The sequence below is a fragment of the Dromiciops gliroides genome, chromosome 1 (assembly GCF_019393635.1).
Source record: "Dromiciops gliroides isolate mDroGli1 chromosome 1, mDroGli1.pri, whole genome shotgun sequence".
Lineage (NCBI taxonomy): Eukaryota > Metazoa > Chordata > Mammalia > Microbiotheria > Microbiotheriidae > Dromiciops > Dromiciops gliroides.
In genome coordinates, this window is record NC_057861.1 from 763,722,890 (window position 1) to 763,794,039 (window position 71,150).

The 71,150-nt window shown below is 46.8% G+C and overlaps 2 protein-coding genes across 2 annotated transcripts; one reads left to right on the forward strand and one right to left on the reverse strand.

The window, feature by feature from the left end:
• The first annotated feature begins 8,089 nt into the window (after positions 1-8,089).
• LOC122754042 (probable acyl-CoA dehydrogenase 6) lies at positions 8,090-47,807 on the forward strand. The gene is given in 16 exon segments (XM_044002020.1): positions 8,090-8,562; positions 8,646-8,876; positions 14,237-14,257; positions 16,228-16,300; positions 17,269-17,347; positions 19,297-19,405; positions 27,204-27,326; positions 28,371-28,484; positions 30,632-30,799; positions 35,659-35,685; positions 35,688-35,717; positions 35,720-35,764; positions 35,767-35,829; positions 36,627-36,788; positions 36,867-37,017; positions 47,543-47,807. Coding segments are annotated over 16 exon segments (1,662 nt in total). The 5' UTR covers positions 8,090-8,336; the 3' UTR covers positions 47,583-47,807.
• A 2,812-nt stretch (positions 47,808-50,619) lies between these two features.
• On the reverse strand, positions 50,620-54,475 carry BET1 (Bet1 golgi vesicular membrane trafficking protein). The gene is made up of 4 exons (XM_043988767.1): positions 54,356-54,475; positions 53,033-53,151; positions 52,405-52,461; positions 50,620-50,787 (listed from the first exon to the last, which is right to left on the reverse strand). The coding sequence occupies exons 1-4, from the start codon at positions 54,372-54,374 to the stop codon at positions 50,641-50,643; spliced, it is 342 nt and encodes a 113-aa protein (XP_043844702.1). The 5' UTR covers positions 54,375-54,475; the 3' UTR covers positions 50,620-50,640.
• Between the last annotated feature and the right edge of the window lie 16,675 nt (positions 54,476-71,150).

Below are 71,150 nucleotides of genomic sequence, written 5' to 3' on the forward strand. Positions count from 1 at the left end.
AGGAGGGTTCTTTTTCCTGTAAAAAGTCAGAATCCCTGACTCCAAATGGGATTTGCTGTTGCATGTTGTGCAGCGTGGAAGGTGTAGCTCAGAGATCTGAAGTGACCGGCACAAGGCTAACCAAGGCCATATCCAGGATTCCAACCCAGAACTCCTTGGCTCTCTCTGTAGAGTCTTGTATCCTGTCCTGTTTCCCTATGAGTCAGAGGTGAGAGCCTGCTCTTTCTAACTGAGGGGTTTCTTTCTCCTAGTTCCTTCTCTTTCCTTACCCTCTGTGGTAAACATCTGCTTAATTGACCCAAATTGCCTGGCACAAGATAAGTGTTTAAGTAATGCTTGTTAGCTGACTGATTATCAGTGGGATTATATGGTTGGTTAGTGGACCAAAATGAAATCCCTAATTTTGGGGTCAAGGTACTATGTGTTGGACTGAGTCTGATCAGATCAATATGAACTTGGAAGGCTCTAGCACAGGTTGGGCACAAATAATCTACATAGTGTGTGATTATAGAAACACATTTTGAAAGATCGTGACTTCATCAGTGACAGCGCAACATTTCCTATCCACTAGACCCACAAGCCCACCCTGCTGTCATCCGGGGGACAGTGAGGTGGTGAAGTGGATAGAGCACTGGTCCTGGATTCAGGAGGACCTGAGTTCAAATCTGGCCTCAGACACTTGACACTTACTAGCTGTGTGACCCTGGGCAAGTCACTTACCCCTCATTGCCCATGCCCAAAACAAATAAACAAAACTCCCCCAAAAACCACCACCACCACCACCAAATAAGCTGTCATTCAATCCAGGCCCACCAGGTGCTAAAGAAACAAAGATAGCTTCCTCCCCCAGGGAGATTCAGTTGGAAGCCACAGGGTTGAGAAGAGTAGGAGGAAGGGAAGGGAAATCAAGTGGCTGAGCAGTGTTTGACTGAAAAGATACTACACAGCAGTTTGGGGTGTGGCAGAGTCCAGTGAAGGGCCTTTGAAGATGGAGGCAAGGGGGCAGCTGTCATCTAGGGGGCAGCTAGGTGGCAAAGTGGATAAGGCACTGGCTCTGGATTCAGGAGGTCCTGAGTTCAAATCCTGCCTCAGACACTTGACACTTACTAGCTGTGTGACCCTGGGCAAGTCACTTAACCCTCATTGCACCACCAAAAAAAAAAAAAAAAAGACAGGAGACCTGGAAGTGTTTGTTGGCCATAGGGATGCAACTGTGAAGATCAGAGGAATTAGGGGTGGAGATTGGAGGAAACAACCCCAGAGGATCTGGGAGAATAAGAAATGGTAATCACCTTCAAATGGTGAACAGGTCTGCCCCTGTCTGGGTTAGTCCTTAGATAACAGAGGGTGCCTTGTAGGGCTTACTAGAGCCTTTGCATCTTGTTAAGAGTTGAGTTGTTCAATGCAGTGACCAAGTATGATTCTGCAGGATGGCTAATGAAACATGCTCTTCACCTCCTGACAGAGAGACTATTGGCTCAAGAAGCAGAATGAGATATCCGTATTCAGACCAGGCAAAGTAAGTTCTGCTAGACTGTGTGTATTTGTTAAAGAGTTGTCCTTCTCCTTTTTTCCCTAAGGGTGAAGGGGAGGGGGTGTTAGAGTGAGATAAAGATGAGATTCCAAAAAAGAAAAGGGCCCTTGAGCACCTTTAAAAAGGAGAGACCAGAAAGAAGACCGAAGGACACAGGAACAAGCAGGCCAGCTCACACAGGTACAGGTCAGAATTCTCATACACTAACAAAGAAAAATGAGCCCGACGTCTCACACAGAGCTTCTCCTCCTTTTCTACCTTGTCCGTGGGAATGCTGCTTTGATTTGATGTTTATTAAATTCAGAACTTAAAAACAAAACAAAACAAACTTCTGAGTTTCTGTTCATTCTTTCCAGACAGGATGAGCCATCAGAGGGCTTCTTGTTGTTGTTTGTATACTTCGTTCTCAAGGAGAACCATGGCATCTTGCAAGCAGTGGTGCAGTGCTCAAAACTAAAAAGCCAGCACAAGGAGGCTGGGGGGGGGGGGAGGAACGGGGACTGGCGGTATACTCCAGAGGGTGAGGGTGAGGGTGAGGGTGAGGGAGGACTGTCCACAGACAGTGTTGTCTCTTCTCCAAGAGTCCTGGTTCAGGCAGACCTATAGTCATGTGCTGCCTCAGATACTACTGGGGTTAATTGTGGGAAGTCACTTCATCTCTGTGACTCAGTTTCCCCTGATTTAAAAAAACCAAGCATAATGATATTCTGCAGGGTGTGCTTACTAGGTCACTTTGAGGATCAAATGAGACAATGGGTGTCAAGAGTCATCTTTAAAGGATTCTATAATGATCTTTTTTTGTTTTTCTTATTAGACTTCCCCAACTTCTCCCTAATAACCAAGTGGTTTATGGGGTGCCCAAGATCCAGCTAACTAGATCCTGCCTTCAGGCTGAGAGCCCTGGGACCCCAGTTACATGTGGCTGATACCTGGTCCCAGGAAAGCTCACCAGGAGGGTTAGGGACCTAACAAGAGGGCCTCTACCCTGACAAGCTGAATCCCAAGTTCTGCTCCTCAGCTTCCCTTCACTCCCTAACCTGCCCCTGCCACCCTGCCCCACGGAGCCCAGGCTTGGGCGGGGGTGGGGGAGTGTGGAGGCCTGCGCTAGAGGAAAGGAGGGCCCCGCTTGGGGACCAAGGTTCCCGAAGGGCCGCATCCTCTTCCTTGATTCAGACACAAAGCCCTGATGTGACTTTAAAAAACAAGAAACAACCAAACCCCAACCCTCTGACCAGCTTCCCTTTAGACCCGCCTCCCTGCTGTTGGGCCCGGGGTCCAGCGGGCAGTGCGGTAGCTAGAACGCCGGCCGCAGGCAGCAGAGGCCCTGGGTTCGAATCGTGACGCTGCTACCTACTAACTGGGTGACCTCAGGCAGTCACTCTCCCCTTGGCTACCTGTCAGGGTTTCTTCCCTTGTGAGTGTTGGGGTGGGGAGCGGGGAGGACGCGGAAAAAACTCGAGGACTTTCAAGTTCCTCCCAGGTTTAAGTCTGGAATGGTATGCATAGCATTCTGCGGAGCAGCCCGGGCAGCCCGTGGGTAAGCCCTCCTCCTCAGCTGCGCTGCCCTCCTGACCCCTGTAAGGACCCTGGCTCCCTTCCTGCTCAGGGCTCCGAAGGTCATAAAAGACCCCGGGGAGATTCAGCGCTTCTATCATCACGAGACCCGAGTGGATGCAGCGCTGGGAGCTGGAAAGGGACAGGGTTCAGGGAGCTGGAGATCAGGCCTCGCTGCCCGAGGTGGGATGGGCCAGAGACTGAGGAAGAACAGTGGGAAGGTCTAGAGCGTGGGGGCATCCCGTGGCCTTGGTGGAAGCCATGCCAGGTCCTTGGGGGCTGGGAGGGGAGTCTGTGGCCGTGAGGAGCTGAGAAGCCGGGGTCTGGCGCCCCCAAGGAGCTGGGCTTGGACAAAGCGCAAGGGGCCCCAGTGGGTTCGTGTGGCTGGGGCTGGGGGGATTCTTAGCTTGGTCCAGAGCAGGGGTAGACACGGACCTGGGAGCCCCGAGGGGTGTCTCTGTGTGCCAGGAACTGAGAATCGAGACTCCGCCCCTACGGAGGTGAGACGGGACGCGGCGCCTGGAGGCGCAACTGGGAGGTCCGGATGGTGGGGCATCACTAAGACCCCTGGAAGTTGGGAGAGAAGCTGGGGCACTAGAGCCTCTTGGCGCTGAGATGACGCTGAAATGGGACTGGGCAGGTGGGGGCTCAGCGGGAAGGTCCGAATGGTGGGCTATCTCCAGATCCTGGTAGACGCTGAGCCACGGCGTGGAAAGGGGAAACTGCCCAGGAGGAGCTGGGGCGCGAGGGCCCCATGCCCCAATGGCAGTGAGTTGGGATGGGGCGGGTGGAGGCGCAGCAGCCGCTCTGACCCGACCTCCACAAGCCCTGCTACGGAGGAGGCTCCCGATCCGAATTGGATCTCAGAGAGCCTCTTTCTTCACCTTTCGCAGAGAGAAGATGCCCGCAGTCCACGTCGAAGACCTGTCCGAGAAGGACAAGCTGAAGATGGAGGTGGCGCAGCTCCGGAAGGAGGCAAAGCTGCAGAGGCAGCAGGTGAGCCCCCAGTAACCCAGATCACCATCCAGATGCAGGTTTGCCACCGGGAAAACCTCTCTGTGGTCTCCTCTCGGGCTTAGATGGGAGGGAGGAGCCTGCCTAGGAGCAGCGGCCCAGGTCGGGGAAGATGTGCAAGGTGAGGGCAGTTGGAAAGGGTGGGGAGGCCAGTCAGAAGGTCAGGAAGCTCTTTGTTGCTACAGGTCTTTTAGGAGGATGATGGGAAACTGAGGGCCACCCCCAGTGAGGATCTGTAGGGTCAAGTCCTTCCGGCTCTGCCCCCCCCCCCCCCCCCCCCCCCCCCCCCCCCCGGGCTTAGCGGCTAAGGCACAGACCCTACTCTAGGGAATGCAGGCTCCCTGGCACCTCTAGAGTCAGAGGAGACAGCTGCCCTCTGCTAATCCCATGGCAACTCCCAGTTCCTCTGCTGAATACCTCCATCTCTGACAGGTCCCCTTTTCTACTGGAATGTGGAGGAAGATATTTCGGTGGGGGAGGGGTTCCAAGCCCAACTTCAAGGAACTAGTACTCAAGGCAGAAATATCCAGATCCTTCCTGCCAAGCAAGAGCTCCTTCCAGGAATCCTTTGAGGGAGAACCTTTCTTCCCTTAATCTCTCAATCAACAAGCATTTCATAGCATAAAATAAATGTTTTCCTTCATTCACAAATGCCAATGGATTCAAGGCCAAGAAGCCGAGGCAAGGGGAGCCCAGGGGAACTGAGTATTAACGCCAAGATTTTCTCTACAAAATGAAATAACATTAGGGAAGTGCGGACTTCCCTCTGCACGTGGAGGTCTCCTGGGGACTGCCTGGAAGGTTGGCCCATGGTGTACTTCTGCATGGCAAAATCTCCCCTCCTCAATGTTCCTTATTCTGACTTAGATGTTTATGTGAGATCCGACTTGCCTTCTCCTTCCTTCCTGTCCCCAAAGTTCCTGGACAGGCAAAGATTGTTTTAGTTTAGGTCTTTGGGTCCCCTGGGCCTAGCACAGTACTTGGCACAAGGTAAGAGTTTCATAATTCTTGCTGCACTAAATTAGGGAGTAATTAATGGAGTTAGGCAGACTAAGGACTTCAGGGTTGGTCTCCTTTGAGTCAGATCTGGCTGTGGGCTATGCCTGGAGATAGCTCCCATCTGTTTATAGAGGGTTAAAGGATGAAACTTACAAGGTGTATTTTCCCCCCAAAGATGTGCCTTTTGGGACTGTCACACACTGAGCCAGAGCCAGATTCCAGCTTCCTGGAACACCCAAAAAGCCAATAATGCTTCCTGTAATGTGGTTATTTTGGTTTTTTTCCATGAGAATGAGGGAGATGCTAAGCAACTATCAAGTCAATCTCAATCTCAATCTCTCTCTCTCTCTCTCTCTCTCTCTCTCTCTCTCTCTCTCTCTCTCTCTCTCTGTCTCCCTCTCTCTGTCTCTCTCTGTCTCTGCCTCCCTCTGTGTCTCTCTGTCTCCCTCTGTCTGTCTCTCTGTCTCTATCTCTCTGTCTCTGTCTCTCTGTCTGTCTCTGTTTGTCTGTCTCTTGTCTCCCTCGCTCTCTCTGTCTCTGTCTCTGTCTCTTGTCTCCCTCCTTCTCTGTCTCTCCTCTCTCTGTCTCTTTCTGTCTGTCTCTCTCTGTTTGTCTGTCTCTTGTCTCCCTCGCTCTCTCTGTCTCTCCCTCTCTCTGTCTCTGTCTCTGTCTGTCTCTCTGTCTGTCTCTTGTCTCCCTCCCTCTCTCTGTCCTCTCCCTCTCTCTGTCTCTGTCTGTCTGTGTCTTTCTCTCTCTCCTTGTGCACTGAGTTTCCCAGAAGGGCTAGCAAACAGGACAGGACCCTAAAGGCCCCCCTAGTCCAGTTGCTTTATTTTATAGATAGGAGTGTCTAAGTCCCTCTGAGGTGGGACAGCTTCATTCAGCTGCACCTCGGGGTATAGGGGGTAGAGTCCGAGCTCCTGAGTTCCTAGCCCTCTGGTCTGGTCCTCTCCCCTCAGGCTTCTCTCTTTGCTTCCTGCCTAGTTCTTCATCCCCTTCTCTGAAGAATCTTTCTTGGGGTGCTTTGCTATTTCTTTTCCTTCTTCCAGCATCTCAGTATGGATACCCATCCAGCCTCATTTCTTGATGGTCTTCTGTTTCTACATTCAGTCCTTTTCTGTTTGACTCTGCTGTCATGGCCTCCAATATCACTTCTAGGAAGATGACCTTTCTCCTGGAATGTGGGCCCATGTCTGCTCTCCTTCCATCTTGAAAAGTTCTTAATCCCCATATCCTTACTGGCCTCTTCCAAAGTAGACCCTATTCCCATCAGTTGTTCCCATTGCCCTCCACTGGATGACTTCTTTGATGAGACTCTCTATTTCTCACAGCCAAACAAGTCTGGTCTATCCAGCCACCATGTTATCTCTTGATCCTGACCCCTTCTCTCTGCTCTCATGGTCACCTCCGTAATTCAGGGCCTCAACTCCTTTCTTCTCGATGCTGTGAGAGCTCTTGATGCCTCAGCCTTGGCCGCTGACTCATTGGCCACTCTCTAGGGTGACTGATGGAGTGTCTTAGAAATGGTCAGGAAGTGGTTTTGTGGGTCCAGGGTCAGGCAAGATAAGGCACAATTCATCAATTAGAGCTCAGTGTTCCAGGGGAGTCTGAATTCCAGTGGAGGAGACTGGGGTGGGGTATAGCCAGAATGCAGGCAATGTGGCTTGGAGGTGACTGGAAAGAGGAGGGTGATGTGGTGGGTGAGAAAGTGAATGTAGTTCTGGGAGAACATCCAAGGAGGGGATGGGAAAAGACCACCTTTAGTCTACCCTGGTTGGACTACATTGACAATATTGTACTCAGCTGGAATCAGGGAGGCATGGGGGCTAAAAACCCTGCTTCCAAACCAGGAAGGAAGAAAACAAGCATTTATTCAGCAGCAAATATGTGCTAAGAGCCTTACACATTTTATCTCGTTGCAAGTTCAGACATATTTGGATGTATGACCCCAGACAAGTCACTTCCCCCTGTTTGCCTCAATTTCCTTATCTGTAAAATGAGCTGCAGAAGGACATGGTCTTGAAGAGTTGGATGTGGCTGAAAAACAGGGCAAGAGTACACCTTTCAGTCTACACTCGGGAATAGCAGGGCTTAAAAGCAGGCTATTGCCTGGCAGGAGGATTCTGGGAAGGACAGAAATCATGAGGGGAGGGGGTGTGTGTAAAGGAATTGAGGCCTAGCTGTCCAAGTATTGGGAACAGGCATTCTCTCCCCTCTCACAAGTTGTACATTTTTAGCAGCTTCCACAGGAGAAGGTTCTGTGGCCACTTAGTGTCCCCACAGTCTCACATCAGTCTGAGGCCAGTCAAGCAAAGAAGCGTTTATTGGGCATCTACTGTGTGTCAGACACTGCTGTTCTGCCCTAGGGCTCTGCCCAAAGGGGGCTCACAGTCCGATGGGCAGACCTCCCGCAGAGAGCCAGCCAGACAGGAGACCCAGGAGCTTCTGAGAGGGCCCTGGCAGCCTGGGCCCAGAGAGAGAGTGAGGCCTGTGGGGGGTGGCCGGGAACGCAGTGCCACCTGACTCTCCTCGGCTTGCAGGTTTCCAAGTGTTCTGAGGAAAATCAAGAAGTATATCGAGGCGCGCTGTGGAGAAGACCCTCTGGTGAAGGGCATCCCCGAAGACAAGAATCCTTACAAGGAGAAAGCAGGCTGCACCGTCTCCTGAGCAGCTGCCCCGGCCTGCCCGCCGAGGTCACGGCCAAGGCCAGGGCGGCTCGGCCCACACCTTGGCTCAAGTGTGTGTTTCCCGCGCGGGCGTTGCAGGGAAACGCTAAAGCTCAGTCACAAAGATCCCGGTGGCCCCAAAGGCCGACTCCCTCGGCCCTCCGCCACCCCCTGGGCTGTGGGAGAGAGGCGCGGGGCCCCCGGGGGGCGGGGGGGGGGGGGGGGGGGGAGCAGCCCCGCCCGCGCCTCCACTCCTCTTTTCCCTCAATAAAGCTCGCTCCCTCCCCTTCTCACTCCTCCCTCTCTGTCGAAATCAAGCCTGAGGTCTTGGAAGCTGGCTGGGGGGCGGGGGGTGGACATCCAGCACCGCGCCCTGGGCCCGAGGGGCGGCTACTTGGGGATCAGAGGCTGGGCGCACTTTGTCCTGGAAGGAGCCGACTGGAGGGAGGTGGGAAGCAGAGGCCGCCTGGTAGGAAGGTGGTGCACCCCCCCCCCCGGGCAGGCTCGTCCTCTGGCCTCTCCGGGCCCCCCCATCTCAGTCTCCCCCACCGCTCGCCTCTTTGGACATCATGGTTCGCTGCTGCGCCGCGCTCGCTGGGCGCTGGCTGCGGAGTTCAGACGTGCGCCAGTGCCCTTTCCTAGGGGTACCCAGGAACAGCCGCGGCTGCGCCTCGCACCCCTCCTCCCCAGAGACTGCCCTGGGAGGCGGCGGCCCCAGAAGCGCAGACCCGCTGAGCTACACCGAGGAGCACCGGATCCTGCGGGCTTCCCTGCGGAAGGTAGCAGCGGCCAGCAGTCCGAGAAGGGCCCCTCTTCTCTCTCCTCTCTTCTCCTTCCCCCCTTGCCCTTTCTTCGCTCTGGGGGGTTCTGGGAGCCAGCGGCCCCTGGGGGAATTCCCCTAAGGAAGCAGAACACCCGGGGCTGGAAGGACAGGGAGCCGCTCCGGGTCCCCTTGCCAGGCTGGCTTCTTGCTCTTCAGGCCCTTCGGTTCGCATTAAGAGTAACCTTAGAGGTCCAGCGCTGTGGAACCTACAGAGGAAAACGGTTATTTCTTCGAACTTTTCAGGGCGAAGACCTCGGTGTGGCGGGTGCTCAATTCGGCATCATCAGTATGTGGGGGCTGGTGCCTTGTTAGCATGTGGGGGGCAGGCAGTGAGAAGAAAGCTTTGTCGAAGCCCCTGTGGGGGCGTGGCAAGAGTACTGGCATGGGAGCCAGGAATCGTTCTGCATCTGGTCTGGCCTGTGAAATGACCTCTAGCAACTCAGTTTACACACCTCTCTCGGTCTCTTTGACCCTTTTTTGTCTCTGTCTCTCTGGCTCTGGCTCTCTCTTCCTCTGTCTTTATTCCCACCAAAACCCCTTATCTTTGCCTCTTTCCCGGTCTTTGCCGATGTTTCCTTTTATTGCTTCACAGTATCCTCTGTAGTCTCTTGTCTCTATAGTTCTCTGGGTCTCTGCCTCTGTCTTCGCCCTCCCCATTTACCCGTCCCCTCATGTTGTCTGTAAAATTAGACTAACAGTATTCATGCACATCCCTCAAAGGCTGTGGAGGAAGAAGTGAGAAGATGCAGAAGCACCATTAGGAATATGTACTATCATATAAATAAAACCCTAGAAAGAAAGGAGAGAAGCAGTGAGGTGTTCTCCGTGTCGCAGGCACTTGTGGAAAGGGCTAGGGAGCCCAATGCTAGCAAATCAAAAGAGGGGGAGGTGCCAGCATGGGGGAGGGGCTCCAGCAGTTGGGAGCAGAGTCAGGAGGAAAAGGAAGGCTGACTGGTCTGCCCTCCGCCCCCCCCCCCCCAAGACAGAGATCTAAGAGGAGCCCTGGGCGGGCTCAGCCACATATGACAGAGATTTGGAAGTTTGAATAGTTCTTGGCCACGTGAAATATTTGCATTGGCTCCAGGATTCCAGAGTTACCTCGAGTTCCTGGCCAAGCTTTCTGCCCTTTCTCCTGTGAGCTGGCTGAGTCCTAGGCATCCTTGCTTGGTTAGTTACAGACAGAAAACCCCACAGAGAGGTGAAATTATTGGGCCCAACTCACTGTTGTCCCCAGGCCCAGACTGGTTGCAGAGCTGAGAAACACCAGGTCATTTTGTTCTGTTCCATGATAGCCACGGGCAACCCTGCCCCCATTCCCCCTAAGGAAATTTAGGATGTTGTGGGGCTAGTTCCTGAGTAGGCCCTTCTGTTAGGGTTCAAGTGATACACCTGCAGTTCCAGGGCCTTCCTTTTCCCAAGGTCTATAGTTTAGGGTCAGACCACAGTGAGCCCCAGTTTGAGTCTGAGACAATGAACCTAGTGTGTCCTGAGAAGTTTTCTAATGGTTCCCTAATACTCTTGGATTTGATTTTTCTTTTTCTTTTTTTAAATTTCACAACAAACGTTATTTTATTTTTTCCAGTTACATGTAAGGGTAGTTTTCAACATTCATTTTCATAAGATTTAAAGTTCCAAATTTTTCTCCTTCCCTCCCTTTCCTCCCCCTCCACAAGACAGCAACCAATCTGCTATAGGTTATAAACGTACAATCCACAAGTGCTCTTTTTATCAGTTCTTTCTATGGGGGTGGATAGTAAGCTTCCTCAGTAGACCCTTGGGATTGTCTTGGATCATTGCATTGCTGAGAGTAGTTAAGTCATTCACAATTGCTCATCCAACAATACTGCTGTCACTATGCACAATGTCCTCCCAGTTTTTTTTAAAGGTTGTTGTTATTTTAATTTATTTATTTTACAGGGCAATGAGGGTTAAGTGACTTGCCCAGGGTCACACAGCTAGTAATGTCAAGTGTCTGAGGTGGATTTGAACTCAGTCCTCCTGAATCCAGAGCTGGTTTCTTTGATTGATTTTAAAAAGAAAGCCAGGGAGGTCTTTTCCAAAAGGGCCACATTTCCCTTCAATACCTTTCAGAAAACTACCTTTCTTATTGGCAACTTTACATGAGGCTCCCCTTTGTCTTCTCTGGGAGAAGTCTGGGAATGAACCCCTCCAGCTGGAGGTTTGATGCTGCAAGTGGGAGCCTTCCACACATGGGGGTGAGATATTGTTGTTGTTATTTAATTTATTACTAACAAACAAATAAAAGAGCCTATTCATTGGTGGAAGAGTCACTCTTACTGACCAGGAAAGGTATGTCTCAGAACTGGGTCTCGGGAGCCCTCTTCTCCTCTTTCTAGATAAGTCAACCATTTGGCCTCAGTTTCCTCATCAGTAAAAAGGAGCTGGAGAAGGAAATGGCAAACTGCTCCAGTATCTTTGTCACAAGAACCCCAATTGGGTCACAAAGAGTTGAATCTCACTGAAAAATTGATTCATAAATGACTCTCCTCTTCCACCTTCTCCTTCTCTCCCTCCTCCTCTCCCTCTTCCTTCCCCTCTTCCTCTTCCTCTTTCCTCCTCCTTCTCCTCTTCACCTAGTCTGCTGCCCAACCTTCTCACCACCACCCTGACTCCCTTCCTCTGGACATGATCCCACTGGGCAGTAGCATCCCTTCACACACATGCCATTCTCCTGGGCCCAACTCATGTGTGGTTTCAGGATTTCATGGTTTTCTTTTTAGAATTTTCTTTTCCAAAATATATGTAAAAACAAATTTTGACATCAATTTTTAAAAAAACCTTTGTGTAAGGGCAGCTAGGTGGCACAGTGGATAGAGCACCAGCCTTGGGATTCAGGAGGACCTGAGTTCAAATCCAGCTCAGACACTTAACACTTACTAGCTGTGTGACCCTCGGCAAGTCACTTAACCCCAATTGCCTCACCAAAAAATCCAAACAAACAAACAAAAAAAACCCTTTGTTTTCCAACTTCTCTTCCTCCCTCCCTTCTTACCCCCCACCCAAAAGAACTCAAGCAATTCAAAATAAGTTATACATGAGTACTCATGAAAAACATTCCATTTTAGCTAGGTTGTGAAGAAGAAAACAGTTAAAATAAAACTTCAGATTAAGGCATTGTCAAAGAAAAAAATTAAAGAAAATGTGTTTCCAGCTGTTTTCAGGTGCCATCAGTTCTTTCTCTGTAGATGGATTGCAATTTTCATAAGTCCTTCAGGGTTATTAGATCATTGCCTTGTTGAAAATAACCCACATGCTTCCCAGCAGATCATCTTACACTATTGCTGTTATTTTGTATACGGTACATTTCACTCTGCTTCAGTTCATGTAGGTCCTTTCCAGGTTTTTCTGATAGTGACCTGTTCATAATAACCTGTATATAGTACCTTAAACTTGACAAAGAATTTTCTTCATAATAGCCCAGCATAGTAGGTACCATACGTTTTGCCATTATAATCAATCATCATAGCTATTTCCCTCCATCCTATTCCCTTCCCATGATACATACTCTATTTCTATCTCTTTTACCCTATTCCTCCTCAAAAGTGTTTTACTTCTGACTGTCCCCTCCCCTACTCTGCACTCCCTTTTTTCACCCTTCCCTCCTTATCTTTTCCCCTCCTACTTCCTGTAGGGTTTAATAGATTACTCTTCCCAATTGGGTGTGGAATGTTATTCCCTCCTTGAGCCCACTCTGATGAGATTAAGGTCTTTGAGCTAATTCAGTGTTCTAAATTTTTCTTCCTCCCCTCCTCCTCAACCCTCCCTATGAAAACAAGCAATTCAATATGTCATATTTGTGCATTTATGCAGAACATCTTCACCTTTCGTGACAGTGTTTTGTTTTTACTGCTCTCCTCCCCCAATCTGCCCTTCCCTCTTTCCCCTCTTCTTCCCCCACCTCTTATCTCCTTCCCCTCCCACTTTCCTTAGGGCAAAAATATATTACTATGCCCACTTGAAGTAATGTATGTTAGTCCCTCTTTGAGCCAATTCTGATGATAGTAAGGTCCACTCACTCCCCCACTCCTTCCTCCTCTTCCCCTCCCCTCCATAAGCTTTTTCCTTGTTTCCTTCATGTGAACTACCTCTCCCCAGACCATCTCTCTCCTTCCCCCTTCCCCAGTCTATTCCTTCTTACACCCTCAACCCTATTTTAAAGATGTCATCATGGGTTAGTTAGGTAGCACAGTGGACAAAGCACCATCCCTGGACCCAGGAGACCCCAAACCCAAATCCAGCCCCAGACATAAGACACCCCACCTTGCTTGCCCCACAAAGAACAAAACATAAATGCTTTAACGGATATCATCCCTTCATATTCAATTCAGACCTGTGGTCTTCTGTGAATTCCTTACTGAGATAGTTCTTACGAGTTGAAGTATTATCTTCCCAAGTAGGAATGTAAACAGTTTAATCTTTTAATATCCCGCATGATTTCTTTTTCCTGTTTACCTTTTATGCTTCTCCAGGGTCTTGTATTTGAAAGTCAGATTTTCTTTTCAGTTCAGGTCTTTTCATCACAAATGCCTGAAAGTGCTCTTTTTCATTAAAATCCCATTATTTCACCTCTGAAAGATTATAATCAGTTTTGCTGGGTAGGTGATTTTTGACTGTAGTCCCAGTATCTTTGCTCTCTGGAATATCATATTCCATGCCCTCCAGTCCTTTAATGGTAGATGCTGCTAGTATTTTGTTTTAGCTTTATTGTAGCTCCACAGATTTGAATTCCTTTTTTATAGCTGTTTGCAATATTTTCTCCTTGACCTGGGAGCTCTGGAATTTGGCTACAATATTCCTGGAGGTTTTCCCTTTTGGGATCTCTTTTCATAGGGGTGATTGATGGATTCTTTCGATTTCTATTTTGCCTTCCTGCTTCTAGAATATCAGGCAATTTTCCCTGACAATCTCTTGGAAGATAGTGTTTAAACTCTATTTTGGTCATGGTTTTCATGTAGTCCAATGATTTTCAAATTGTCTCTCCTGAATCTATGTTCCAGGTCAGTTTTTTCAAGGAGATATTTCATATTGCCCTCTATTTTTTTTTAAATTCATTTGGATTCGCTTTACTGTGTCTTGGTTTCTCATAAAGTCACTAGCCTCCATTTGTTCAATCCTAGTTCTTAGGCAATATTTTCATCAGACAGCTTTTTTATCTCCTTTTCCATTTGGCTTTTCAAGCTGTTAACTTGCTTCTCATAGCTCTCTTGCATTGCTCTCATTTGTCTTTCCATTCTTTCCTCCACCTCTCTAAATCTTCCTTCTATCTCTCCTACTTTCTCTTCAAAGTCCCTTTTGAGTGCTTCCATGGCCTGAGGACCAATTCATATTTTTCTTGGAAGCTTTGTATCTAGGGGCTCTGAGGTTGTTATCCTCTTCTGAGGGTGTGCCTTGATCTTCCTTGTTGCTAAAGAAACTTTCTATTGTTCTCAATATTTATTAAGCACATATTGATGTACCAGGCACTGTGCTATAGCCCTCAGGGAGCTTGCAATCTAATGGTGGGAGTAGGGGGAACAGGAGGGATTTGCTACAGGGGCAGAATGTTCCTTGGAGTCAAAGCAAAGCCTCACATGACTTGGAAAGTTGGGAGCCTTCTACCAATGAAGGCTTTGCTTCACCCTCTAGCCCTCCAGTCAGAAGCTACAGGTGAGGGATGGAGAGTTGAGGAGGTATGAGAAGATCAAAGCCTGAGTAATCTGCATTTCAGGCACCATTGCCCTCCAGGCACTCACGAACTCAATCTTGGAATCACTGGGTTTCCTCCCTCACCCAATCAGTTGTCAATTCTACTTTCACCTCAAACTGCCCTCCCCACAGGACTGACCAATCCTTCTGTCCCAGTTACGCTTAATATTTTTTGGTGCCTGAAAAGGGGTAATGCTCACCCTTCTACATTCCAGATCTGGAGCTGCAGGGCACCCTGAGATCTTGGCTTCCAAAGCAATGGGCCTTTTTTCCTGCATAGCAGGCAGCAAGGAGCCCACCCTCAGTCACATTTTTTGCTTGCCTCAGATAAGAGGACCTGTTGGGGAAGGATTTGGCAGGCAGCATGCATTTCTGAGGGATTTGGACAGTGCCCAGCTGCATTCCACTTTGGCATTGAGAGGATGGAGTAGCAGAGGACCCTCTTTTGCTTTTTCCCAGTGATATAGCTGTAGGAACAGCTTTCTTTCTTTTCTTTTTTTTAATCACAGAGAATTAAAAATTCTCCCCTTACCCAGCACGAAATTCTCTCCTTCTTCCCCTCTCTCCCCTACCCCAAGAGAGAAGGCAAGATAAACACAATCCATTACAAATATGTGCAGTCATGTAAAAGCACAATTTCTGTATTATTGTTTTAATTTCCTCTGGTGGTGAATTCAACCTTTTCATTTTTGATACTGGTATTTTTGGTTTTTTCCTTTTATTATTTTTGAAATGTGCGTGACGTGCCTTCATTCATTTATTTATCTAATTTATTTATCTAATCATTCATTCATTCATTTATCTATTAATTATTTATTTACTTATTCATTCATTCATTTACTTACTCACTTATTTATTTATTTATCTATACATTCATTCATTCATTTGTTTGTTTGTTTATTTATTTACTTTTAGATTTGCAGGTCAATGAGGATTAAGTGACTTGCCCAGGTTCACACAGCTAGTAAGTGTCAAGTGTTTGAGCTGGACTTGAACTTAGATCCTCCTGAATACAGGGCCAGTGTTCTATCCACTGTACTACCTAGCTGCCCATGGTTTTTTTCTTTTTTTAAAAAAATCAAATTAATCAAAGCTTTATCTATTTTATTGAATCTTTCCCCTCCCATAAAACCAGATATTAGTTTTATTTATTAGTTCACTGGCTTTCTTAGTTTCAGTTTTCTTAGTCTTTCCTTTGATTTTCAGGATTTCCAATTTGGTGTTTAATTGGAGATTTAAAATTTGTTCTTTTTCTAGCTTTTTAAGCTGCACACCCAATTCATTGGTCCGTTCTTTCTCTATTTTTATTGATGTAAGCTTTTAGAGATATAAAATTTCCCCTATTGCTTTGGCTGAAAGCTAATGACTCTATGAGACCCTCAAGAATCAGACCAACAAAATCAAAAGAATGAAAAAAAGAAGAAAATGTCAAATACCTTGTTGGAAAAACTGGTGACCGAGAGAATAGAATCCAGGAGAGATAATTATAAAAATTATTGTAATCAATGATAAAAAGAGGACAGGACAGCATATTTCAAGAAATTATCAAGGAAAACTACCCTGATAGCCTAGAATCAGAGGGTAAAATATTATTGAAAAGATCTACTAATCACCCCCCTGAAAGAGATTCAAAAATTAAAAACCAATTAGGGAGGTGGCAGCTAGGTGGTGCAGTGGATAGAGCACCAGCCCTGGATTCAGGAGGACCTTGAGTTCAAATCCAGACTCAGACACTTAACACTTACTGGCTGTGTGACCCCTGGGACAAGTCCACTAACCCCAATTGCCTCCCTAAACAAAACAAAACAAAACAAAACAATTAGGGAAATAAGGAAGGAGAAATGCAACATGAATAATCTTAGATCTAAGCTTAGTATATTCCTTTATTAAGCTTCTATAATAGCAGCAGCCATCACCACATCTGCTACCAGCAGAGCTCCGGGTGGCCGAGATTTCTAGCAGCTGCAGTAAACCAGGACACAGAAGTGGGGACGCTGCAGGAAGGTGAGGCCACCTCTCCTACCTCTTTGTTCCCAGGGCAGCATCCAAGAGAATGCTTAGCGAAAATCCAGCGCTCTGCACCTTGGTCTCCTGGCCAGCCCCTTGTCAACCCATGGCCAAGCTGGACATAGGAGGCAAGCCTAGGAATGGTTTATGGGTGACCTCTGTCTTACTCTCTGGTTCAAGTCCTAGCATTCAATCAAGGCACAAAGTGGGGATGGGGTAAAATGACTCTAAAAAAAATGTAGACAGACACTGCCTGTCACAGAACTAGGCTTTGATCTGATTACTTAATTCCGGTAAAGCAGGCCACGCTTTGTAGGTGTTTTGGTGTCATTCACTTCTTCTAGGTTTGTGTCTTCACCTTCCCTGTCCTTCTGAAAGTTCACTATGGTCAGGCTCTTTTACTATTTTCTCATTCTTCTAGCCTCCTTCCTGACTTTGATCTGAGTGTTTGTGCTGGCCTCTACCATCCTTCTGGAGGGAGAGTCTGGGTTGGTTTTGTTTCAGCTTTCCTCGGGGGCACTGAATGACCTGTCATTTCACGGTCTCAGGGGGTCTGCAAGCTCTCAGCATTCCAAAGTGGTCTGCTTTGAGGCTCAGTCTGACTGTTGCCCTTCTGCTTTGAGCTCAACAAGTTCCTGTTTCAGGTTTAGGCCAGAGTTCAGACATCTGGAAAGCTCTGCTGGTTCTGAGGCACAAAACTATAGGCTTCCCTTGGGTTTGGGATTCCTGTCCAGTTCTTCCTCTGCAGGCTTCAGCCTGGGTTAGAAGCTGAAACTGAGACCCAGCTCTGCTCCTGGGCATAGAGTCATGTTGCTGCTGTTTGCAGTTGCTGCCTCATCAGGAAGTCAGTCCTGGGCTCAGGTGCCCTTTCACAGTCTGCCCTGGATCTGCCACCTGCTCAAGCCAGTTCCTATCACAGTGTCCCAGCAGAGGTCTGGGACCTTCTTTTTTCCTGTTGTGTGCAGTCTTTCCCTGGGCGCTGAGTTGTGGCACCCCATGGCCAGACTCCCAGTAGCTGCAGGCCTCTATGTCTTTCTCTCTAAGGTGAGCTGGGCTGGGAAAATGACTTAGTGGGACTTTTTCTTGGATTTCTCATTCCTAATTAGAGCTGGTACATTTTTTAGATCTGTTTGGAGGTGCTTTGTATGGGGGGGGACCTCACTGCTTCTCACTACTCTATCATCTTAGTGCTATTTCCCTTCCTTTCCTATGAAGTTTGGTCCACATCCCAGCTCCTGCTGGATCTCCCTCTGCTAAAATGACTTGGCAGAGGGTTTGTATTGGCAAACCTTTGTAGGTGTTTGCGCTCCCCTGGGGGAGTGTAACCCGCATGAGGGCAGGTACTGAGGTGTGTGTGTCCAGTCCTGATGCCTTCGCATGGGGTCTGTTGGTGCCCAGTCATTGCAAACTCTTGTGAATTAATTCAAACTGCTTGGCTGGTCTGCAGGTGTGATAGAGCTCTCTGAGTCCTGACTTGTTTGAAGGGGCTCGTTTTGTATTTCAATATGGCAGACTCAGTGAGTACTGAATCAGCATCAGAGAGCCCAGAAATCCCATGCCTATCCTTGCTGTCCAAAGCTGACATTCAGGATGACCAGACCACAGCATGCCAGAGATCGCTGGTTAGCCATATTCACAAGGGGACGAGCTGTTGCCCAGCAGGGCAGGGGATGACCATTTGCAGGATTATAATAGGGGATGTTTAGTCATCCTTACACAGGGCCCTCTCACTCTCCAAACACACACACTCACACACACACACACACACACACACACACACACACACACACACACACACACAGTTCAAGGGGAGAGGAGACAGGGAAAGCACGTGATTTTATGTGCAAGCACATTGAGACATTGGGTATGTATAATGTGTATATAATGTGTGTATAATTGTGCACACATGTGTGCACAGTTCTTCTGTGCCATGGATAATTATCATGGTGACAAAGGGAGATTTGCCTTCTGATTTCATCTGTGTAGGGAACTCCCAGTGAATTCTTTCTACCAGTTCAGGTTTCAGAGAGTGGGCTGAGACCAAGGGTTGAATGCATCGCTGGGGTCATGCAGCTAGTGTCCTTAACTGTATGACTGTCAGAAGCAGGACCTGAGCCCAGGTCTTTTTCTTTCTTTTTGGGGGTGGGGCGGGGTTCCCAAGTTTATTGCAAAGAACACAAAAGCAAACATTAAGCAGCTCCTCTGGGTGCTTCGAAGTTCATCCCAACGGGGGGCTGGGTAACTTGCAGGTTGGACAAACTGCCAAAGTCCAGAGTTTCAACATTTCTTTGGTAGCAGGGTCCACTGCAATGATCACCTGATCCAAAGCAGAGACCTCAGGGACATAGTTATCCCTCCTTTCTCTTTCTTCTTCCTGCAACTTGATTGGAGATCCCTCTCTTGGGGCCTCTCTGGATGCGCTTCATCAGATGAGTAACACGTCTGGTGAGCTCGTTGGGGAGCTTCTTGCTGGGATGATGGTGATCTCACACACATGCTTGTTGGTGTGGAAGTCATTGGCCAGGCTGGTGTAGGACTTTTCATGATGACCCTCGCCACCTTTTTCACAGTCTTGGTCCCAATGCGACCATGTGGCCCTTGCTGGGGGTGGAAAGGGCGAGCCCAGGTCTTTTTCGCTCCCTGTCTGGCTCTATTCATGAGCCCACAACATTTCCTAATGATTAGTGTCAAGCATAGTCCAGGACAGCTAATGTGTATGGACCTGCTAGATTCCAATGGAGAGACAACTCAGTATATTCAGTGACTGGGCTGTTTGTTATTTATTCAGCCTCAGAGGACTGGATTTCTTTCTGAAATCGGGGAGACTCATTTTCAAGCTTGAGGTGAGCCATGAAATACTCAGGCAACATGGATGCCCTCTGATCTCCAGTGCTAGAGCCTTAGCAAAACAGCAGACAGATCTCTGGTGGAAAACTCCCCATCTCTCTAACAGGATTTCTTCTGGTTTTCTTTTCATTTTAGATTATTGATAGGAGATTAATCCATTTGTGGACACATGGGAAGAAGATCGATGCTTCCCAGCCCATCATGTGTTCAAGATTCTCGGGCAAGCTGGCTTCCTGGGTGTGAACAAAGCCAAGAGTAAGAGACCAGACGGGGGTGGGTGCGGATCAAAGAAAAGATAAAAAAGTGAGCGAGCTGCTCTTTCTTTTTTCTTTTTCTGGGGTTAAGTGACTTTCCCAGGGTCACACAGCTAGTAAGTGTTAAGTGTCTGAGGCTGGATTTGAACTCAGGTCCTCCTGACCTCCAGGGCCGGTGCTCTATCCACTGTGCCACCTAGCTGTCCTGAGCTGCTCTTTCAAAGGCTATCTTTGAACATGAGGGTCCACACATAGGAGGCTTTAAGGCAATGTAGGCAGAGGAGCCCTATTCAGTCTGAGATGTCTTCTGAGTCCAAATGGGGAGCTTAGCCAAACCCAGACTTGGACGGTTTCTCTGGAGGCCAGACTTATCCCTCTTTCTGGAGCAATTGGGGGAGGATGGCTCTCCAGACCTGTCTGACCTCAGAGGCATCAGGGACCTCAGGCAGCTGGGACACAGATCCCATTAGTCTGCTCTCAAACGCTTTCAGGAAATGCTGATTCAGCAGAATGCAGAGGACTCACTGGAAAGGGCAAGGAGGATTAGTGTGAGCAGGGGGCAGGTCTAGGAGTGTGTTCAACGAGACTCAGACCTTTAAGCAGGTCACAATCCATGTATCTCTAATGGGATGTGACAGCCTGGATTATGCTGAGGGATTCTGAGTGTATTTTAAGACATTGTTTGGGATCCCTCAGTAGAGAGTATGGGTCCTACTCTCTGAAAGTCAGGTAGGCTCCATCTCTCCCTCCCCCCACGAGGGTTCTCAGGGTACTCCTGAGGGGCTGGGGGTATCTCCCTCTACTGCTATTGACTCAAGCCACCATTCTAATTGGTTCTTCTTCATTGGCTAGCCTCCCATGACTGAATGCCCTGGTTCTATTTCACCTCCCTTTCTTTTTATGGAGGGCTATGTTAAAGATTTAGCCAGGAGCCACTCACTGCCTAATTCTGGGGGTCACATTCCTCCCCACACACATCATCTCTGGGGGAGTGGGGGCTCAAACTTAAGCAGTTTCTACACAGCATCAGTCTCGTCCCACCAAGTTCACATCCAATATGGCATTGCTGCAGGATGAGCTCTCCTTATCTCTGCCCCAGTGGTTGGGTTCAGAAAGGTCACTCCTTGATGCTCACAGCCTAAAGGCTGGCCATGAACTCAGACCCTGGACCCTTTGGAAATCCATTAGGCCACAGACCCCAATCTCCTAAAGGAAAAAAAAAACAATGCAGAGGGACAAAGAAAGGAGTCCCTATTCATGGGCCACTATCATGTCCCCCACAGATGGGGGAGGATCCAGGGTCCCCCCTGCCTACAATGCCAGGGATATTTCTCACCTCAGAGAAGGGCTGAGCGCTGGGGAGACTGAATGCCCGCCCAGTTCTGGCCACACAGCCAGTCCTAGAGGCTGCTCTTCGCCATGTGGTTGGCTGGCCAGGACCAGGAACAGAATGTTTATATGTGTCCCTAAGTCCAGCCTGGCTTGGGGAGGGAAGGGAGGGAGAGGGCCCAGGCCTGGAGGGGAGCCTCAGGCTGCAGAGGTGGATGCAGGGCTCCAAGAGAACTTGACAGCATTGGGGGTTGGGCAGTTTCCTGATGGTTATCAGGAGAGGGGCTATTCCTTTCCAATCATGGCTTCCTGTGCTAAATATGTAGCTGCCCTGGTCCAGGCCTACAAGGATGTATGCTCTGAAGGCAGGGAGGGAGTGGGAGGGAGGGGCTGTCTTCCCACCAGGCCTTAGCCAGGCTAACATACACACTCATCCTCTCAGGGAGGTAACTGTCCTATCCTCCCCTTCCCTGAGAGATAGGGATAGATGGCATAAGTGTAGTGTTTCAATGTCCCCGAACTGCTCAATGATCCTTAAGGATGTCCAGGACTTGGGAGATGGGCTGAGGAGAAAGTGGGATCTCTTGTCAACACTTGGGACTCCCAGGAAGAAGTGCTACAGGGAAGAAAACCATGCTCAGGAGATGGGGAAGGGGCTTTGGCCTGGGCACAGTCTGGGGTGGCATCAGACCAGAGGCTCTGGAGAATCTTGGGCTCCTGCCCAGGGGGCTGCTGTGTGAAGGGGGAGGAAGATGTTCATGGAGCTTTAGAAGCTGGTTATTGATGGATGCCAAGCTCCTCCACCTGCCTTCTATCTCCACTCTCCTGGTGCCTGGGGGGTTTCCTTCTGAACTGTGCTCCTTTGATTTTCATGGGGCCAGGCATGCCTCTCAGGAGAGAAAACCAAGGCCCTCATACCCCTATCTCCTGTCTTCATACCTCCAGCTATGCTTTCCTGGGGTGGGAGGGGATGCTCCTTGATGCCATTCCTTCCAGGTTCCTCTGCAAGTCTGCCCTGCCCCTGGCCCTGTCTGCAGTCTAGCTCTGTCCTTGGTGTTCACAGATATGCCCGGATCTCTCTGAACCTTAAAAATCCAACCAACAATGATAAAGCCTCTTCATCGATCCCTCCATCTCTCATGGTGTCATTCTGTGGTCCTTTCCAAACTCTGAGGCAGAGCGTGTTCTTTTGGGTTCACCTTCTTCATGCTGTGCTCACCTCATGAAGGACACCCTATAGCCACGTTGGGATCCCCTTCTGCTAATGAATCTACCCTTTCTGGCTCTACCCTACCCCTGATGGCTGTTACCAGGCTCTGTCCAACCTTAGACGCTGCTGATCCCCTTCTCCAGATCCTCTCTCTTCCCTGGGCTTCTACTCCTGCCTGTCTGACTTCACTTCTCCTGCTCCTCTCACACCCATCGGCTGTGGGGTGGCTCTGTGCCCCTGCCCTCCTGAAAGGTCCCTTCTCTTCTCTCTCTCCAGGCTTTCTCGGGGATCAGCTCCATGATGATCATTTCTTTACAGACAACTCCCAAATCTACTTTTTTGCCTTCATCTCTTTCCTAAAGAAGGGCTGTGGGTCCTAACACCTGGTCCCGGCCCAGAGGGTGTCACTTCCAAGTGAGCCAGGAAGGAGAGGCAGAGAGGGGGCTGGGTATTACTGAGGCTTTCTGGCTCTGGGGAAGTGCCCTCTTTGGTTTTTCTGTTTGTTTTTGCAGACAAAGCTATCTAAGTAATTTAATTTTTCAACATTTATTTTCATAGGATTTTTAGTTCCAAATTTTTCTCCCATCCTCCCTTCCCTCCCTCCTCCCTAAGACAGAAAGCAATCTGATATAGGTTATATATGTGCAATCACATTAAACATTTCTGCATTAGTCATCTTGTGAAAGAAGAGTCAGAGCACAAGGGAAAAACCTCAAAAAGAAGGAAAGGGCAGCTAGGTGGCACAGTGGGATAGTGCACCGGCCCTGGATTCAGGAGGACCTGAGTTAAAATCCAGCCTCAGACACTAACACTTACTAGCTGTGTGACCCTAGGCAAGTCACTGAACCCCAATTGCCTCACAAAAAAAAAAAAGAATATGGAGGCTGGGTCCTTTGGGATTTGGATTGATCTTTAGGAGGGCAGCTAGGTGGTGCAGTGGAGAAAGCACTGGCCCAGGATTCAGGAGTACCTGAGTTCATATCTGGCCTCAGACTCCTTGACACTTACTAGCTGGTTGACCCTGGGCAAGTCCCTTAACCCCCACTGCCCTGCAAAAAAACATACAAAAAAACCAACAACAAAGACAAAGAAGAAGGGAAGAAAAAACAGCCCCCAAAGTAGAAACAGTATAGCTCAATCTGCATTCATAAAACACAGTTGTTTTTTTTTTTTTTTTTTTCCGGATGTTGAGAACATTTTCTATCATGAAGTTCTTTGAAATTGTTTTGGACCATTGCATTGCTAAAAAGAGCCAAGTCTATCACCATTGCTCATCACCCAATGTTGCTGTTACTGTATGCAATGTTCTCCTGGTTCTGCTCCTTTCGGTCAGCATCAGTTCATGTAAATCCTTCCAGGGTTCTCTGAACTCCTCCTGCTTATCATTAATTTTCTCATTGATTTTTAAAAATATTTTGTGTTCTAAATTTTCTTCTTCCCTCCCTCCTCATCCCTCCGTATGAAATCTAACAATTCAATATAAGCCATACATGTGCAGTTATGCAAAACATCTTCTCATTAGTCAGGTTGTGAAAGAAAATAGCCAAAATACTTTTAGAAAGAGGAGCTAACAAATACAATTATACTTCAATCTGTGTTCAGATACCATCAGTTCTATCTCTGTTGATGGTTTGCATTTTTCACGTGTCCTTCTGATAGCATCCTGCTCATCATTTCTTTCACAGTTACTATTGTTAACTGTATTACTCTCCATCTTATTCCCTCCCCTTGATAGTTACTCAATTTTCTATCTTCCTTCACCCTATCCCTCCTTGAAAGTGTTTTTTACTGCCCCCCCATCTGCTCTTCCTTCCTTTGCCTTCCCCCCCCCCATCTCCTTCCCTTCCCACTTTCCCTCAGGGAACAATATAATACTGTACCCACTTGAGTGTGTATGTTATTCCCTCTTTGAGCCAATTCTGATGAAAGTAAGGTTCACTCACTCCCCCGTTCCTTCCCCATCTTCCCCTCCATTCTATAAGCTTTTCCTTCTTTCTTTTATGTGAACTACTTTTCCCCAGTCCACCTCTCCCTGTCCCTTTCTTCCAGTGCATTCCTGTTACCCCTTAACTTTATTTTGAAGATATCATCATGGGTCAGCTAGGTGACACAGTGGACAAAGCACCAACCCTGGACCCAGGAGGCCCTGAGCCCATACTCAGCCCCAGAAATAAGCCACCCCACCCTGCCTACTCCACAAAAAAAAAAGGATAAATAAAAAATAAATGCTTTACAGATATCATCCCTTCATATTCAATTCATACCTGTGACCTCTGTCTAAGTATATTCCTTTCAGCTGCCCTAATACTGAGAAAGATCTTAGGAGTTAGAAGTATTATCTTCCCAAGTAGGAATGTAACAGTTTAATCTTTTATATCCTCATTATTTCTTTTTCTTGTTTACCTTTTTATGCTTCTCTAGGGTCTTGTATTTGAAAGTCAAATTTTCTATTCAGTTCAGGTCTTTTCATCACAAATGCCTGAAAGTCCTCTTTTTCATTGAAGTCCCATTTTTCCCCCTGGAGAATTAATACTAAATTTTGCTGGGTAGGTGATTTTTTGCTGTAGTCCCAGTTCCTTTGCCCGCTGGGAATATCATATTCCATGCACTTCAGTCCTTAATGTAGATGCTGCTAGATCTCGTTTTAATCCTTATTGTAAGCTCCACAGTATTTGAATTCCTTTTTTTAGCTGCTTGCAATATTTTCTCCTTGACCTGGGATATCTGAAATTTGGTTATAATATTCCTGGAGGTTTTTCCTTTTAGGATCTCTTTCAGGAGATGATCAGTGGAATTTCCTTCAAGTTCTATTTTTGCCTTCTGCTTCTAGAGTATCAGGGCAATTTTCCCTGATAATTTCTTGGAAGACAGTGTCTAGGCTCTTTTTTTGATCATGGCTTTTAGGTAGTCCAATGATTTTCAAATGATCCTCTCCTGGATCTATTTTCTAGGTCAGCTGTTTTCCAAGGAGATATTTCATATCACCCTCTATTTTTTATTCAGCTGGATTTGCTTTACTGTGTCTTGGTTTCTCATAAAGTCACTAGACTCCATTTGTTCAATCCTAATTCTTAGGCAATTATTTTCTTCAGAGAGCTTTTGTATTTACTTTTCCATTTGGCTTTTCATGCTGTTGACTTTTTTCTCATGACTCTCCTGCATTGCTCTCATTTCTCTTTCCATTATCTCTTTAAAATCTTTGTCCTATCTCTCTTACTTCTCTTCAAAGTTTCCTTTTGAGTGCTTCCATGGCCTGAGACCAAGTCATATTTTTCTTGGAAGCTTTGGATGTTGGAGCTTTGACTTTGTTATTATCTTGTTCTGAGGGTTATTCTGGTCTACCCCTCCCCCAAAGAAGCTGTCTATTGTCTGTTGTCTTTTTGCTTACTCAATTTAACCCAGAAACAGATGTCTGATTGAAATCTGATTCTTTATGGTTGGAAGCTTGTTGTGCTCTGTGCCCCTACCCCCACTGGGCCAGCACCACTCAATTTGGCCCATTAGTTCAGAACCAGGGCGCTTTGCTCCAACTCCAGCAGAGACTGCAGCCACTTCACCCCGGCCAACCACCGACTCCCTCACCAGAGCCTGAGCCAAGCCTCAGAAGAAGCACTGGCATCCTGTTCCTGGCTATATCCAGACCACGTTGATGAGCTCCTCTCTCAGCCTGAATCAGCATGTGATCCCAATTGCTTTGTTTGACTGGAATATAGTCTCACTCTGTTCTTATGTGCATTAGCCTGCTCTGGGTTTTTTTTATGGCATTATTTAGGAGTCAGTAGACAGGTTTTCTGGAGCTTGTGGGAGTCACAGCATCTCCTCTGCCATCTTGGCTCCCACAGTGCCCTCTTTGTATCTGCATTGCCACTATGAGTGTGTGGAGGGTCTTTGTTCCAGGCATTGCATATTTTTCCTCAGGCTCACAACTGCAGATCTTCCTCACAGACTTTTGTCATTCTTTCCCAGTCTTAGTGACCACATGACCCAGGGTCACCAATTTTATAGCTGGGGAAATAGAGACTCAGGCCCCAGGCCACAGAGGTTCTAGATGGTAGAACCAGAATTGGAACCCAGAAGCCCTGACTCCAAATCTTAGGCCGTCTGCCCTGCCCTCTCACAATGTACCTTAGTAACTCCTTCAAAACTAAAACTTTAGGATCTTTATTCTTATACGTTAAGTCCTATATTCTAGCCCATGAAGTCATTATGTCTTCTGCATCTGGCCACAGCAGAACTGGGACTGGGTATGGTGGGATGTCTACTATGTGCTAGTCACTGTGCTCCATGATCTCATGTGATTCTCCTAGCACCCCTGAAAGGCTATAATTGTCTCCATTCTGCAGTTGAGCAACTGAGGTGAATGGAGGTGAAATGACTTGCCCAGGATCATACAGCTGGTTTAACTCTCCTGGTGTTAACTGGACTATCAAACTCATTCAGAGAAATGCCTGCTGCTGCCCAGCACACTCTGCTCCCCATGGCAGTGCTGGGTTCAGTGCCAAGTCCATCTGGAATGATCTTTGGTCAGTTGGAACTTTGGCCACCTGGACAATGACCAGGACAAAAAAAATCAGAAGGCCCTATAGTCAGTAAACCCCTGATTTTCAGGCCAGAATGGAACATTATGCAAGTTATTGACCAATGCTGACTCCTCCTGGGACCAGAAGATCTTCCCAGGATGGGCAAGGACAGTGAAAGAGTCCACCGGGTTTCCCTGGACTAGGAGCTCAAAAGAGGACCACATAGAGGTCTTGGGCTCCATTGAGTGACCATTTCATCAGGAATGGGGGTGGGGGATGAGCATGCCGAGGGTGCCTGTAAAGGCAGGGCTCTGTTTAGTTCTGGGTGCCAGGCTCCAGGAAACATCTTTTTTTTTTTTTTTGCTTTTTTGGTAGGGCAATGAGGGTTAAGTTGACTTGCCCAGGGTCACACAGCTAGTAGGTGTCAAGTGTCTGAGGCTAGATTTGAACTCAGGTCCTCCCGAATCTAGGGCCGGTGCTTATCCACTGTGCCACCTAGCTGCCCCCTCCAGGAAACATCTTGAGAAGACCCACAAATGTCTTCCATCAAACTAACATTGATTCAGCCCCTTCTGTGTGTTCTATTCCATGTACCACATCCCGATTCCTTAGAGACTGCCATGGTTGGCACTTTAGGGGCAAACAGGAACAGGGGAGTGACTTCCAGGAATGCCAAGGTCCCCGGAGGGACATGTGTCACATCCAGCTGTCATCACTGACCTCACTTCTCTCCTTGGCAGAGTATGGAGGCCAGGGTTTGGAGTTATCTCATCAAATTGCGGTGGTAGAAGAGTTGGGGAATATCACTGGGCTGGGCATCGCTATGGCCATCCTTCTGCAGACCAACATGGCCACCCCCAGCTCTTGAGGAGGTACATGCATGAGCTTATGACCAAGTTCCTCAGTCAATCTGAGTATGCTTCCAGTTCATCCATGGCACAATGGAGAGAGGGGCCTCAGTGGAAATTGGTTTGATAGGTCTGATTCCATTAAAAAGAATTTCCATTATGTGGTCTTTTATCCATTAATTTAGTTGAGAGATTTCTTTGTATCCTCAAAGCTGTTAGCACAGGCAGTTGACTGATGTGGATTTGTTAGTTGCAAATTCCTGGATTATGTATATATGTTACTTATTATACACATGTATTCCTGTTATCTATCCATCCATCCAACTATCTATCCATCGACCCACCCATCCATCCACCCACAAACCCATCCACCCACCAACCCATCCACCCACCCATCCATCCATGCACCCACCCGTCTACCCACCAACCCATCCATCCACCCATCCATCCACCCACCACAACCATCCCACCTTTCCATCCATCCACCCCACTCATCCACCCACCCTCCCTCCATCCATCCATCCCATTCATCTATCTTTCTTTCTTAGGAACCTAATGAAGTAAGGTGAAGTCCCTTGAGAGAGTTTTGGTTCATTTTACTGAGAGTTGTCAGACTTGCCTTCCCTAAGGGCTAAATATCAAATCACTCATCTCCCATCATGTCATCTTGCTCCTCATGGTCTTTAGGCTTATGTAGCCACGTGTGGACCTAGACAGCTAGAAAGGGTTGTATTGGAAAGATGCCTGGGCCTTTGTCTTGTGTCTTGTGGTTTTAAAGGTCAAGGGGAAAGCATTCACATACGTATGCACATACACATGCACACATACAATGCACGTATGGACCTATACAGTTAGAAGGGGTTCTGTAAGAAAGCTGTCTGGGCCCTTTGCCTTTATATCCTGTGGCTTAAAGGTGAGGAGGAGCCTGTGCACACAGATGCCTCTGCACACACACGCTATGCCAGCAAGCCTGCTATTTCCTTTGGGCTCCTGGAACAGGGGAAGCAGTATTTCCCTAAACAGTTTCATCCCTGAATCCTTTTATGTTCTTTTCTTCCATGTTCAGGTTTGGCTCTGAGGAGCTGAAGCAGCAATTCTTGGTGCCATCCATTGCTGGAGATTTGGTGGCCTGTCTTGAGTCAGTGAACTGGGTGGCAGGGTCTGATGTTGCAAGTGAGTGGATGAAGGCCCAGAAGTCCCATAGCTGTGGGGGTGGGAGGTGGAGGTCAGAGTACCATTGTCTGTTGATGATATATCCTCACCCAGAGCCAGGGGTGGGGGAGTGGGTGGAGAGCAAAGATCAACCAAAGAAGAAAACAGAAATGGATGTTTTTGATCATAACAAACTCCTGGGATGGAAAGAGAAAATGGACAAGGTGTTCAGGAAATAGATGACAAGAGAGGCATGGTCCTGGTTGTGAGGAGGGCCATCATCTAGCTGTGTACAGGATCGTTCCTTCTGCAAGAACTGGAAGAGAGGATTCCTGGGAAAGACCAGAACGCACCCTGCATTGGGGGGGAACAGATTTTAAGGTGTGATGGGGGAATGGTCCATGAGTCCATTCTTTATGAACTTGTGCAGCAGAAATGAGAAAGCAGTCAATTGCAAGCCCGAAGAACAGCCAGGGCAATTGCCCACGGGAGGGGCCTTCCTGGAGGAGGAGGGGCCAAAAGGCAGCTCATGTGCAAGTGAGGAGAACAGACTGAGGCTGCCAGCTGGTGTTGGGATCAGGTGGTAAAGGGCTTGAAATGAGGGACCTCAGAGTTCTTTGGATTGGAAAGTCACAGGGGCCGCTGAAGCTCAAGCAGGAGAGTATTGTGGTCACCAAGGTTAATCTGGGGAGGTCACAGTTTGGGGGGGGAGAAACCTCCACAAGGTGGAAATGGCATCAAGGTGAGCTACTGCACTGATGGCAAATGATTTAACCTGAAAAGGCTAAAGCCGAGGGGGAGGTGGGGCAAGAGTTTTTGTTTGCAGATGATTGCATACTCAGTGTAGCCCCTGGACTGAGATGCAAAATAGGTTTGGCTTTTTTTTTCCCTACTGCTTGTGCTAGTTTTGGACTAACCAAGAAACCACAGTTGCTCCAGCAGCCAGCACCACACCATCCATATGTGGAGCAATTGGTTGTAGCGAAGGAGAAATTTGAATATTGTGGGATAACTTCACCTACTTTGGCAGTACATTTTCCAGGAATATACACGATGATGAAGTTGAAGCACACATTCCCAAAGCTAGCTCAGCACTGGGGAAACTACAAAGGAAAGTGTGAGAGAGAAGAGGTATTAGGATGCTTCCCAAACCGAAGGTCTACAGAGCTGTTTGTTGTGCTGATCTCATTTTTGTGTGTCTATGAACCTGGATAATATACCAATGTCATGCCAGGAAGCTGGGTCACTTCCATTTGGAAGTCTTAGGAAGATTCTGAAGCTCACCTGCCAGGATAAGGTACAAGACAATGAGATCCTTTCTTAAGCTAAACTGTCAAACACTTTACTGCAGAGAGAGCAACTTTGTTGGGCTACCCACATTGTTCCAATGCTAAACATGTTTGCCTAAAAGACTATTTTATGAAGAACTCACACAAAACAAACACTCATACAGGGGTCAGAAGAAGTGATAAAAGGACACTCTCAAAGTTCCAGAGGATTTTGGAATCAATTGTGTACCTGGCACAGGACTGCCCAGCATGGTGCACTCACATCAAAGAAGGTGCTGTGCTCTATGAGGGGAGCAGAATTGAAGTCACTCAAAAGAAACGTGAAACCGCGCAAAAGGTCTATTTCCACTTCAAATGTTTATATGAATGATTTGTGCCCAACCTGTGGCAAAACTTCTGAGCTCGTCCTGGTGTGATTAGCCACAGACGTACTGTACCCCAACATAGTGATGTCATTTTGGTCCTCGAGAAGGAAGGAAGGAAGTGTGGGCTATCCCTGTGGGTGGCAGGAGGGGGCTGAGCCCAGTGCATCTCAGCTGTGTTGCTGGCCAGTTGTGAGACCCTAGCATTCACTCCCCCTCTTGGTGGCTCAGGTCCTTGGTACACAAGGAGAGGGCTGCTCTAGATGTAATGAAGTCTGTGAAAGAATATGCCTGCTTGGCAGTAGTGACTGTTTCCAGTTTTTGTCTTTGTTCCCCTGGAACTTAGCAAGGCAAAGGACAGAAGAAATACTCCTACATTTTTTGTTGATTGGCCTGATACAACAGCTTCTGAGACACCTCCCTGCTCAGAGCGTCTTCTCTATCAATTCTTACAACCTTCCCAGATTAATTGGAGAATAGAAGTTGTTATCTTCCTCTTTCCTCTTTTGCTGATAGGATATCAAGACAAAAGCTGTGCTCAAAGGCGATGATTACATCATTAATGGCAGCAAGATGTGGACAACGTCTGGGAGCCAAGCTGACTGGATGTGTCTATTGGCCAACACCAGTGCAGGACCACCCCACCTCAACAAGTCCCTTCTCTGTGTGCCAATGAACTTGAATGGTAAGACTAGGCACTTCAGTGTCCTGTGGGAGTTATGTGGGGCCGTAGAAAGAGGACTAGACCTGTAGACTGGATACCAGCATCAGGGTGGAGGGGCTGCGTGCTCTGCATGGTGCAGGAAAGGCACACCTGGCTAGCAGTGAGTGGTTCTCTCTCCATCTCTGAGAGCAGAGTTTAAATAAACCCTAATGCTGCTTGTTGCATGTTGGAATGGGGATGGTGGGTGCCCAATGGGAATGAAGCAACATTATCTGAGTTCAGTCGTGCTGAGTCAGTCAATAAACATTTATTAAGCACCTACTATGTGCCAGATGGACAGCTACATGATGCAGTGGGTAGAGCGCTAGGCCTGGAGTTAGGAAGACCTGAGTTCAAATCTGGCCTCAGATACTTTCTAGCCATGTGACCCTGGGCAAGTCATTTCACCCTGTTTGCCTCAGTTTCCTCATCTTTAAAATGAGCTGGAGGAGGAAATGGCCAAAGCACTCCAGTACTTCTGCCAAGAAAACCCCAAATGGGGTCACAAAGAGTCGTCACCACTGAAATGACTGAACAACAAATGTGCCCGGCATGACGCTAAGTGCTGGGTGTACAAAGAAAGCAGCCCTGTCCTCCAAGAATTCCCACTCCAATATGGAAGACAATGTGCATATGCCCTATGGACAGACAAGACACACACAATGTAAATTGGAGCTCACCAACAGAAGAAGGTGTATCTGAAGAGGCCACTTGAAGAAGGTGGGAATTTCATGGGGAAGATAGGAGGCAAGGTGAGGAGGGAGAGAGTTTCAGGCATGGGGATGGCTGGGGAAAGTGTCTGGGGCTGGGAGACACAGCATCCTGTTCGAGGAACAGCAGAGAGGCCAGTGCTGTCGGACATGAGAAGTTCCGAAAGGCAGGAATGGGCCAGGCTATGTAGAGCAGTTTGGGAGGGGAGTAGGGAGAGGTCTGAGACAGGGAGACCTGTGGGAAGGCTTGGAACCCTGAGAATACCCATCTGAGTGAATGCAGAGTGAAGCAAGCAGAGAACAACTTACATGGTGTCAGCATCATGGTCAAGGTGAACAGCTTTGAACAATGCAAGAACAACGATCAACCCTATTTCAGGGACAGTAATGAAGAAAGCTGCCACCTCCTGAGAGAGGGCAGACCAAACATGTACAATGAGGCACATTTTTGGAGGAATTTGTACATTTATTACAAGAAATGGAGGCCACTGATTGTGCAGTCGCCCAACTGATTGAGCACAAGGAGCTGTTCCCAGGATCATGGAACGGACTGTGAGCTGTCTCTTGGATTTCTAAGTAGGCTACTCCAGGCAGGCCAAATCCATCAGATCCAGTGATTAGTCTCTTAGACTTTTGAATGCTCTCTCAACCTTCTCAAAAATGGACCAAGAGAAGAGGCTCCATCTGCATCCCCAGAGGCAGGATCACTGACAAGCCCACCCGGAGCTCTGTGTGCCGGTCCATGCCTCCCCCAAACATGTGCTCAGGCTAATTTTAAAGGCAGAGTTGGGAGTCTGAAGTGAAGAGCTGGTGCTGTTTGCTAAGATACTGCTATGCCGAACCAACTCTGTCCCTCCTTCCAACACCTTGTTCCTTTGGGTATGCACCGTGTGCACCCCAGCACCTCTTCCCCTGTCAGATGGTGGGCAGCACTTGGACTCTCTTGATGGGGGTCCACAGTCTTGGAGGGAACCCCAGTGAAGGGGGATGGCCTGTTTTCATCAGGGAAAGAAGGTGCAGGAGGTGGGGTTGGGTGCAGGGAGCCGAGCAGAAGAGCTAAAAGCTGGGGAACCTATGGGTGCCGGCTTGCTCCAGTGCACCCCCAAAAGGCTTCTTCTATGCACTTTTCTTAGGTGAGGCCATATGCCCTGCCCCACCTTCACCCAGTCAGGGCCACCCTCAGGCATCCCCCCTCCAGCACGGTTCTCAACTTACTTCCCCTGGGGAGAGCAACGCCTGGTGACTCGGTGTGGCTTTGTCATCGCCAATGTAAAGGTTGCCTTCCTTGGCAGAGGATGGCAGGCCAATGGGGATGCGGTTTTCTGCCTCGCTCTTGTTGTCAGGGGTCCAGCCCAGTGCACCCCAAAGGCTCTTTTCTGCATAGCCAGTCTGTCACTATGTCCTATTGTACCTTTATAAAATCTCTTGTATGTTTCCTTCCCTGTTCTGACCACACCTCACCCTGGTGCAGGCCCTGGTCACCTTCCTCCTGGACTGTTCCCATGGCCTGCTAGGGGTGGGGTCTGCCTGCCTCCAGTCTGTCTGGCCTCTTGGCTAGTCATTACACAAATCTCTCTCTCCTGACTCCTCGGATTTTCACTGCCTGTGGCCCCATGCCCAGAATGCTTGTCTCCACCCCCGGATGTCCTCAGTCTCAGCCACAACCCCAGGCTTTTGTCTACAAGAAGCCTTTCCCACCCCATTAATTCTGGCTCCTTCCCTCTGTGGGAGACTTCCAGTGTGTCCTGAATGGAACTTATTCAGGCTTGTTAAGAAGTTTTCTTCTCCCATTGAACCTCAAGTTTCTTGTAAGCAGGGACTGCCTTTTGGCCTTTCTTCTCATTCCCAGGGCTTAGCTAGTACCTGGCACAACGTGGGTGCTTAACAAATACTCATGGACTGACTGATGAAACTCTTCCCAGAAGCCCAGGCCAGACCAGAAGCTGGTCATTCCTAGGTTTTGTGCCCTGTCCCCAAGTCCCAATTCCCTCCACAGACACCATTGTCTTGGTCATGTTCATTTTCTAAATCTCCATTCATTCATGGCTCATTTAAATTCTTGACACCGGACATACATAGGGCATTCCTGGCCCGGGTGGCCACGCTCCTCCTGGTGGCACTTCTGCCCCTAGGGGTAATGGTCTTGGATGGTCCTATAGTCTGCATCTAACCGGGCCTCCCTCCTGGTCCCGGGAACAGTTGACACAAGGCCATTTCATCTGAAAAAGGCATAGCAATCATGTTATTTCCCCCTCACTATTCCTGTGACTTCCCAGACCAAAATATCCTTCCCTCTTCTATGAAAAATGTGTTTGTTTCATTCATTCATCCTAAGTGCTAAGCTCTGGGCTAGGCACTAGGGATAACAATACAAATATGCCCACAAGAGGCAACAAGGCTTCTGCAGATGAATACATTCAACGTGATGGGTGGGGAGGAGTGGGCATGTTCATTGGGAAGATCTGAATACTTCTTGGCCAGGAGATAGCACCTGGGCTGAGTCTTCTAAGAATAAGCTTGCGGGAGGAGGCCAGATGAGTGGAACAAGTGGAAATGCTGAAAGTGCTGCCTGTGTCTCTACTACATTTGATGACTTAACTACCACCTTTCCATCATCCTCAACGTGTAGGACGACTCTCCGGGTGCCATCACTGGGTCTGTGACCACCCTAGAAGCGGGCACCAGCCATCTGGTTTGGTCTGGGCTTGGGATTTCTGCCCTGTCTTGGAAAATGAGAGCTCACTATTTTTTTTTTTTTTTTGCAGGGCAATGAGGGTTAAGTGACTTGCCCAGGGTTACACAGCTAGAGAGCTCACTATTGTGACAGAGGGACATAGTGGTCCCCAAGGGCACCCCCTGGCTTCCATTTGTCTGGGGATCATCATTGGCTGTTCTCTCCCCAATGCACCCAGGAGCCACACTCTCCTTCTGCGGTGGGGCACGAAGCTTCTGACCTCCAAGTGTCACTCAGGCCTGATTCCTCTTCGAGGGATGTTCTTCCACCCTCACCCCACCTCTCTCACTCTTCTGGGACTTTCCTTTCTCTGCTACAACTGCCTACTTCTCTCTATCCACGAAGATGCTGCAGTGAACTGGCTGTGAATGGTGCATCTGACCCGATCAGGGCAATCATGGGCAAGTCACTGGACCTCCTCTGTAAAATGGGAGTTATGACCACTCGTCTCCTCCTGCGGGTGCCAACAAGGATGAGGACGCTGCCACCTAGCTCCCTCTCTCCTCATGCCAGTCTGAAAGTGGGACTTGCTGGGACCAGAGAGGCTGTCATGCCCAAGCCCCTTTCCTGTCTCCCTGAAGAAATATTATGTTTGAGGTCATCTGATGTCACTCTCACTTTTTTGTTCGGGGCAGTGGGGGTTAAGTGACTTGCCCAGGGTCACACAGCTAGTAAGTGTCAAGTGTCTGAGGCTGAATTGAACTCAGGTCCTCCTGAATCTAAGGCCGGTGCTTTACCCACGGTGCCACCTAGCTGCCCCTACTCTCACTTTTAAAAAATAATATTTCATTTCTAACCCAATCATGTTAAAACCAATTTTAACATTTTTAAATAAAGTTTTGAGTTCCAAATTCTCTCTCTTCTTTCCCCTCACTGAGATGGTCAGCAATCCAACAACAGTTGTGCATGCATCACTTATTTCATGTCTCATTTGAGCAGAGATTATAAGAGATCTAGTCCCACAAACTTATTGTGGTCCCTCCCATCCCTCTGTCCAGCCCCACACTGTTATGAGGAGACATGTGGGGTGGTCTGTGTGACACTTTGGGACTAGAGAAAGACCAGTAACAATAAAATCCCTTTCCTCTCAGTCACATCCTGTAAGGAAGCAAATTGAGGCACCGAGTAAGTGATTTTTCCGGTCACCCTGCCAGCAAGGAGCGAGATGCACACTCAGCACTGGGTCCCAAGTGCCAGGGAGAGTTGGGCAGGGCCTCCCTTACTGAATCGGGAGGGTCTTGAGCTGCCCTTCCGAGGCTGTTCTGCTTCCCTAGAAGAGGAGTCTCAGAAGTCCAGATGGTGATTAAGGTGGAAAGAGCTGCCTCCCTTCACCCAGGTTCAGGGGCCTTCCATCCATGGGCTTCATGCCGTGCTCATGGTGTCTCTGTTCCTTCTAGGCATTCACGTTTCTAAGAACATAGAAAAGCTGGCATGTGTTCATCAGACACAGTTCAGGTCTTTTTGATGAGGTCCAAGTGCCCCGGCAGTTTCTCATTGGGGAGGAAGCCAGGGCTTCCAGTACCAGATGCTGCAGTTCCAAGAGGAGCGGATGTCTTCCACAGGCCTGGGTAAATGACGGGGCTGGCTGGAGGGAGGGCGGTGTCGCAGGCTCTTCCCTTCACCCTGATGGCCTGGGCAGCTTCCTTTAACGGAGGTACCAAGGCACAAACCAGACATGAGCAAGCACAATGTAAAGCCTGCAGCATCATTCTGCTGGAACTGTCCACAGAACTGGCAATGACATGTTGACTCCATGGAAATGTTTGCCTAGTCTCAAAGTCCCCAACATGGTTCCAACAGCTGAGACCTTCAGGCTGTGGGGTCATCATCTCTGCATCAGAGTTGATAGGGAGGACTTCCAAATTGGAGACATGGAGGGAAAGAAATAAAGATCCTACTATGTGCCAGGAACTGTACTAAGTGGGTTTTTTTAACCAATATTATCTCATTCAATCACTGAAAGAAGGCAGGAGAGTTTAAGACTGTGCAAGTGGTCCTGTCCTTTCCAGATCCACAGGGACACTTGGGAAGCTTTTCCTGCTTCATCCTCTCTGGTCCATGCCACAGATCCAGATGGGCCATCTGCTCTCTACCTGCCCATTCATGCCAACAGTATTCAAAATGACATGGTTTTAATTGGCTGTCCTCTGTCTTCTGGGTTCTGGCAGAAAAGAGACTTCCCCTGAGACTTCTGATGGGTTCTTGGAAAGCTTTGGGCACTCAGGGAGGGTAGGTCTGTGAAGTTAGGTCAGAACTCAGGGCTTTCAGGGCTTTGTCATTGTCTGCTTGTTTATGAAAGGCCCCTGTGGCAGGGAGGGCCAACAGCCGCTCTACAGAAGTGGCCATGCTGCTCTGTGTTCCTTAGTGTTGAGCCCCATGACCAACATCATCCACCAGACCAGTGAGTATGCTCGGAATCGCATCCTCTTCAACAAGCCCCTGCTGGACAGCCAGGTCGTGCACTTCCGTCTGGCAGAACTGGCCACGGAGGTGGAGCTGCTACGCTCCCTGCTCTACCGGACTGTAGGTGAGGTGCTGGAACTGGTGGGGGCAAGGGTCGCTTTGAGCAGGAAGCACCAGTTCACACTCGTCTTCCTGTCTCTAGCTCAGCACATGCAGGGCTTTGATACAACCAAGCTGGTGTCAATGGGCAAGTTAAAGGCGGGCCGTCTTTCACGGGAGGTGACGGACAGCTGTCCTCCATACTGGGGGGCCATGGAGATACACCCACAATCCTTGGTCAGCAGACTTTTCAGGTGAGCTTGTTGTTTGAGAACAGTTACACTTTCTTTTTGTTCTGCCATCTGGTGACCTTAACTTCATCAAGGACATGGGTAGATTGGGGCCTCCTGAAGGCTTGAGGTCTACTTGAAAGACCAAACATCAGGCCTGCAGGAAATGTGACTGGGGCAGAAAGTCACTGACCAGAGGAATGTGGGTCCTACTCTAGAACATGCGGTGTTACCACTGTGCTTTTGAATCTGGCTGATTTTAAATGAGAGATGGTTTTATTTCACAACCTGACTAATGTGGAAATGTTCTGCATGACTACACATGTATAACTTACATTGAATTGCTTAAGTTCTTTGGGGTGCATGGGGAGGGAGGGAGGAAGAGAATTTGGAATGCAAAGTTTTAAAAATCGATGTTAAAATTTGTTTTTACATGTAATTTAGAAAAAATATAATTCTAAATAAACGGGGAAAAATAAATACTATGACCACATAATGAAAAGATGGGACTCATGGGAAAAGACCCTAATATTGGGAAAGATTGAAGGCGAAAGGAGGAGGCAGCAGAGGATGAGATGGATGGAGAGTCTCATGGAAGCAATGAACATATACTTGGACAGACTTTGGGAGATAGTAGAGGATAGAAGGGCCTGATGTGCTATGGTCAGAGAGTGTCATAGAGAGTCAGGACATGACTGAACAGCAATAAAGGATTTTAAATGAAAGATAATTAGGAGAGGCAAGCATAGAAACTATATTGTGGTGAGGGCAGGTGGGCCAATGTCCAATACACATTTGTCTACTTGCAGGCACAGCAGGCAATAAAGACTTAAGGAAAAAGTTAACTGTGTTTAAAAAGGATCAATCTGAAGAGTCGAGAGTTCAACAACTGACTTTTAGAATGTGACAAATCAGACAGAAAGAAGAAAAAGAACGTGTAGGATTGGGCAGCATTCTGGGAAAATAAATTAACAGGAAATGAGATCATATTGACCAAGTGCTCAGTACAGTGTCAGCACATGGGAGGGACTTAATGAAGGTGGGTTCCTTCCTATTCCCCTCCCCCATATTTCTGGACTTATTCAGTAAGTTAATTTTATTAATATGTATACAAGGCAGAGAGACATTGGTCCTATCATAGGGCACCAAGAACTTATAAAGGTACGTTTCACTAGACATCACACCACTGGAACAGGAATCAGGAAGGAGGATAGAACAAAGCATGAAAGCCCTGATGCAGATGAAGTAATGAATTCTTTAAGAATGCTCAGGTCAGAGGGACCATTCCAACCTGTAGCTGCACAGGCCAGAATTCTTGACAAGTCTGAGGAAAACATCATCACCTTCACAACCAGAACTTGGACTCTAAGACTGAAAGGAGGGTCTAGGCCAGCTATGGACTAGCTGCACCTACACCTCATCAGATGACATCAAGAAGACAGGCTCCATTAACATCTCTCAAGTATGTGCTCAAGAAGATGGCATTAAACAAATGTTGAAAACTATCTTTCAGGGCAACTAGGTGGAGCAATGGATAAAGCACCTGCCCTGGATTCAGGAGGACCTGAGTTCAAATCCGACCTCAGACACTTGACACTAGCTATGTGACCCTGGGCAAGTCACTTAACCCTCATTGCCCTGCAAACAAAACAAAATAAAACAAATCCCACAACTATCTTTGCATGTAACTGGAAAACAAAATAAAATACTTTCATGATAAAAAGTTAGCATTTCCTAGCTCTAGGAACGGGCTTCAGACATAGATGGAGTTAGTCCACCCTCTGTCCATCAAGTGAAGGAGATGCCCCCACACAGTGATGATGCCTCAATGCCCAGCATGACTATACAGTCGACCTGCCTGTACATCTCCCTGCACTCCTGCTCCATGCCTCCCCCACTTCAGTTTCCACTCAAGGACATTGCCATCTATCCCAATGTCAAGGCCAACAGCCCCTTCTGGGATGTCAAGACCATCTTCTTCACCCATGGCTTCCCATCAGGATCTTTGGATTCCAAGGGGCTAGTGAGGTCAGGCAACTGCTCTGAGGCTATTTGTCCTTCCATTATACATGCAGATGCTGTTCAAGGGGCTTCCCCATTAACCCTAAGCCTAACCCACTGCCTAGCTGCAGGAGGGTGGTTCTCTGGCTCTTGGGAGGGATGTTCTTCTGACAGTCAAAACTAAACCTGCATCTTTACAACTATAGCCCTCTCCCCATTCCTCTCTGCTCCTGGTCCAAAAGAACAAGTCTGCAGACTTCCCCAAGACAGCCCTTCCCATACTTGAAGGTCACTCTCATAGCCTTGAGTCTTTCCTTCTACAGGCTAAAGATCTTGGTTGTTTCAATTGATCTGCAAAGGGCAAAGAACTTGGGGAGCTTTCCCTATCTTGGCTCCCCAGGACAGTGTAAAAAGAAGTGAAGGAGCCCCCACAAATATAAATGTGCAAGCTTGGACTCAGAAGAGATCGGATGACCTCTAAGGCAGTGATATACTTCCTTAGTGTGGCTCCAGAGCTTAAACCACCTCTGTGTGTTCGCCTGAGGCGAGAACCACACCACTAACCATCTCCTGCTTGTCCTGAGAAGTTGTGCCTCTCTGAAGGCAGCCTCCAATCACATCCACCACCAAAGGAATAACTCAGATCTTTGTCTGAAGAAAGGCTGTCAAAAACAAGAATAAAATGAATGCAGCCTATCTGGCCTGGCTGTCTTCTGTAACCTGTGACCTACTTAATCTTATTTTACTCAATTTGGTCCAAAGTTCAAGTGAGTCATGTCAGTTGTATCTTACTCTTTGTGAGTCTTTTGGGGTGTTCTTGGCAAAGAGGCTAACCTAGTTTGTCATTTCTGTCTCCAGTTCATCCAGATAGGAAATGGAAGCAAACAGATGAAGTGACTTGCCTGGGTCACAGAGATAGTGTCTGAGGCCAGATCTGAACTCATGAATATGAGTCTTTCTGACTCCAGGCCTATCCACTGAGGTCATAGGTATGGGATTTTTATTTACGTTTTTATGGCACTGATGAATCCTTGAAGTCAAAGAACAGCCCAATGTAAAAGAATACTCTGCATTAAATCTAGAGCCAAGATGGCAAAAGTAAGCAGGAAACCACTTGAACTCTCCCAAATTCACTTCCAAACCAACTATAAAATCACACCTCAAAGTGAATTCTGGAACCCAACAAAAAAGATAGGGTGAAACAATTTTCTAGCCCAGGACAACTTGGAAGGTTGGCAGGAAAGGTCTGTTTCACTTGGGTAAAAGAGGAGCATAGACCAGGGAGGCAGTATCCAGGCAAGCCAGTAGGAGGCCCTAAGCCCCAGCACAGGTTAGTGACTGTGGCCCTGGTGCAGCAGGCAGGTGAGCAGCTATTCCCTCCCATGTGGCCCTGGTGTATCACCTGTGCCCCTTCATGAACCAGGCAAGTGCCCCCCATGGTTACTTGTATAATACCAGGGCAAGCAGTCCTTGGCACAAGAAGCTTGGAACAGTTCCCCTTCCACCCAAGATCAGAGCTCAACTTTAAAAGCAATTAAAGAAGCTGGACAACATGAGCAAAAGACAAGATAAAAATAACAGAAAAGGACTTGACCATAGAAATGGTGACAGGGAAGATCAAGAAACAACTCAGAAGGAGGACACAATGTCATAATGCCTACATGCAAAACCTACTAGAAAAAAAATGTGAATTGGCTTCAGATCAAAAAAGAAATCCTAGAAGAGCTCAAAAAGGATTTTGAAAATCAAGAGAGTAGAAGGAAAATTTGGGATAAAAATAGAGTGATGCAAGAGAGGGGCAGCTAGGTGGCACAGAGGATAGAGCATTGCCCTGATTCAGGAGGACCTGAGTTCAAACCCAGTCTCAGACAATTGACACTTACTAGCTGTGTGACCCTGAGCAAGTCACTTAACCCCAATTGCCTCACCAAAAAACAAATAACAAACAAAAAACTCCTTGTAGAGTGATCTAGAGAATCATGAAAAAAAAAGAGTCATCAGGTAGATAAAGGAAGAACTAAAAATGGGGAAAAGATGAAAAAAAAAATTACTAAAGAAAACATCTCCTTAAAAAGTAGAATTGGCCAAGTGGAGAAAAAGAGGTTTTAAAAAACTAACTACAGAAAAAAAAATTTTTAAATCAGAATTGGAAAAGTGGAAGTTGACTCCATGAGACATCAAAGATCAATCAGTCAGGGCAGCTAGGTGGCACAGTAGATAAAGCACCGGCCCCGAATCCAGAAGACCTGAGTTCAAATCCGGACTTAGACACTTGGCACTCACTAGCTGTGTTGATCTCAGGCAAGTCACTTAACCCTACTGCCCCACAAAATTAAAAAAAAAAAAGAATCAATCAGTCAAAAGATGAAAAAAATAGTAGAAAATGTGAAATATCTCATTGGAAAAATAACTGACCTGGAAAATAGGTCAAGAAGAGATAATTTAAAAAAATTTATTGGACTAACTGAAAGCCATAATTAAAAAACCCCTGGACATCATATTCAGAGAATTATCCAAGATAAAGACTGCCCTTATATCCTAGAACAAGAAGGTAAAAAACGAAATTGAAAGAATATCCTGATCACCTCCTGATAGAGATCCCAAAATGAAAACTCTCAGGAACATTAGAGCAAAATTCCAGACTCCCAGGTCAAGGAGAAAATATTTGCAAACAGCCAGAAAGAAACCATTCAAATATCACAGAATTATATTCAGGAGTTACATAGGATTTAGAGGCTTCTACATTAAAAGGATCAGAGTGCTTGGGAATATGATATTCCAGAGGGCAAAGGAGCTAGGATTACAACCAAGAATCGCCGTACCTAGTGAAGCTAAGCATAATCCTTCAGGGGAAAAATGGTCATTCAATGAAATAGAGGACTTTAAGCTTTTCTAATGAAAAGATCAGAGCTGAACAACAACAACAAAATTGATTTTCAAATACAAACTTGAGATGAAGCACAAAAAGATAAAAAGGAAAGAGAAAACAAGGGCGTTAATAGGCTAGATTGTTTTGCATCCCTACATGGAAAGATGAAACTTGTCATTCTTAAGAACGGTATCACTGGGGCAGCTAGATGGCGCAGTGGATAGAGCACCAGCCCTGGAGGTCGAGGAGTACCTGAGTTCAAATCTGGCCTCAGGTACACTTAACACTTACTAGCTGTGGATCCTGGGCAAGTCACTTAACCCCAAGTGCCTTACTTAAAAAAAAAAAAAAGAACTGTATCACTGTTTAGTACAGTTAGAAGGCAGAAGTTGTAGGCATGAGGTGGACTTTGAGGGTATTATGTAAAAAATAAAAATTAAGGGATGATAAAGAGGATTACACTGGGAGCAAAAGGAAGGAGAGCTAGAATGGGGTAAATTATTTTACATGAAGAGAAGCAAAAGATCTATTACAGTGGAGGGGGAAGATAGGAGAGGGGGCAGTGGGTAGTACTTGAAACCTCACTCTTCAGAATTAGCTCAAAGAGGGAATAACATAAATAATAAGTTGAGTACAGAAGTTTATCTTACCCTATAGGGAAGTAGGAGGGGAGGAGGGATGAGAAAAGAAAAGTGACAGAATGGAGGGCAGGTTTGGGTGGCAGTGGTCAGAAGCAAAGCATCCTGGATGTGGGACAGGGTGAAAGGAGAGACAGAGAGAAAAGGATAAATGGGAGAGGGGGAATAAGAGGAGGAGAAATACACTGTTGGTAATTATAACTGTGAATATGAATAGATGAACTCACCTTAAACAGTGCAGAATGGATTAAAAAAACAGAATCCTTATACTATATTGTTCACATAGAAACACATTGAATCAGAGAGATTCACAGAGAATAAAGGTAAAAGGCTGGAGCAGAATTTATTATGCTTTAGCTGAAAGAAAAAGCAGGGGGTAGTAATCATGATCTAAGACAAAGCAAAAGAAAAATACATCTAATTAAAATTCTAAGTAAGGAAACTATATCTTACTAAAGGTACCATAGACATTAAGTAATAGCAATACTAAACATATATGCACCAAATGTACAGTCACCAACGTTCTTAAAGAAGAAGTTAAGTGAATTATAGGAGGGAAATAGATAGGGAAAGCTATATTCATGGGGGGACCGTCAAAGTTTCCCCTCTCAGAACTAGATATATCATAGCGAACTGAGTCAAATTTTTATAAAAATGCAAGTCATTCCCCAATTGATAAATGGTCAGAGAATATGAACAGGCAGTTCTCAGGCAAAGAAATCAAAGCTATCTATAGTCATATGAAAAAATGCTCTAAATCACTATTGATCAGAGAGAATGCAAATTCAAATAACTCTGAGACCAGCCTCACACCTATCAGAAAGGCTAATAAGACAAAAACAGAAAATGTTGGATGTTGGAGGGGATGTGGGGAAAAGCTGGACATTAATCTACTATTGGAGAATTTGTGAACTGATCCAAGACAATTTGAACTATGCTCAAAGGGCTATAGAACTGTGCATATGTGTTGAGCCTGCAATGCCACTGCTAAGTTTATATCCCAAAGACACTCCCCCAAAAGAGAAAAAGACCTATTTGTACAAGAATATTATCTAGCAGTTCTTTTTGTGGCGGCTAAGAATTGGAAATCAAAGAATGCCTATCAATTGGGGAATGGCTAAACAAGCTGTGGTATATGATGATGATGGACTATTATTGTGCTATAAGTAAGACAAGCAAGATGATTTCAGGAAGGCCTGGAAAGACTTGTATGAACTGATATACAGTGAAGTGAGCAGAACTAACAGAATGTTATATACAGTGACAGCAATATTGTGATGAGAACTGTGAATGACTTAACTATTCTGAGAAATGCAATGATCCAAGACAATCCTAAAAGACTAATGATGAAGCATACTATCCACCTCCAGAAAAAGAACTGATTTTCACTGAAGCATGCTGTTTTCACTCTTTCATTTTTTTGCCTTTGATTTCAAGCTTTCTTATACAAAATGACTAATATGGTAATGTTTTACACAATTGCACATGTATAACCTATACTTGATTGCTTATCTCCTAAGGGAGGGGTGAGGGAACAGAGGGATAGACTTAGAACTCAAAACTTTAAATATCAAATGTTTATTTAAAAAAGAACTGGATATATTTAATCACAAAATAAACAAGAAGAAATTAAGGAGGTGAATAGACTTTTAGAAAAGTTCCATATGATAGATCTTTGGAGAATAATGAATGCAGAGAGAGAAAAAAATATATCTATTTCTCAGTGTTATATGGGCACCTACACAAAAATTGATCCTGTATTAGGGCATTAAAAATCTCACAATAAAATGTAGAAAGAAATGTTTAATTTTAAGATCATAATGCAATAAAATTACATTTAAAAGGGCAGTGAAATATAGCTTAAAATTAATTGGAAATGAAATAACTATCCTAAAAATAAGGTGAGTCAAAAGAATAATCATAAGAATAATCAATAATTCCATCAAAGAGAATGAAAACAATGACACGACATATCAAAATTTTTGGGATTCAGTCAAAGCACTACTTAGGGGAAAATCTTTTTCTTTTAACTTTTACAGCAATAAAATAGAGAAAGAGTAGATCAACTAATTGAGTATGTAACTAAAAAAAACTAGAATCTCCGATTAGGCACCCATTTGGAAAGCCTGAAAACCAAAGGTGAGATTAATAAAACTGAAGAAAACGATTGAGTTAATAAATAAAACTGAAGCTAGTTTTATGATAAACAACTAGTGAGATAGGTAAACCACTGGTTCAAATTACCAGTATCAAAAATGAAAAGGATGAAATCACTATTATGAAGAGGAAATTAAAGCTAATAGGAAGTATTTTGCCCAATTATATGCAAATAAAATGACAATCTAAGTGAAATCAATGAATAACTACAAAAATAATACAAATTTCCCAGAGTGACAGAAAAGGAAAAATAATATTTAAATAACCCCATTTTAGAAAAAGAAATCTATCAAGTAATCGATGACATCCATAAGAAAAAAATCCACTCCCCCCAAAAAGAAAAAAATCCCCAGGGCCAAGATGGGTCAGAAATGAATTCTACCAAACATTTAAAGAACAATTGATTCTAATACTATGTAAAGTATTTGGGAAAATAGGTAAAGAAGGAATTCTATCAAATTCCCTTTTCTTTTTTTTTTTTTTTTGCTGGGCATTTGAGGGTTAAGTGACTTGCCCAGGGTCACATCAGCTAGTAAGTGTCAGGTGTCTGAGGCCGGATTTTGAACTCAGGTCCTCCTGAATCCAGGGACAAGTGCTTTATGTACGCTGAGCCCTTAGCTGCCCCTTCAAATTCCTTTTCCAACACAAATATGGTATTGATAACCTAAGCCAGGAAGATACAAAGAGAAAGAAAGTGTGGAGAAATTTTTTGAATGCTGATGCAAAAATTTTAAGAAACATACTAACAAGGATATTACAGCAATATATCACAAGGATCATACACTATAAACCAGGCAGGGATTTCTACAGAATGGAGGGGGCTGGTTCATTGTTTAGGGAACTATCAGCATATTGACCCATATCAAAAAAAAATCAACAGAAATCACATGATTATATTAATAGATGCGAAAAACCTTTTTGACAAAATACAGCACCCATTTCTATTAAAAACACCAGAGAGCATAGGAATAAATGGGTGTTTTCCCTAAAATAATAAATCATATTATCTAAATCCATCAGTAAGCTTTATTTGTAATGGGGATAAGCTAGATGCCTTCCAATAAGATCAGGGGTGAAACAAGGGTGCCCATTATCACAACTATCTCTCAATATTGTACTAGAAAGGTTAACCATAACAGTCAGAGTTAGAAAAAGAAATTGAAGGAATTAAAATTAGGGCAAAGAGGAGACAAAGCTGTCTACTCTTTGCAGATGATATGATGGTATCCTTAGAGAATCCTAGAGAATCAACTAAAAAACTACTTGGAAATAATTAACAACTTTAGCAAAGTCACAGGATATAAAATAGTCCCACTTAAATCATCAGCATCTCTGTATATTGTCAACAAAGTCCAGCAGCAAGAGATTAAATGAGAACAATTTTTACAGGCAGGTGGGCTCTGACTGTCTTCATTTCTCAAATATATAGAGAACCAAATTAAATTTATAAGGGGACAAGTCATTCCCCCATTGGTTAATGAGCAAAGGATATTAACAGGCAGGGACTTTTTTTTCAATTTAAACAGTTTTATTTAAAATTTTGAGTTCCAAATTCTATCACCTCTCCCTGACCCCTTCCCTGAGACAGTAAGCAATTGGGTATAGGTTATAACTTGTGTTTTAGGCAAACTCAATGTACACAACTTGGAACCAAAGAATCAAGAATGCAGGCATTCACTCTCACACAAGGGCTTCTCCAAACCTGGAGCAGCCTCTCAGGAGGCATCCTTGGGCTGCTGGAAGAGGGCATTCTTCATCTTCTGGTTGTGGTCGTCCTCTAACATCACACAGACAGCATTGGTCCATAGAGGACTTGGCACCACTGCCACTCACCTGAATTCTGTCCCAGTTAACACATGGGAGCTAGCCACTCAGGTATACATTCATACTTAGCCACAGACACCAACTCCTAAAGCAGAGATGGATGGATTAAAGCGGGGGTCCCAATGAATCATGGATCCTTTCATTACCGAAATAAGTGCGGGGCACTTTAGTTAGCAGTGCCACCTCCAGGCATGAGTTAATGCCCTGGTTAAGAATACAAATTCTCAGACAAAAGGGAGGGGATTAAAAAGAGTTATTGGGGGCAGCTAGGTGGCACAGTGGATAGAGCACTGGCCCTGATTCAGGAGGACCTGAGTTCAAATCCAGCTTCAGACACTTGACACTAGCTGTGTGACCCTGGGCAAGTCACTTAAAACCCAATTGCCTTAACCACAAAACAAAAAAACCCAAAAAGAACAACAACAACAAAAGAGTTACCTGGGATGCTGGGAATGGGCATTGAGGGCAAGTCTTAGGCTAAGGGATCCATTGCAAATTTTGCCCTCCCAGGAGATAAATCCTGGCCCATTGTAGTCCAGTTGAGATGCCCTTGCAGACTCACTCCACAATTCATCACTGTTTTCATTAGGAAGTCATGAGGAATGTGCTTTTTAGAAAGGCTGTTAATTTGTGAAAGGACTACTCTGATCAAAACAATGATTCATGACAATTCTGAAGGATCCATGATGAAAGATACTGTCTTCTTCCAGAGAGAACTGATTGACCGAGTGCAGAGTGAAGTCTAATCTTCTCACTTTATTTTCTTCTCGCCTGTGTGTGTGTGTGTGTGTGTGTGTGTGTGTGTGTGTGTGAGAAATGGCTAATTTGGTAATGTTTTACGCGGTTTCACATGTACAATGGATAGATTGCTTGCCTTCTCAATGGAAGGAGGGGGCTGGAGGGAATTTGGAATTCTAGCTTTTTTAAAAAAGAATGTTAAAAGGAAGTAAACAAATGTTCTTTTAAAACAGATATACTGTTAATTAGGCCAGCGCCTCAGCTGGCAGGGAGAAAGCCCATTCCAAGGTCTGACGCCTAACCTGCTGTCCCTTCATTCCAGAGGACCTTCGACTAATATCCATAGGGGCAGGTGCCGATGAAGTCATGCTTTCTATCATATCAAGTGCATGGCCATACTTCCTAGAACCCAAGCAGTGAAATGATTCAAATGGAAACTCCCCACGAAGCTGGAGCACAGGCTGCCCCAGGCACTACACTGACCCTTCTGAGCAAAACTTTGACTGTTTCCAGGGCAAAATGCCAAATAGTACCCCTCCCTTCCCCACCTGCTGGTATACTGACAATAAAATACGTGACTGAAGCCCGACATCTGTGGAATATTTATTGAAATTGCCCTTCCCATGGCTTATCTGGGGAAGATTCTTGGAGAGTGAAAATGTCCTCGGTGCCATGAAAAACATCTGAGACAATGCTAGAAAGCTTGAGGTAGGCGATGTCTTGGATCCTCACCTTGTAAAGTCCCTTGTAAAGGCAGCAAAACACCAACACAGGCCAGCAAGGGCTCATCTCTGTTCTCACCTCAGGTGGGCTTAGGCAGTTGGGACTTCCAAAGGGTCAGGCAAAGTTCCTCCTCCTCCGGCGCAGTGAAATGAAAGCCAGGGTGCTGGTACCTGCAGCATCAGGGTTTCAGGAGAAGGCTCTCTAGTCAGTGGGTTTGGGGCTGGCCCCTCCAAGAGAGGGGTAATCTGGTCCTGGAGATGTCTTTTAGGGAGGACACTGAGAAGGTGGAGAGCGCGCAATGAAGCCAACTCAGGATATGCATGCAGAAGGCACAAAATGCATAGTATGGCGAGAGGGCCCTGGCAGCTTGGGGGGCAAGAAAGGGTTCATGCCTTGAACCAAACAGGGTTTCTGAGTAGTGGAGATGAAGAGGAATGGCATGACATCACCATCATGGGTTGAACATCATGGCGATCGGCCAATTCAAAGGCATGTAAGATGCCTGGAGGGGCAAGTAGGGGTTGGCGCTAACAGGGAAATCACTGTAGGCTCAGTGGGGGATGGAGAACGGAGGCAGGAAGGCCGGCCAGTCCGTGAGCACCCCAGAGGCCTGCATGCCTCCAGTCCAGGCCTGAGCTTTCTACGAGGCTGGTGTGCCACTGTGAGACATTTCCCCTTGGTTGTTATATAACCTCCAAAACGAGCAAAATTCAATTCAATCCGTCAGAGCCGTACCGCCTTCTGGCTGGCCCATGTCTGTCTGTGGTCCAGTCCTTGATCTCCTGATGATTCCTTCCTAAGTGTGCTCCCTCCCCTCCTCCCACCACCCTCATTCAGGCCTCACCACAAGGGAAAAGGTGAACGCCAGCATGGGGTCTGGCAGGGAGAATGGGGGAGGGCCATCAACAAAGAAAACCAAAGGTCCTCGAGGGGGTGGGGAGTTCCATAGAGTGAGTGACACAGTGTCCACTAAGGCCACAATAACTGCAAAGGGGGAGGGAGGTCATTAGAGATCTCACTGAAGCACAAAGCCCTCCACCAATGGCAGGGAAGGGGAAAAGAATAAGTATTTATTAAACACCTACGAGGTGCCACACCCCGTGCCAAGTATGTTACAATCATCCCACTGGATCCTCTCAACAATGCTGGGAAGTAGGGGCTTTGATCCCTACAGATGGGGAAACTGAGGCAGGCAGAGTGAAGCGCCTTGCCCAGGGTCACACAGTTAGTCAATATCTGAGGTCAGATTTGAATCCCGGTCTGCCTGATCCCAGGGCCCAGTTCTCTCCCCACCATGCCACCCAGTTGAGATGAAAGCAGGACTTGGCAGTAGGAGATCTGGGCTTTGGTTCTAAGTTCCACGCGGAACCATCTTGCTAAGCCTTGGTTTCCCTAACAGAAATGGGAGAACAGCTGCACTCCCCACCTCTGAATGCGGCAGTAGTGCCAGCTTCCTGAGGCCAACGCTTAGGCTACACTGACGTCAATTTTATTAACAGGGGAAAACAGAAAGACTTTCCTGACATACTCTATGCTGAGGCTCAGGGGGGATGGTTGGGAAAATACAAAAATGCAGGGCCAGTGATCACATGACCTTTGTGACAACAAGCCCGAGCCCTCTCCTGACACCGCAGCTTCTTGGGCTACATCCAGCAAGTCACCAGGGCTGGCAGGTCCAGCCATATGGAAAGGTCTCGTCCAGAGGCCAGGGGATGGCTGCCTGGCAGCCTGCCACCTGAGAACCCTGGCTGAGCTGAGGCCAGAGAGGTTCATCCTCGGGCTGGCTGCAGCAGGAAGCTCTCAGAGGGGCTGCCGTCTGGGCGGGGGGGGGGGGGGGGGGGGCACCCTGACTATGCAACAGGACTCTGACTTGGTGGGCTTGGTGACATCATGCGGAGGCATGTCTCGACCCGCAGAAGGGTGCTGTTAGGCCTTTATTTCTAACCCAGTTACAGAAGAATGAAATTACAGGTATTTTCATTCCAGAACAATTGGACACCAGGCATCAACAAGCTCTCACTGCTTTTAAAGCAAATGTATGTTAAGATTCTCTAACGAAGACAACTGCTGGAGGTCGGTGGGTCACACTCTCCTGGGGCTCTCTCTTCTGCCGTCCTCAACTCCACAAGGGACAGCGATGATCGGGGGGGCCTGAGGGGCAGCCCAGAGCTGCCGGGGTCCAAGGAATCCTCTTGCCCCACGATGCGGCCACAAAAGGCAGGAGGGAGTGTCCTCGTCATGGTTGTTCCTCTGTCTGGGGGTTCTACTAAAAATATTCCTCAGTACCAACATATCTTATGAAAGGAAGGAAGGAAATCTTCGAGAGAAGCGGAAGGAAGAAGGAACAAATGCAGTGGGTGGGAAGGGGAAAGGAGATAAGAGGAAAGAAGGTAAGGAGAAGGAGGAGGGAAGGGGGAGAAGGGGGGGCTGAGAGGAGCAGTCGGAGAATCCATTAAGTGAAGGTCTGCCCTACCCTAGAGGCACCATAGGGGACATCACTCTTCCCAAAGCCCAGGCATGGCTCTCAGAGCTGGGACTCTTGGACCGGAGCCAGGGCAGAGTCCCAGGGCGATAGGGGCACAAATCAAGCCCGGCCCCCACAAGAAGGGGAGGTTGGCCCTGGGCCCCCAGAGAGGGAGAGGTGGCTGCCCGACTGCACAAACACGTGAGCTTGGAGCCGCTGGCATCACCTCAGGTTTAATGATCCATAAATGACAAGAGAAGACAAAGAAGGAGAAAAGCATCATGTAGAGCAGGGAGTTTGGCCTGGCTCCCTCGGGACAGCACCTTCAGCCTCCCCATTGTTTTGCTCAGAAAGCCGGTCGTCGAATCGAATTCTGAGTCCTGTGAGAGGGAGGCAGCCACGGTCAGGGGCCTGTGAAGTCCAGGCCGTGGCCCCCGGCCCCCCACGTGCCTGATGTGGTCTGAGGGGAGCAATGACCAAAGCCCTCACCCAGGATAGGGAGTCCCCATTGGGTCCTCGAGCCAGACTCTGAAGAGGACCTCTCTTTCCTGGGGGGGAGGCCCTCCTCTCCCCCAAGATGCTCCCACACCCCCAGCTTGGCTCAGGAGACCTGTCCTGGGTGTTGCCTACCCCCCCCGCCCCGGCAAACACAGAAATTTGTAAGCTGGGAGCCCCTGGAGAGGGGGAACTGAGTGGGGGGTGGATTACTCAATGTTTGTTTGGGCACTGAACGTCTTGCCCAGGGCCAACGCCATGGCCAAGAGCTGACAGGGACCCCTTCCCCACCAAGAGACACTGAAGAGAAGGGAGGCATCAGGGTGCACTTTCCCAGGGGGTTGCGAGACCAATTGAGCAGACCCAGAGAACCGCCGCTAGGCCCTGAAATCACCTCCCTCCGCTGGCAGATGTGGCCAGGGAGGAAGTCCAGCGAGGGGCCACAGGCAGAAACCTGAGGAAGGGCAGTCTGGGTTCAGGGACAAGAAGGGGTCCCTGCGAGCCCTGTATCCGTTGTCTCGGGCCAGATGTCTGACCCTCCCCGCCGCGATGGCCACCCAACCTGCAGGACCATCCCTTCACTGTCTCATGACGCTGAGGGGAAGAGCTCTGCTGGGCCTGGCAGAAAGGGGGTCAGGAAGACCCTGCCCTCTGCCCCTATGACTCTGTGAGGGGCGTCAACATAGCCCCCAAATCTGGGGCCTCCAGCTGGAGGGGAGGGGCCTTCTTGTGGCCCTGCTCTAAGAGAAGGAAGCTGGGCCCCTGCGGTCCAGAGCAGAACTGCTAGAAGGCAGAAGGCATTTGCAGGCTGATCACTCGGCCAAGTTCCCCATTTCCCAAGTGATAAATGGGTCAGTAGACAAAGACAGGCAGTTCTCAGGGGAAGAAATCCAAGCTACCAAACACCTTTAAGAAAAAGTGCTCCCAATCAATAATAATTAAGAAGAATGTAAACTGAAGCCCCTCTGAAGTGCCCCCCTCACCCCCATCAGGAGGTAGCAAAGACGACAAAAAGAAAAATGATCAAGGCTAGAGGGGTGCTGGAGAAACAGGCACACTCATGCATTGTTGTGGAGCTGTGGACTAGCCCAGCCATTCTAGATAACCTGTGGCACTAGGCCCCCAAAGCAACCAAACTGTGTGAACCCTTTGACCCAGCAAACACCACTAGGCACATACCCCAAAGCTTTAGGGCACTTACATGGGAAGGAAGAAAGGAAAGAAAGGAAGGATGAGAGAAAGAAATAAAAAAAACAAGGAATGAGGGGGAAAAAAGGAGTAAGGGAAAGGAGGGAAGGAAGAAGGGAGAGAGAGAAAGAAAGAGAAAAAAAAAGAAGGGCAGTTTCAGTGAAGCCTGGGGAGCTCATCTGCCCTGATGCTGAATGAAGTGGGCAGAACCAGAACAAACTAAGCAAGCAGAGAGACCCTGGCCCGGGCAGGGACGCCCTGGGCCCGCTGCGGGCGCCTGCCCTGAGAGATGCGAGGGCCTGGGCTCCACTCACCATGTCGGCCAACATCTTGTTCTGATGCTTCACTTCATGTCCAATCGCGATGGAGAGCTGTGAGGGGGGGAGATGCGACACCCGCCAGGGTTAGCGGGCGCTGGCCCGTACTGGGGGCCCAAGGGAGGGGGCAGGGGCTGCCCTCTGCTGTTCATGGCACGACCGACTCAGCTCCAGGCTCCAGCCCCTACATCACTCCTTTGTTCTACTTAAACATATGTCCTGGGACCTCCCGGGACAAGGGAGGTCATAGGTGAGGGCAAAAAAAGGGAAAGGTCCATGGTTCAATGGATGGACAAGTGCTCGAGCAAACACTACAGAGAGAGAGAAAGAAGGGAGGAGGAGGGAGGGAGAGGAGGGGAAGTAGACAAGGGGGAGAGGAGGAAGGAGGAGGAGGGGGAGAGGGAGGGGGGGGAGGGGAAGGAGGACAAGAATGGAGGGAGATTGTAACTTCTGCAGCCTGCCCCTCAGAGTGGCCTGGCTTAGCAGGAGGGGAGGGGAGAGGGTTGTGCCACCCCTGCCCAGGGCTGGGGGGTCTCTGCTGCCCCTCTGGGCTCCCTGGCCTTAGGGCTCAGGTGTGGCTGGTCCTGAGCTGGGTCCCCTCACCAGCCATGGGGAGGATGCTCACCGACTTAATGGCGGTCACCTTGGTGCGCAGGCTCTCTGTCAGCCGGTCGTTCTCCTCCTCGAAGGAGCTGTAACCGCTGTTGGCATAGCTGTAGTGTCCAGGCGGCAGCCCGCCTTCACCTGGCAGAGCACGGGGAGGTGAGTTACCAGGAGGCCCTGCTGGGGTGCTGGGCGGGAGCCTGGACCAGGTCTCATCGGAGGAGAACAGACCCGGGGGTCCTCTCCTGGGCAGGACCCTCCCCCACTCCCTCTATCTTCACAGAGGGTCTCCCTGGTCCCCAGGCTACCTCCTCCAGGAAGCCTGCTCTGACTCCTCCTCGTCCTCTGCCCCTCTCGGTCTCCCCGCTCCTGAAAGAACCCTTTCCCAAGGATCCCCTTCTTCGGAGACCTCCCAGAGTTCTCCTGTCTGGAGCTTGTGGGCAGCAGCAGGAGCTGCCATCTGCCTTTCTACACAGCACCTGGCATACAGCAGGAACTTAATAAATGCTTGGAGTCAATGAGTGCTGACTTGTGTCGCCTTCTCTAGCAGGATGCAGGCCTGAGCTGGGACCCTGGCATCCCAGGGCCTTGCCCACCTAAGAAATGGGTGCTCCTGGTGTCGCCTCTGTGCCCCCCACTCTGCTGATTAGCCAAAAGGACCCCAGATGCCCCTTTACAGAGAACCACATGCCGCCTGACCGAGTGACCTTCCCTGGGGGCAGAGCAGCGAGCACTTAGTAGGTGCTTTTTACTGGCTAATTACGTCAGGTGGGAAGAGGGCAGAGCCCCTGGAGTTTCCAGAGTAGGGGGTGATGGGGTCAGGGCTATTCTTGAGGCAGATCCTTTTCTTTGTCTGTGGTTAGACCAAGGTGGGAACCAGGGGGCCCCAGAGGGCTCCTGAGATAAGAAGGGAGCCCTGCCAGAGTGACCAGAGGCAGGACCCGGGGATTCCCATCCCACCCATTGCCCCTGGGATCAAATGCACAGTCCTACCTTAGCCAACAAAGCCCTGGATAACCCATCAACATCTATTAGGCGCCTATGGTGTGCCAGGCATAAGGATGACTTCGGTGACGTAAGGGGATGGGGGAAACCGAGGCACCGGGGGAGTGACCCGACTCAGTTAGAGCGCCCCCGCCCCGCCCCCCCAAGGCCGCCCTCAAGCCCTGACCTCGCTCTTGGGCCTGGGAAGGCGCCCAAGCAGGCCCGCCCCCTCCCCCCGGCCTCGGTTTCCTGACCTGTCAAGAAGCCCCGCCCCCCTCGGTTTCCTTCTCTGTCGCAGGAACCCCTCTGTCCTCCCCTCCCCCAGGCCTGCCTCAGTTTCCCCGCCCGACGCCCCACTCACCGAGGCCCGCGCGCCGCATCGTGACCCCCCAAACCCGAGGAGCCCCAAGCTTGTTTTCGTTCCCGCCACGTCAGCGCTGGAGTCTGCGCGGGGTGATGACGTCACGGCACGCGCGGCAGGCGAAACCTAACCGCCAAGGGCGGGGCCGGAGGAGGCGGGGCGCCTCGGGGAGGGGGGCGGTAATCTGGGAAATGTAGTCGGGGAAGGGGCCGCGGGGGCTTCTGGGAAGCGTCGTCCGGGAAAGGTCCAGGGCACAGCCGATAGTTCCCCGGGGGGTGGGAGGGAGGCAGGCGGGCGGAGAGGATCCTCGCTGGACTCTGAGGCTGGAGACCCCACTCGGAATCACCAGCCCCATGGCCGCCCTCACCCTCGCGGGGCACATTTAGGGTTTCTTGGGGAAGGGCGGGTGGGAGGGGGTGGTGATGGTGCGTTCGTAGTTGACTCGACTGCTGAGGTCTCGTCGCGTTTACTCCCCTCACCCCCGTGTTTGTATCTCTCGTGGATTTAGAGGGCCGTGTGTTGTTACAGTGTCAGACTGTAAGCCTCTGGAGATCAGGGGCCCCTTTCCTCGGACCCCAGCACTGGCCCCGACCTGGCACGAGTGGGCTCGTGTCCAAGCTCTGCTAGGTGCGGGGAGATGCCCACCAGAGGAAAGGCCCGAGGGTCCGGGGAGGCCACGGGGCTCCCGGAGGCGGAGGAGCAGCTCGAAGTCCGAGGATGGACGGACCCCCGGGGGGACGCCGGACCACGAAGAGGGAGAACGGAAGAGGCCAGGCTCCGGACCTGTCCGTCCGCCCCGGCTCCGTTCAGCTGCACGTTTGGTGCCAAGGCAGAGGGTTCAGGGTCCAGGGAACCGGACAGTGAAGATCGGAGCTGGGGAGGGGCCGCCGGCCTTGGGGCGGGGGGGGGGGTGGGGGGGGTGGACGTGAGCCGAGGGGCAACATGGGCGATCATCTGTCCGTGGTTCTGCTGTATTGTGGAAATGCTTGGTTGATTTGATAAACCAAAAATAAAATAGAAGCAATTAAACATGAGCACCCTCGTGAAGAGGCTGGAGACTGAGCCCCCCCACCCCCCACCCGCGTGGACGTGGACAAGGGTCGGACAGCTGCGGTGTCCAGGGCTGCTGCGGGGGCGGACAAGGTGTCCCCGGGAAGTGTGCCCTTCGGCACGCTGGCTCACATCCTCCTTCCTGTGATTCACGCCCCGAAGTAGCCTGGGGCTGGCCCTGATCAGCGTGCCTTCTTACACGGCCGAGCCCGGGCACGGAGAGGCCAAAGGGTTCCTCCACACACCTGTTGATGAGCACAAAGGGCCTGATGCTGCCTCTTCCCGAGCCCCTTCCTCAGGGCCCCGCCTCCCACCCCTTCCGAACTTCCACTCATCCTGCATTGTATGCCCAGCTAGGGCTTCCTCGGTCTGTCCAGGTCCATCTCGGCCTTAAGGGGCTGTCTGTGTGCATGCCCATCTTTGAGGCATACTGTTATACCATTAGCGTCCTGGAGACTTTCTTATCAAGTTTCCCAGGGAGGTATAGCTGGAGTGTGGGAGCCCAGAACACGGGCTGTGAGCACAACACAAGCTTGTTTGCTTCTTTTCTCCTGCAAAAACATTCGGTGTGTCCTAGCCAAGCTCAGGAAATCATGCAACCTTTTGACCAATCAACTTCCCGTTCACCTGCCCTTATATCTCTGACTCAGGCTTGCACAGGCCAAGAAGCTATCCTGCCAAGTATGCTAGGTTGAAAATTAAATATAGTTTTTATCTGCCTGTCTCCTGCAAAAAATAATAATAAACAGATTAGGGAAATTAATTGTATAATATCTCCTACAAAAAAAAAACAGATCAGAGAAGATATCTCCTACAGGAAAAACCAAATCAGAGACAGAAAAAACAAACCATAATACCAATTTATTTGTCCCAAGAAGAAATATAACATGAGGAGTTTGGGGACTCCCTCTTTCTGAGCATCTGTAAGGTTTTCTTGTCCACTGGTTACAGAGGGTTGTCAGTTTCAATAGTATGATAAATTCAACCCAGAAGCAAAAGCAGTTTAACAATTTCAGTTATAACAAGTATGGAGGAAATATAGAAGCATCATGATAAGATGACCGGATTCCAAAAAAAAAAAAAAAGGTTTGGCAAGGATGAGGATGCCTAGATGTCCGCATAAGATATGGACTTACTATCCTGAGGAAAGAAGTCACCAGGTAGGGACTTTTATCAGCTAGCTACCTGGGTTCAGTTTGGAGTTAAGTTGAAGGACATTTTGCTCCTATTAACATAGGGTTTCATAAAAAATGCTTTTGGATAACAAGGTACCTCCATCAAATTCAGGTGATCAATACATTCATATTAATACATATAACTTACATGTATAAATATCAGGGAAGGGGTGTGTGTGTGTGTGTGTGTGTGTGTGTGATTTGATGGAATGGCACCCAGACATTGACTCTGTGTATGTAAGTCTCCTTTAAATAAATTCTATGTCATTCACCTGGGGCTTCCAATGTCTGTCTTTGGTATTGAGTTTTCATCTCAGAGGTATAGGGGTGTTACACATTCAAGCTCTTGCCTGTACCCAACAGGGCAGCTGTGTGACACCATAGTGCATAGAGCCCCCAGCCTAAAATCAGGAAGACTCCTCTTTCTGAGTTCAGCTCTGGCTTCAGACACTTCCTAGCTGTGTGACCCTGTGCAAGTCACTTCCTGTCTGCCTCAGATTTCCTCATCTGTCAAATGAACTTGAGAAGGAAATGACCAACCACTCCAGTAACTCTGCCAAGAAGACCCCCAATGGGGTCACAAAGAGTTGGATATGACTGCACCAATTGAACAACAAGATGCCCAGTTCAGTTCTTGGCACTGGGCAGGGGACAAAGAAGGGTAAGACATGGTGCCTGCTCCCACTAAGTTTCTCACATTGTTGGGAAGACATTCCTGGAGCTTTTGTGAAGCACTACTTCACCAGCAATAGAAAGACAAAATAAATGGATGTGAATCTGTGTAGCAGGGATGACACAGGCCTCATTGCCCACTTCTCATCATCTTGAAGGCCTGGTGGTCTCCCTTCCAGCCCCACAGAGTGTGTTCTCCCCATTATTGGGAGCCTAGTGACAAGCATGACAGCTGGGAGGGAGCTTGGAGCTTACTAGCCCAACCCTTGCATTTTACTAAGGAGGGGGGTGACACAGGCAGTCAATGGCAAAGTCAGGATTTGAACCCAGGTCCCTGACTCCAAAGACTGTCCAAGGCAGTAGCTGCATAGCTGGTGCTTAGTTCACTGTAAGATCACCAGGTGGAGCAGCTAGGTGGCACAGTGGATAGAGCACTGGCTCTGGAGTCAGGAGTACCTGAGTTTAAATCTGGCCTTAGACACTTAACACTTACTAGCTGTGTGACCCTGGGCAAGTCACTTAACCCCAATTATCTCACTAAAAAAAAAAAGATCACCAGGCACTGGGCAGGAGATGCTGGGCCAATGGCAGTGCCCTGCATCTCCTCTATTCCATCTGCCCATCTCCTACCGCCTTCAGCTTTCCAGTCAACAGCAGGAAAGATTGTTCCCAGGGGTCCATGGTGGGATGTAGTGGAGAGAAAGCCTCTCCCCTGGGGCTCTAGACCCCCACAGGACTCAGGGAATGGACAGATCAGGTGGGGGGGTCACACTGGCCAAATGCCATTGGACTGAACACCCTCCTCGAAGGGGGTCCTTCTGAGTGGCAGAACTGGAGGGTGACACCTGGAGGTGGGGGCTCCTGTGGCCCATGAGAGGGAGCCTGCAGTCCAAGGCCCCCCCTGTCATCTTGGTGAGGTGTCTAGGACACATGGAGTCCTACCTGGGAAGCCTCAGGCCCCTTGAAGAAGCAGAGGGATCAGTCTCTGCATGACTCTCCCCGGTTTGTCAGGATAGTTCTTTACAAATCTGGATGAGGATGGCAGTGGAGGTTCTGTAGTGTGGAAATTTATTTTGATTTGGGTACCCTACCTTTAGGCTGAGATTAGAAAGCCTTAGGCCCTCAGGGTCTCTCCCCCTCCTCCTCAGCTTCAGCTGAGGAGAAAAAGCCCCGTGGGCTATACAAGATGCCAGGTCAGACATCTGGAGGAAAAAAAAAAAAGCCCCCAGCTCCCTCCGACCTGAGCGGAGCTATCTGAAAGATAGCCTGTGCTGAGGCATGAGGCTTGAGAGCACTCCCCCCCCCCCCACCAGCTGCAGCTCTAGCTGGCGGATTAGCTTGGTCTGTGGGGGCGAAGGAAGCCCGGAGATTTGAGTGGAGAGAAGAAAAGGTATACATAGACCTGGGAGTTAGATAAGAGAAAAGGAAGGAGACTAGAGGAGGCGGACTAGAAAGAAGTGGGGCTGACTAGAAGAGGACAGACTAGAGGAGACTCAAGGATGGACTAGGAGAGAGGCTGACTAGAGGGGAGTATGGACAAGGATGGGAAAAAGGAGAGATGGGTCTGACAAGGTTACAGGCCTTAATACAAACCAGGGCAAGCATAACATGCCCTGAGGCCAGAGGCGGCTAAGGACCTTATTGTATTCAAGAAGTTCAAAGCACAACAGGTGCGAAAGAGACCCAGTGGAATGAGACCGCAGGAAAGCAGTCAGGTTGTACACTTTATTTCCCTGTATTCTTAATTTGAAATAGTATCTCATAAATAAACTTTGCTTTGATTATTTAGTTAAGAGCCTTCTTAATCTTTAGATTATCAATGGTGGAGCAGTGTGGTGGAACTTTATAAACGGCCCACATTAAATTAACGAAGTCAGATAGCCAAATAGTCAAAAGTCCCAGATTAGTCTTCCAGTCAGATTAGCCCCCCAAATTAGGCTAGTCAATTAAAAAATATTTCACATTTTAATGGCGACCACGAAGGGACTTACCGCCCAATTATAATTTTTCCAAATTTATCATTTTTCATATAATAATAATTTTTCATAAATCCAATTATATTATAATTTTTCCAGGTTAGTTATAGTTATTAATAATTAAGTTTTTTACAGTAGTAATGGAGATCGCTGGCTATAGACACCTCCCTAAACTTCCACACCCTCAGTTTCCTTATCTGTAGGGTGGGGATGAAAGTGTCAATAGGATTGGTTTATATAGGGGGCGGAGCCAAGATGGCAGCAAGAAGCCAGCAAGTTGTCTGAGCTTTCCTTCAGTTCCCTCAAAAAAACCCATTAAATCAAGCCTCTAAACGGATTCTGAAACGACAGAACCTACCAAAAGACAGAGAGACACAATCTTCCAACCTGAGATAACTTAGAAGACTTCAGGAAAGGTCAGTTTCGCTCAGGAGAAAGGGGAGCACAGCACAGCTCAGAGAGCTGTGCAGCACGGAGGGGGTCTAGGCAGATCAGCAGGAAGCTCTTGGCCACAGCAGAGCAACTGAGGTTACCTGATCCTGGCTCAGAAAGCTGGTGGTGCAGCAGGTGAGTGGTGAGATCCACCAGCACCAGCTGAGAGGGCAGACTGCCAGCTGGAGGGCCACCCACAGGACAGGCATGACCAGGCCTGGCCATCCCAGTGCCTGGAGCAAGTTCATGGAACAAGCCCAGGGTGGTGAGAAATCCACAAGCCATAGAGGCCTCAGAGTAGAAAGCCAGTGACACAGCCCTTATCTCCCAGCACAAGAAGCTTGAAACAGTGAACCTGGGGACCCAGAAGCAAACCTCAACTAAAAAAAAAAAAAAAAAGAAAAATAAGCTGCAATATGAGTAAGAAACAAAAAAGAGCTCTTACTATTGAGAGCTTCTGTGTCGACAGGGAAGAGCTAAACACAAACTCAGATGAGGACAATACTCTCAAATTGTCTACATGTGAAGCATCAAGAAGGAAGATGAATTGGTCTCAAGACCAAAAAGCCTTCTTGGAAGAGCTCAAAAAGGATTGTAAATATCAATTGAGAGAGAGAGAAGAAAAAATGGGGAGAGAAATGAAAGCAACTCAAGAACATTATGAAAAAAGAATGAGCAGCTTGGGAAAGGAAGCACAAAGATTGGCTGAAGAAAACAATTCCTTAAAGAATTTATTTGGCCAAATGGAAAAGGAGGTGCATAATCTCACTGAAGAAAACAATGCCTTAAAAATTCGAATTGGACAGTTGGAAGCTAATGACTCCATGGGACAACAGGAATAAATCAAACAGAATCAAAAGAATGACAAAATAGAAAAAAAAATGTGAAATACCTCATTGGAAAGACAACTGACCTGGAAAATAGATCCAGGAGAGACAATTTGAGAATTATTGGACTGACTGAAAGCCATGACCAGAAAAAGAGTCTAGACACCATATTCCAGGAAAAATATCAAGGAGAACTGCCCTGATATTATAGAATCAGAGGATAAAATCGTCATTGAAAGAATCCACCGATAACCTCCTGAAAGAGACCCCAAAAGGAAAACTCCAAGGAATATTGTAGCCAAATTTCAGAATTATCAGGTGAAGGAGAAAATACTCCAAGCAGCCAGGAAGAAGCAATTTAAATATCATGGAGCCACAGTCAGGATTGGATAGGACCTGGCAGTTTCAACATTAAAGGATTGCAAGGGTTGGAATATGATATTCTGGAAGGAAAAGGAGCTTGGATTACAATCAAGAATCAACTACCCAGCAAAACTGATCATTCTCTTTCAGGGGAAAAGATGGACATTCAATGAAATAGGGGACTTCCAAGGTTTCCTGAAGAAAAGATCAGAACTGAATAGAAATTTTGATCTTAACATACAAGACTCAAGAGGAGTTTAAAAAGGTAAATAGGGAGGGAAATCATTCAATAAGGTTAAACTGTTTACATCCCTACATGGGAAAACAATACTTATAACTCTTGAGAACTGTATCTCTATTTGGGCAGACAGAAGGATTATACACAGAGGTTATAAATGTAAATTGTATTTGATGTGATGATATAAAGAAAATTAAGGGGTTAAAAATGAGTTTATGGGGAGAAGAGGAAAGTGGAGGTTGAATGGGGTTAATTACATCATATGAAGAGATGCAAAAAACCTATTACAATAGCGGGAAAGAAGGGAGGGATGAACACTGTTTCAATATTACTCTCATTAGATTTGATTCAAAGAGGTAATAACACACGTTCATTTGGATAAAGAAATTTAAACTATTCTTTAGGGAAGTAAAAGGGTAAGGGGAAAAGGGGGGACAAATAGAAGGGAGGGTAGAAGCAGGGGAGAACTAGGTAAAGAAAAGGGAGGGGACTGTGTATTGTAAAGGTTTTGAGATTTGCAAGGTATAATAAGCACACTCACACTTCTAGAGTTACAAAAACTTTATTAATTATAGGATAGCAAGTTAGACAAAGACAGTAAATTTCAGAGGCACAGAAATAGAGAAACAAAGACACAATCACAATTCCAATCACAACTACAGTAATAAAACACATACATCACCAAATCAGGGAAGCACCAACATCTGGATTTCTAGCTGGGGAATCCCGCTTCACAGCTTCCAGAGTCCTGACTGAGAAAGGTCCTGGGCAGAGCGTCCTCTCCACGGGTAAGATTCCAAAGACCACTTTCCCTTTGAAGACTTATATACAGTTTTAAACAAAGAAGACATTAAGTCAATTGCTTGCTTGACCAGCAGAGGTGTTACCTTCCTTTCTCAAAGGCCAGCCAAGCCTGTGAGATAGGAAGAACATCCTGCTTTGATCAGAATACATTAATCTGTTTCCAAACTTCTGGAAAGGTTTTGTTTTGTTCCAAGGAAGCTGGTCTGGCTTTTGAGGAAGAAAACAAACATATCAATCATCCTGATTGATTAAAAAAAATCTAAAGGGTCCCAGCAAGTCTCTATTCTTATGAAAAGGGAAGATCTTCCTGATTTCATAATTAACCCTTCAGGCTAATAAAAAAAGGAGGGCAGATTGGGGGAGGCAGTGGTTAGAAGCAAAACATTGGTGCGGAAGAATAGGGTGAAAGAAGGGGGAAAAAGTAAAAAGGGGGTAAATAGGATGGAGGGAAATAAACAGTTAGTAATAATAACTGTGAATGTGGATGGGATGAACTCTGAGTTGGTTTTATGAAAAAAAACAATAAAATAGACAAATCATTGGTTAATTTGATTTCAAAAAAGAAAGAAGAAAACAAAATTACTAGTATCAAAAATGAGAGGCAGCTAGGAGGCTCAGTGGATAGAGCTCCGGCCCTAGAGTCAGGAGTACCTGAGTTCAAATCCAGCCTCAGACACTTAACACTTACTAGCTGTGTGACCGTCGGCAAGTCACTTAACCCCAATTGCCTCACTAAAAACAAAATGAAAGGGGTGATTTCACCACTAATGAAGTAGAAATTAAAGCAATAATTAGGAACTATTTTGCCCAACTGTATGCCAATAAATTTGACAATCTAAATGAAATGGATAAATATTTACAAAAATACAAATTACCCAGGTTAATTGAAGAGAAAATAAAATTCTTAAATAAGCCCATATTTGAAAAAGAAATTGAACAAGACATTAATGAACTCCCTAAGGAAAAATCTCCAGGGCCAGATGGGTTTACAAGTGAATTCTACCAAACATTTAAAGAACAATTAATTCCAATACTATACAAACCATTTGGGAAAGTAGGTGAAAAAGTTCTATCAGATTCCTTTTATGTCACAAACATGGTGTTGATACCAAAACCAGGCAGAGACAAAACAGAGAAAGAAAATTATAGACCAATTTCCCTAATGAATATTGATGCAAAAATCTTAAATAAGAAATTAGCAAGGAGATTACAGCAAGTGATCAACAGGATAATACACTATGACCAGTTGGGATTTATACCAGGAATGCCGAGCTGGTTCAACATTAGGAAAACTATCAACATAATCAACCACATCAATAAGAAAACTAGATGCAGAGAAAGCTTTTGACAAATTACAGCACCCATTCCTAATAAAAACACTAGAGAGCTTAGGAATAGGTGGAGCTTTCTTTAACATAATAAGCAATATCTACCTAATACCATCAGCAGGCATTATATTTAATGGAGATAAGTTAGAGGCATTTCCAATTAGATCAGGGGTGAAACAGGAGTGTCCATTATCACCTTTATTATTTAATATTGTACTAGAAATGTTAGCTTTAGCAATCAGAGAAGAAAAGGGAATTAAAGAAACAAAACCATCACTCTTTGCAGATGATATGATGGTATACTTAGAGAATCCTGGAGAATCAACTCAAAAATTGCTTGAAACAATTAACAACTTTAGCAAGGTTGCAGGATATAAAATAAATCAACACAAATCATCAGCATATCTATACATGACCAACAAAGTCCAGCAGGAAGAGATAGAAAGAGAAATTCCATTTAAAGTTATGGTAGACAAGGTAAAATACTTGGGAGTCTATTTGCCAAGACAAACCCAGGAACTCTATGAACACAATTACAAAACATTCTTCACACAAATCAAATCAGATCTAAATAATTGGAAAAATATAAATTGCTCATGGATAGGCTGAGCTAATATGATAAAAGTGACAATTCTACCTAAATTATTTTACTTATTCAGTGCCATGTCCATCAGAATACCTAATAATTATTTCATAGAGTTAGAAAAAATAATAATAAAATTAATCTGAAAAAAACAAAAGGTCAAGAATATCAAGGCAACTAATGAAAAAAAATGTGCAGGAAAGTGGGTAAGCTGTACCAAATCTCAAGCTTTACTATGAAGTGGCAGTCATAAAAACTCTTTGATACTGTCTAAGAAACAGAGTGGTGGATCAATGGAATAGGTTAGGCACAGGAGACACAGTAGTAAATGACTTTAGTAATATACTGTTTGATAAACCCAAAGACTCCAGCTTCTGGGATAGGAACTCAGTATTTGACAAAAACTACTGGGAAAATTGTAAGATAGTATGGCAGAAACTAGGCATAGAGCAACATCTTATACCTTATACAAAAATAAGGTCAAAATGGGCACCTGATTTAGACAAAAAAGGTGATAACATAGGTAAATTAGCAGAGGAAGAAATAGTTTACCTCTCAGATTTATGCAAATGAGAATAGTTTATGACCAAACAAGAGATAGAGAATATTATGAAATGCAAAATGGATGATTCTGATTACATTAAATTAAAAAAGTTTTTGTACAAACATAAGCAATGCATCCAAAATTAGAAGGGAGGCAGAAAGCTGGGAAACAATTTTTTTAGCCAGCATTTCTGACAAAGGCCTCATTTCTAAAATATATCAGGAACTAAATCAAATGTGTAAAATCCAAGTCATTCATCCACTGAGAAATGGTCAAAGGATATGAACAGGCAGTTTTCTGATGAAGAAATCAAAACTATCTATTGTCATATGAAAAAATGCTCTAAATCACTATTTTTTTTGGTTAGGCAATTAGGGTTAAGTGACTTTCCCAGGGTCACACAGCTAGTAAGTGTCAAATGTCTGAGGCCAGATTTGAACTCAGGTACTCCTGACTCCAGGGCTGGTGCTCTATCCACTGCACCACCTAGCTGCCCCTAAATCACTATTGATTAGAGAAATGCAAATTAAAACAACTCTGCAGTACCACCTCATACCTATCAGATTGGCTAATATGACAAAAAAGGAAAATAATAAATGTTGGAGAAGCTGTGGAAAATTGGAACAACAATGGCTAGAGTTGTGAACTGATCCAACCATTCTGGAGAGCAATTTGGAACTATGCCCAAATGGCTATGAAGCTGTGCATACCCTTTGACCCAGAAATACCACTATTTGGTCTTTTCCCCAAAGAGATCATAAAAATGGGAAAAGGACCCACATGTAAAAAAATATTCATAGCTGCTCTTTTTGTGGTGGTAAGGAATTGGAAATTGAGGGGCTGCCCATAAATTGGGGAATGGCTGAACAAGTTGTGGTATGTGAATGTAATGGAATACTACTGTGCTATAAGAAACGATGAGCAGGAGGATTTCAGAGAAAACTGGAAGGACTTGCATGAACTGATGCTGAGTGAGATGAGCAGAACCAGGACAACACTGTACACAGTATCAACAACATTGTACACAGTATCAACAACATTGTGTGTTTATCAACTGTGATAGATTTGACTCTTCTCAGTGATACAATGGTCCAAGATATTTCCAAAGTACTCATGATGGATAATGCTCTCCAAATCCAGAAAAAGAAAGAACTGTGGAATACAGATGAAGATTGTATCATACTATCTCTTTTTTTGTTTTTTGTTTTTTGTTTTCCTTTTTGTTCTGATTCTTCTTGCACAGCATGACTAATGCAGAAATATATTTAATGTGATTGTACATATATAACTTATATCGGATTGCTTGCTGTCTTGGGGAGGGGAGAGGGAGGAGAAGGAGGGAGAAAAAATTGAAACTAGAATTCTTTTAAAAATGTTTTTTTTTGTTCTTGAATAGAATTTATTTTCCAAAATATATGTAAAAACAAATTTTGACATAAGTTTTTAAAAACTTTGTGTTCCAACTTCTCTTCCTCCCTCCCTTCCCACCCCCCACCCACAAGAACTCAAAACTAGAAATCTTATAAAAACAAATGTTGCAAACTATCTCTACATGTAACTGGAAAATAATAAAATACTTTTATGGGAAAAAAAGAAAATGTCAACAGGATCAATGTTTGTTCCCAAAGTCCTCCTGATGCCTCATTGGGATGAGAGTTTAACTTAGTCTTTGGTTTCAGGGCTTTCCCAGTCAAGCTCTAGCCCCAGTGGGTTCTACTAATCTGGGAAGATGGCAAAGGCAGGCTCAGCAGCTGGTAACCAGTCTTCTTAAGGACACATGGGGCTCGACCCCATGGACTCTCCTTAGAGCCCTGGCCACCTGGGAAGAAGAGAAAACAACCCAGAGGCCTCTGTCCATAGGATGGTATCTCCCCAAAACCTTCCCCTCTTCCCAATTTCCTTCTTACTATCAAAAGAGAATGCTCACGGGGGCAGCTAGGTGGGACAGTGGATAAAGCACCATCCCTGGATTCAAGAGGACCTGAGTTCATATCCGGCCTCAGACACTTGACACGTACTAGCTGTGTGACCTTGGGCAAGTCACTTAACCCTCATTGCCCCACAAACCCCCCCCCAAAACAAAAACAAACAAAACAAAACAAAACAAAAAGAGAGAGAGAGAGAGAATGCTCACACAGAGCTCCATTCAGAATGATTCCTATCCAGGGTGCTTCCTCCCCCCAAGTTCTCCAGGTTCAGCACCTTGGGGCATCTTCATCTTCTGGCTCACACTCACCCTTACAATGTTTCTAGTGGAAGCCCCCACATCAAGGCAGGCCTCCATCCCCTTCCTTCCCCCAGTAGTTGGGGGAAGGGTGTCTGCTGGCCTCAGTCTCTGACCTCAAGGGATTTTCCTAATACCCCGGTCTGACCATATCACCCCCTACTCCATAAACTCCAGTGGCTCCCTATGGCTTCTAAGATCAAGTCCTTTCCCCTCTATTCACTCTGTGTATATGGTGCCCAGCTGTTTACTGATGTGCTTTCTCCTCTGTCAGACTGAGTGCTTGGAAGGCAGGGGCTATCTTTGCCTTTCTGTGTGTTCTCAAAGCTTAGCAAAGTGGCTGGAACACAGTAGGTGCTTACTAAAGGGTTGTTGGTTCCTCTATGGGTTGACTAATGGTGAAAAAGGAGGCAGAGGCTAATGTGGCCTTTGATCCCTGCCAAATGGCCCAAAAGTGGACACACTGGAGAAAAGTGAAGCATAAGAAGACTCAGCAGAAGGGTGGTTCCCAGGATCTCTCTGAAGAAGAGCATCAAGAGGCTCCCAAAGGCAACAGGGACCTCTGTTTCATGGGATAGATGGTCAGTCCCACAGGGCTGCCATGGAAGAGGAAGAAAAATTCCACAACAAATTCTAGAAATGAATGCATGAAAAACCTTAGGAAGTACTCAGGACAGCCCAATTTAAGTGCCGGGGTACAAACTGTGGGTGGAAGTGAGGCCAGCTTCGCCTTGCATCTGGAGAAAGTTAGAGAGGCTGGGTTGACAGGGCCCCAGGATCTTCCAGGGGCAGATGGAAGGGTGCCATCACAGATGACAAATAGTGACACGGTGCTTGTTGGGGCACACATTGACAAAAAGTGAGGTTATTTCATTTCACATTGATCTAATATCTAAGCCATTTCTCTATTAGAGATGAGAGAGAGAGAGAGAGAGAGAGAGAGAGAGAGAGAGAGAGAGAGAGAGAGAGAGAGAGAGAGAGGAGAGATGAAATTAGCCATCTCCTTTCAAGCATTCAGCCTGGTTTCTATGCAATTTTCCAGGAAATTGTGCCAAGTGAATCACATCCATATGTTGCAAACCTGTAGCATGAATGATTGCCATTGCTTCCAGAGAGAGGCTGAATGGTTCTTCTGAACACCCTTAGATCTATCCCTGTAACATGGATGATTTGGTGGGGGGCATCCTTGCCTAAACTCTTCTTTTGGGTGTTTTATGTTATCATCTTGAGGGTCCTGAGTTTGCTTTGGGTCCCTGTCTTCTCCTCCCACCAACGGCTGTGCAGGGAATCCTCATCCCAGCCCCAGGCAGGGGTGGCTGGCCCACTAGCCTGTGCCATTTTCCCAACATATCTTGGACCCAACTGGATAATGTTCCAAAGCCAACAGCATCTCCTCAAGAGAATCTCCATCCTGCCTGCCTGAAATTCAGCTCCTCTATTCAAAATGCAGCCCAATATCTGGGAGACGACAAGGCTTTATTATAGCCACAGCCATCAATAGCTGAGTTTTTTGTTGGTCTTTAGGGCAGATCTGCCCTACTCGAGATGGGGTACTGAGGAATCTAAAGAAGGGTGAGAGAGTTTGGTGATAGAACTAAAAGAGAGCTAGCTTAGGACAGGGACAATGAGCTGTCCAGGGTGGTGGAGCCCTGAGAGAGCTGTTGGTGTGGAGGGATCTTGTTGAGTCTCCAGGTCTTCGACCCAGGTGTCATTCTTGACTCTTCACCAGCCTCCACCACCCCCCACATCAGTTGGCAAGTCCTGTCAATCCTCAACCTCTCCAACAGCTTTCCCTACCATCTCTTCTCTTCATGAACACAGCTTCTTCTCTGGTCTAGACCCTCATTATCTCTGAAATTGCCAATAACTTACAAGCTGATCTCCCTCCCTTGTCTCTCTTCTCCAATCGATTCTCCATGTATCTTTCCAATTGACATTAGCAATGTGAAGCTCTGACTATAGGTCACCTTCCCTACTGCCATCTGAATAGTCATGACATCATCTCCCTGATATCATGGCCCTCTTCAAGAATGAAGGACAAAGTACACCAGCAGCAGCAGCAGCACTTCATGACCTTCACCACAACAGCAACAACAAACCACCACCTTCCCTACCCCAAAATCTTCAATAGCTCCTCTTGCCTCTGGGATCAAATTCAAAACCCTCAGCCCATGATTCATGCCCCTCCTCAGTGGGCTCTACCCTGTTTTTCTTGTCATTTTCCACCTTTTTCCCCTTCATGTACCTCTTGGATACTTCGACTACCTGCTACGTGTCTCCCATACAGAGATTTACATCTCTTGTGGAAATGCCCTCCCCTCCCCTCCCTGCTTCCATCAAAGCCCCCTCCAGAGGAGTCCCCTCTGGGAGGTGGGGCCATATTCTTCTTCCTCTTTAATGGGTGCTGTAACAATGAAAGAAGTTATCTTCATTCTACATATGAGGAAACAGACAGACAGAGGTTAAAGGGACTTGATGAGGGTTTGTCACAGAGCTGGTAAGTGTTTAAGGATGGATGTAAACACAGATCTTCCTGGCTCCAGGGACAGTTCTCTGTCATAGTTTGGAGTCAGGAAAACCTGAGTTTAAATCCAGCCACGTTCAGATTCTTATTAGTTGTGTGACCTTGAGCAAGTTGCTTAACTGCCATTTTCCTCAGTTTCCTCATCCTTATAAAAGGGGATCATAGCAGCACCTCCCTCAGGGTGATTCTGAGGGTCAGATGAGAAGACATTTGCAAAGTGCTTAGCACTTGGCAGGTGCTCTGTGCATGTGACAAATGATTGTGTGACATAGTTGTTACTGTGACAATACAATGATATTCATTTTTGTATTGGAGCCCATCTTCTTATGAAAAGGGTTCTGAGAGTCCTTAGTGGAATATTACCCTCCTAATAGAGATTGAACGATTCCAAATATGAAAAATTGGGTTCTAGGTCTCTGTTTGTATCTGAGTTTCATACATATATACATACACACAACATAACAATTGAACCACCTAAAATTGCAAATTCCCTGGCCTAAAATGTTTCAAAATTTTATTTTCCAATAGTAGAGACATATGGTTTGATCTAACTTTCACCATGTGATCTGGTTATTGGCAAATAAAATTTAAATTTGTGTTAAGATCAATTCTGTAGGAGATTTTTAACTGAGGAAGAGGACCTCTACAAGTGACTTGAGTCTAAGAAGACAATGAGCTGGGGATGAATTTCTCTGAGATCACATCTGAAAACACAGGACCGTATCAGATGTTTTCAGAGGAACAGAAGGAGACACATCCATGAATTTCATTTTGCTGTTTACTTTTTACCTTCATGCCTTTTATCTCTATGGTCTTCTTACTAAAGGGGACTGCCCCCTTTGATTTTGTCAAAGTGCCACCCATCTTTCTCTTGCCCCCCTTTACATTATTATCCATCATAAGCCCCATTACTTAAGACCCTTTGATGAAGTATTTGTAATATCAGTTAATGATTCATTGAGGAGGCTTCATCTCTCAATTAGAATCAAATGGGCAATTGTGAGAAATAATTATTAATAAACAATATCTTGGGGAGATGGAGTGATCTCCCTTTCTTTCAAAGTCTTTTCTCCCCTATCTCTCCCACTCTAGGCTCTAGTTCTCTTTGAAAGAAAGATGACGTTAAATCACTTCATCTTGGTTAGGCCCAACCCAAGCTTACAAGGAATCTTGGGTGGAAAAAAAAGTAAAATGGAAAAGGAATCTTAGGTTGAGACAGATCCATTTATCCAGGTGGGGAGGTCACTGGGAGGTGGGGCATTGAAGAGGAGGACAATCCTTTATCACTCTATCAATCCTTTATCAATTAAAAATTGATAGCCCAGGGGGCAGCTAGGTGGCACAGTAGATAAAGCACTGGCCCTGGATTCAGGAGGACCTGAGTTCAAGTCTGACCTCAGACACTTGACACTTACTAGCTGTGTGACCCTGGGCAAGTCACTTAACCCTCATTGCCATGAAAAAAAATGATAGCCCAAGGCTGGAGATAATTTCTCTCTGTAGGGGTATTTCATGGCCCCATTGACCACCTGTTTCAAGGATATAAAAACTCTGTGCTCCACCACAATGGGGTCTTTGGTCAGATAGAAATGTCCAATAACCATCCTTTTATTCATAACCTGCTGGCCTTGTTAATAAAATGATTAAATTGAATAAACTACGTCTTTCACATTTTTAATCATAACATTAGTATTTTGTCTCTTAAAAGTTTCTTGTGGTTATAGGGCAGGTCCTTTGGCATTTGTAACTTAGCACTTACCACAGTGCCTAGCATATAGTAGGTGCTTAAGAAATGGAAACATTGTTAGATTTTATAGTTGTGGTAAAAATTATTTGTGATAAAATTATTATTGCAGTTTTTAGCTGACTCATTTGGGAGGGGCCACACCTGGCCCACCCTGAAGTTACATATACTACTGAGGTCAGAAGGAGAGCTCTCCATAGGCAATTTTTTGAAGGACCTCCCCTTTTGGGGGAGGAAAGATTGAACTCTCTCTGAAGGGAAGCGGAGGGTTCTTCCAGAACGCTAGCTTCTTCTGGAACACACTCTCTCTC

Bases quoted from the DNA above. Each gene is read 5' to 3' on its own strand.
- BET1 (XM_043988767.1), bottom strand. The intron at 52,462-53,032 runs GTGAGCATCCTC...CCCCCCTCACAG, and splicing joins AGGTGACCGCCATTAAGTCG to CTCTCCATCGCGATTGGACA. The intron at 50,788-52,404 runs GTGAGTGGAGCC...TCCCTCTCACAG, and splicing joins ACAAGATGTTGGCCGACATG to GACTCAGAATTCGATTCGAC.